This window comes from Mixophyes fleayi, chromosome 2 (genome assembly GCF_038048845.1).
Source record: "Mixophyes fleayi isolate aMixFle1 chromosome 2, aMixFle1.hap1, whole genome shotgun sequence".
NCBI lineage: Eukaryota > Metazoa > Chordata > Amphibia > Anura > Limnodynastidae > Mixophyes > Mixophyes fleayi.
In genome coordinates, this window is record NC_134403.1 from 318,723,280 (window position 1) to 318,795,368 (window position 72,089).

The 72,089-nt window shown below is 40.4% G+C and overlaps 1 protein-coding gene across 2 annotated transcripts; it reads right to left on the reverse strand.

The window, feature by feature from the left end:
* Positions 1-382: 382 nt before the first annotated feature.
* Positions 383-34,279, reverse strand: WDR81 (WD repeat domain 81). 2 transcript variants are annotated; one of them, XM_075196700.1, is made up of 12 exons: positions 33,816-34,279; positions 33,596-33,675; positions 28,780-32,336; positions 26,100-26,207; positions 25,795-25,970; positions 23,171-23,352; positions 19,225-19,390; positions 14,613-14,778; positions 11,478-12,140; positions 9,832-9,977; positions 6,428-6,607; positions 383-2,734 (listed from the first exon to the last, which is right to left on the reverse strand). In XM_075196700.1, exons 3-12 carry the CDS (start codon positions 32,273-32,275, stop codon positions 2,408-2,410), a joined length of 5,610 nt encoding a protein of 1,869 aa, XP_075052801.1. In that variant the 5' UTR covers positions 32,276-32,336; positions 33,596-33,675; positions 33,816-34,279; the 3' UTR covers positions 383-2,407. The 2 variants fall into 2 exon arrangements, with proteins under 2 accessions (XP_075052801.1, XP_075052800.1); XM_075196699.1 differs by lacking the exon at positions 33,596-33,675.
* Between the last annotated feature and the right edge of the window lie 37,810 nt (positions 34,280-72,089).

Below are 72,089 nucleotides of genomic sequence, written 5' to 3' on the forward strand. Positions count from 1 at the left end.
CATTTGAATCCTCTATTTATTTAAACATTACGGAAAACTATTATTTTTACAGCAACCAAAAAGGTTTTTGAAAAGGTTGTGGCAGCTGTGTAATGCATATTCCATTTGTAATAAAGTACCATGGCTAGTGCTAATGTTTATTTCATGATTTTAAGCAAAATTAAAGTATTAAAGATACAAGAAAAAAATCTGGGTGTTAAGCAAAATAGAAAAACATACTAACTTAACAAGACGACACATGGATTATGGTAATTCATAGTTAAAAAAAAAAAAAAAAAAAGATTTCTTAGGAATAATAATTATGGAGCAAAAATTATATTGTTGAAGTGACAGTAATATATACGTAGTTATTAAAAGAAAAAAATACAAATATACTTGCAGACAATGTTTAAAAAAACAGTTTGCTTTTTTTTATTGAAATGACTCTTAAAAGCCACATTCATTAAGGTGTAAAAGACAAACTTAATCCTCAAGTTCATCTTGCTTGATCTAGACAGGCTTGGGTTAGTTACACAGCTCATGAGAGATATAAGCAGGGTGCTGGGTGTCAACAGTACATGCATTTAAATAATAAAAATAAAAAATAATAATAATGCAACTGTAAAAGGTAAAACAATTTCATGTGCAGTTATTTGCTAGAAGCGAGAACTTTAATATAAAGCTAGCATATCAGTTTTGACTTTTGCTTCTTTTTTTTACTAAACTGAAAAACAGTTTATCCTAATCGCCAAGATTATGTTCATCATCATTCTTATTACAATGCAATGAGCGGTCTTTTCTGTCAGTCAGCCAGGAGGCTCCACTTTCTGACACTTCAGTTGGAATTAAACTAACTCCAATTACAGTAGCAACGAACCGCTGATGTTTTGAACAATAGCAATAGGTCCACAGGTTTCCTACTTCCATTCTAGAAACTTACTTTGCACAAGCAAAAACAGATATTCGCATATGTTTGCTATGAGACTCAGAGGCAGGAGTGAAGCCAACCAGTGGTAGTCATTTTACGGATTACCACAATTCCGACAGTTCGTAAAAATTCCGATGACTATATGGCGACAACACATAAAAATAGAGTGACCTTCAAACACAGACAACAAAGCAGACAGTGTTCACGTCCATCCCGAAGACAGAAAATCGCGACCGTGGAGATTGACGTCACTTAAAATTCAAACTGTAACATTGGTGGATTTAAAGCTGCAATTCCGGGTCCAGTTGCCTAATTCTAACCCTTAGATTAGATGATACAGTCGGCAGGACCCAGCATTGCCGCTTTAAAACCACCAATGTTACGGTTAGCATTTTAAGTGACGTCAATATCCACGGTCGCAATTTTCTGTCTTCGGAATTGATGTGAACACGGTCGGCTTTGTTGTCGATGTGTTTGAAGGTCACTCTATATTTAGGTCTTGTCACCATATAGTCATCGAATTTTTATGTAGGTATACTGTCGGAATTGTAGTAATGGGTCAAACGTACCCAACCCAAGCCAACACGAGTCATTTCATACTTTAATGCTGTCTACGGAAAGGTTTTGTTTTTTTGCAAATCCCTGCGCTGATGTAACTGGGCCATGGAAATCTGTAGAAAAAAAAATCTGAGAAAGATTATTGCTGAACATTATAATAGGAGTCAATGCAGCCTGAGACTAATATATATATTTCCTGAGATGCACAGGCTTAGATTTCTAAAACTTACATTTTAATTATGGTCCAAAGAAAAGTACATCTATATATTCTTTTTTTATTACTGCAAATCCCTCAAAAACAAGAGATCTCAATATGTACTAAGTACATCTATAAGAAACTAGACTATTCTATAATATATTTTATGGCATGATTACTTGTATTTCATAAGTTATGTGAATCCTAAATAATAAACACGAATGGTACGCTTGAAACTCCTCTGGTCAAAAGTAAGACATGCACAATTTACATAGAATTTATAATGTATTTTTCATTATTGAGGAGGAGTCATTTTAAAGTGCAAACTGAGCAAATATAGGGGGAGGTGGCACTTTCCTTTCTCTCCTTGATACAATACTGCACTGCTTTCCTCTACAATGGAATTAAATCATCTTCCTGGGCAATTTCTGTAGACTGTAGGTTTAACAATTAGAATTATAAGGTACAGACTTCTACTGAATTAATAAAATAAAAAGGGTTCCGATGTAAATCTGAGCATTTATCTTGAAAGCTGGCAGCACAACTATTACATCTCTTGTTTAATACTTCATGGACTTCATGGATAGAAATACTGCCTGATCCTACACAATTAAATGCTGGCTGATCTCGATATGGATAACATTAATACTTGAGTGTAATAGGCTTATGGCTTTTTTAATACAGTTTTGCAGCATCACGTTTAAGACATAGTTGCCGTTGTCTGCCATAAATGCTGACAAAGTCCTTTACGCTAGAAGACGGACAACTCCGTTGTCGGAGCCCAGTAGGAGCAGTCTCTTGGTAGGGAGGACAGCCAGGTTGGTTAAGGTCCCCTTGAAGTTCTCCGAGCTGAGTTTGGTTGTGCTGTTTGGCTGTGATGAGGAATCAAGGAGAGAGTATATGCCAATCTTGTTTGCTACAGTGCCAGTTATAATCTCATTGCCATATAAGTCAAGTGCATGAATGGGGTCAGAATTGGATTTGAACTGATGTAAAGGCTTCTGCTCCAACTCCTTCCAGACTGTCAGGGAATGGTCAGAGGAGGAACTCACCACAATGTTTCCATCCGCTGCCTGCAGGATACAGAAGCCATCAGTGTACTGGACAGCAAAACAGTAACTTTTGGTTAAACGGGTTTATATGAAATTCATATTCTGCAATTGTAAAGTAAAGTCAACTGATTGCATTTACATTTTCCATTGCAACACCATGGAATCTTCTATGCCTATACAATGTACAGCACTTGCTATATTGCTACTCCTATTTCCAGCAATATGTGCTTACTACTTCTTTCAGAGTCTCCCTGTCAGGAACCACATTAGAATTCTGAAATGCCTTGATGTTGGCAGGTGCTTCTCCTACTATGTATATGCTGACACACAGTGATTTATATATTATTTATTTCAGAGTGCCAGACTATATTTTCTTTTCTTTGCATATACACAGTGGTCTAAATTGTCCTGGCTGCACTCTCTCAAATGATTTTATTCACTTGTACACATTTCATTAACTTAAAAGGAGCGCAAACAGAAAGGTTTTAACTGTGACATCCCGAGTACACTTGTTACACACGCTAGGGTCTCAGCTATAGGAGCTGCCTTCCCACCCGCTCCCTGTGCTCGGCCAACGATCGCCGCCTCTCCTCCACTCTGATCACCTCTTCCCACTCTAGAATACAAGACTTCTCCCGAGCTGCCCCCCTTCACTGGAACAACCTCCCTCGCTCCATCCGTCTCTCACCCAATCTGTGCTCCTTCAAGCGGGCACTTAAAACTCACTTGTTCCTTAAGGCCTACCAACCATCCACTTAACCTCTCACCCTTCTGTTTCTCCCCTGGATCCTTTTCTCTCCCCTTTGCTTCACTCCTCTTGTGCCTGATTTTGTATACCCTCCCTTAGGATGTAAGCTCGTATGAGCAGGGCCCCTCTCCCCTCCTGTCTCCACACCTGTTCTTCTGCTCCGTCTTTACAGTATTTGCCTGCCTGGTGTTTCTGAAGTTCTGGTACTTTGTGTTTATTGTTCTGTAATGTTTTACCCTGTATAGTATACTGTTTGTGCCGTGTACGGCGCTGCGGAAACCTTGTGGCGTCTAACAAATAAACGATAATAATAATAATAATAATAATAATAATAATAATAATAATGTTGTCAGGTGAGCTTATATGGTACACAAAATCTCCTACTTATGGATATGGTGACACAGTGATTTATATATTGTTTGTTTAAAGAGCTCTGGACAACCTTTTCTTTCTACAGTCAGACAACAACGTAACTTCAAAATATTTCAGTGCTTATAGATAAATTAAAATGCGTACAGAGGGACACACATACAGTATAAGGTTGTTCTGGTGGATAATTCCTAATTCAGTTCTCATGTGTTTCTTATTAAACAACATTTTATTAAATTAACCCCTAAAACTGAAATAAAAACCACATAAAATTAATAAATGCTTCACAGTTTGCCATTTTAAAATAATTTAGCAAAAGATCTCTCACACATCTGTTAATGAATTTATACATCGAAAGTACAGAGATCATCGTATGAAGATTCAATATGCACAATAGATAGATAATATATTAGTAGAATCACTTATACAATATATAACAAGTGACAGCACTGATTTACACAAAAAGATCAACAGTATATAAAACGCCCAATATGGAAGCCATCGTTCACTGCACTGCTCCACTTGAATTAAAGATAATTACTCATATTGGTAAAGTGCATAGTAACACTACTTATATACAAAATTCAAGGTTTAAATAAAAGGGACCAACTCATTAAAATAATAAACAAGTTCTGATGGAATGAACATTATTTCACCTTGACTCAGAAAAGGTTAAACAAACTATCACAGCGTGCACTGGGGTAGGTAAATATAAAGAAGAGTTACTCATTACTGAGGCTTGGGTAAAATACAACAACACTCTTATTTAAACAAACTGCTCAATGCATCCATGTATAGATCCCTTATAGAAGGAGAACTTCACCCACGTTTGAATTTCCACTGAGGCCCCCTTCTCAACTAGCAAGAACCATGGTATTCCTGTTCCAGGGACCCCAAAAACCTTAGGAGATACCCTCATCCTCATTGGTAGACTCTCCTCCCTGCTCTACCAGCAGCGGATACACCTCACCGATGTGCTGAGTGCAACTAGTAACCTAATGCAGCTAAGCGGGGTAGCCTGGTGATTAAATTCATGTGCGGTGTAGCAGTGGCCATCAGATCCAAGAGATAAGGCACTAGGATGGTGTTTGGGAGCTGGAGTAGTATCTTGCAAACCTCAGAGGTGCATGGGAACTACACAGGTCTGCTAGCTGGGGGAAGACCCCTATGCAAATCTGGGCTAAAAAAAAAAAATGTAGAAGCTCTTCAAAGCATAAAAGACAATTCAATAATGTGAAAGAGAATGCCTTACTATAAAGGTGATGTAAAAAAACTGCTTAATATCCCAGCAAATTAATTCAAACGTATCAACAGCTATTTTGTACTCTAACTAAAATTTCCCATAAAATTGCTGCCTCTATTATGGCAGTGTAAGAATCCAAAAGTAACAATTAGGAATAAATTCTAACATAAGTGCAGCAGAAATAAGGGGAGAAACAGTAAATGGAAATCAGTAAAGGAAACTGGATATTGTGATAAACATACTGCTAACTCTTACATATTGATTTTACAACCCACATGCACTGGCCTTCAACCTGCAATGCCAACACATCCATTGTTAAAGAAAGGTGAAAAAAAAGAAACAGTGTCTTGGCCCTGGATGCAGCATCACATAAGCTTACATGGCCCTGCACTCGCTTACAGTGGGCATCTCGGGGTGACGTAACATTTTTAAGCCCACATGTTGGGCTATATAGCTTTTAAAATGTATACACTGCAGGATTCAGGAAGTCTGCTGTTATACTAAAAAAAGAGCCTCAATCACAATGATTATCAGGAATTATTATTCAAAAAAATACACATCACCAGCGACTCAAGTGGCTTTATTCAAAATATGGCAAAATGTGCTGATGCAGAAAAAAGACCAACCCTCCCTTCACCAAACAACTAAATTATGTATAAAGTGTAGGAGAACCTAGTGAGCCATATCTACCTCATATACACTGGGGGTTAAAATAAAAAGTAGCCACAAATAATCTAGCAATGACCAATTCAATAAACCCTATGAGAAATCTCTACTATATTCTACTGGCTCTGAGATAATCACCGGATAAGAGACCCAGCAGACGCTTTAAGCAATGCACATAATTCCCTATTCGCTAGAAACCAATCATCTTGGTCACTGGAGGTTTTACTAAATGTTTACTGCTGATGAATTGGGGATTGATAAAAGGTAAAATCAGACTGTACCTACTGAATAATATTTCCATTTATTGGATTATTGCAAAAATAGTTACTTCGACACTTATCATGGATAAAGGCATTGCTGCTAATACCTGCATTAAAATAAACCAGTCCAATGCATATTGTCACAACCAGGGATGTCTTCAGAGGCACAAACCACATACAATAAAAGGGTTATGCAGGACAAGATAATTTAATAATAGCTGCAATGTCTGTCGTGGAGGCATGGAGTAGTAGCACATGTGTAGGATACAAAGATGAAACTGTGGCTTGGATCTGTGGAGCAGCCGTCAGCCAGGTTCCCATGTCTCCAGGATTTTATAAATACATGGAGGGAATCGTATAGATCTAAACATGAGTTAAATGTATGTACCCTGAATAAACATGATGAGCATAGACTGATCTTATATTACCTTCATCTGAAGGATGTCCCCCTCATGAGCAGGCCACCCTCTTAGAATCAGGCCTGTCCTGGTGTCCAGCAGTATAATGAATCCAGAGGAATATCCTGCAACAACGTTGCGTCCGTTTGGGCTGACTGCTAGGTAGCGGATAAGTCCTGCATTCACGTTACCAGCCAGACGGAATTCATGCTGGGGAACAAATAAAATACGGCACTTTAGAATGCTGGTCCCTCCGCTCACTGCCCTCTATTGTCTACATTATGGACACAGACCGCTCACAAGCTGGCCTTGTGATGGACTACATCTCCTGTAGTCCATCCCCCTTACTTATCACCATAGAGGTCTCCAATTATTGTTCTGGTTTTCAAACACAAATCTGAATCTCCATATTATTTCTATGTCCAATATTGCATTTTGAATTTGTTATGTTACAGTTGTCTGTTAAAAATAAAATACTATAAACTGTGTAAAATTAAAATAGTTTTTAACCAACTTAATCAGATCCCCTCCCTACCCCTATTACTACTTTGATGGGTATTCCCCCTACACATTGTTCTTAGCAATGTACCTGCACTTACATATAGCCAGGACCTCTGTCAATCACTTCTGCTCTGCTAAGCTCTCTCTAAAGCAGGAGTGATCTGATGCAGCGGATCTAATTGACAGCATTAGAGCCGCTAGGTAGAGAGCCAAACTTCACTGAAAGCAAATGGCAGTGGTCCTGGCTATGTGTGAGTGCCAGGACCCTGCTACATATGGTGGGATTTCCAGAGGAGGGAACCCCAGCAACACTACTATTATTGGGAAGGGAGGGGGTTACAAAAAATTATAATGAAAGTGAAAACCCCCTTTAAAAATCTATAAAACACAGAGTTTTCCAGGTCAGTTAGCAAATTGTACATTCCTATTTATGACCGTTTCTTCAAAAGGACACACAAACTTATTTTATGTCTTAATCACAAACAGATAATAAAATGATTTCCAACTTTTCTGCTGCATTAACATCTTGAATATACAAGGCGATTCAAAAGTCGCAGTACACCCTTTTATTTCAAAAACTCTACAGGAAATTGGGAAACCTGAATACTCCAGTAAGGTATGGGTGACGTGGTCTATCTTTTACGGTATGTACCAAACATGGGCGCCATCTTGAAATCGGCCAATCGGCCCAATTCCTGTAGAGTTTTTGAAATAAAAGGGTGTACTGCGACTTTTGAATCACCCTGTACATTAAGGTTATTTTTTATATTCATGTCCCTTCTGTATTATCATTATGTCATACACACACACACACACACAAAGTCTGCTCTTACTGTAACTGTGATGAGCACCGTCAGAGAGCGGGAATGTTGGGGGCAGTCTACGGAAAGACAGGGATAACTATACATGTATTTTAGTGGGTAATAAGGGGTGTGACTCGAATACACAGAAAAACAAACCCTTATACAAGAAAATCCCAAAATTGTTCTAAAGAGTCATACATTCATCTTTTCAATGGATTACAATGGTAAGAGGAGATTCTCACTGAATACAATAATATTTCATATAGTAAAGACTTATTCTTTGCTGGTAATGAGTGTGTGTAACCTGGAGGGAACAAAATAATAAAATCACTCTTATGCACAGATTCAATAAGGGACAACAGATTGAACAAATTGACTTTTTTTGTTTAATAAATCCTGGGAACAAATGGAGAGCACTCACCCTTACAGTTCTTTACCATTCCAATATTAGGGATATGGGAATACAAACATACACTGAACTAAGTTTCTCCATACTATGCCCAAATGGTTAACTAAGTATTTATAGACATGTTCCAAAATAAAGTGCAAGGCCTCGTTCTCCTCTTATACATACAGTATATGTATTACAGACACAGGAGGTGACACTATGCTACACACACTGCATCACCATGTTGTCTGATGCACATAAAGCTTCATTTAGTTCTCCACTAACGAGAATGACCTCACTCTGAGCATCAGACATACTCGTATTCACAGTGAGGAGGCCGTACGTACAAAATGAATCTTCCTAAACGTATTCATCAAAATACCAGAGCTCTCAAGTGACAGAAAACCATCAGTCACCATATAAAAAACATCCACAAGGGGCAGAAAGAACAAGTTATTTAATGCAACTTTCAATTTGAAGCACACTTGTCAACTCTACCTGAATGTCAGGGAGACTCCCTTAAATAGGGGTGATCTCCCTCACTCCCTGAATAGTCTGGGATTCTCCCTGATGCTGAGCCAGTACAAGACGTGGTTGGCTTCGCCATCTGTGGCATGATGACACAGTTCAGAAATTGTGTCTTATGTCCATGTATTGATGCCTATGGAGGTGGACATTTTCATGGAGACCAAGATTTAATCAAAGACTGACAGGTAAGACAACGTGACTTCAGTAATGGAGACACAAATGTAAAAGACACTTCAGTCTCTAGGGATTCATTAGCTGCTTTTCTTTAACGCATAATTGCCTACTCTCTCGGAATGTCCAGGAGACTCCCGCACTTCTGGGAGACCTCCCGGGCTCCCAGGAGAGCAGGGCAATCTCCCAGTTCTCGCCCACCGCAAAAAATAAGTTGGAGGGGGGGGCCGCCCCCGCATGTCCACCTCCCCCGGGATCTACCTGAAGCCAAGGAGGAAAAGTTACACCCTGTAATAGAGATATCCCCATTCTATGGAGACCGTCTGGTGGTCAGGCCTTCTCCTGCAGTTATAGAAGCACGGTATAGTGAGGTGCCATTAATGAGATCAGGTGTACCTGATGTTACATGTGTGTGCACCTGAACGAGTATGACATCCGTCCATGACAGATGTAAAACTTGTCTAAGAAGATGACCAAACGCACATACTTCTGATGAATTGCACAAGCTCCTCTACAGGTTTACATTACATTAAAGGCTCCTATAAATGCATTCAATCACTACCACGGTTTGGGGTTTAATTTGAGGAGACAAACTATTGATAGGGAAAAGATAACATTTATGAACATAAATGTTCTTCTAAGACTAATTCCCGCAAATTGTTGGCAAGAGCAGAGGTGAGGAGCAACAATTCGCTGTAAGTCTCTCCCAAACGTCACTCTTAAATGTTTCACCACTATCGCTATGGACCAGGATCTACAGTAAGAGTATGAGAAGTGACCTCAGAGTTTCTAGTCTTGTTCAAAAGCCTTTACCGACAAAATGGTCTTACAGTTGGATACTACATCTATATTCTATTCATTGCTCTATAGTACTGGTGATTAAGACACATTTCCAGAAAAGCGTTCTGCCAGACGTGTCACCCATTTAAAAACAGACTCAGGCTGTTCTATATACAGGTATATTGTGCATGGCTGCACTAACAGAAGTAGAGAAAGGTAGGAACAGGCTGAATAAACATCACACACTGGTAAAGATCAGATACCTGAAGCCCTGGTTTCCGGGGGTCAATGAAACGGAGCATTGAGTCAGAGCTTCCGAATGTCACACTGCAATATGGAGGCGGCATCGTGGCCACAGCGGTTATGGGCACTTTTGTATCCCCAGCCTCGTAGGTTCGAATAGTTTTACCTAACAAAATTAAAAACACTTAATGTGTATTTTCCGAATTATGAAGATACAAACGGATTTCCTTTTCACTGCTTTATATTGATTTTTAGAGAAAAAAAAACCCAAACAAAACACAAACTCAACTATATTATAATCTATAAAGATAACATGTAGACACCATTTTCCAATTATTTCTTTCATAAAAACAGTTCTACCTAAATGTCCCACTTGTATGGACACACCTATTATGTGAATACTAGATGCATGCTATGACTGCATGAAGTACTCCCTAGTGTTTATGTTAGGCTAGTTTCATGCTACTGGACTATCTTACTGTGAAGCTTTGCCATACCTAGTCAGTTATTGATTGAACTGAAAATTACTAAATAAAAGACACCAAGGTGTATTCAAACAGTTTCCAACAAGCAATATTTAATTTAGTGCAGCTTTTTTTTTTAATGAAGTAATATCCTCCACGTATAGCTAATAGAGGGAGGATGGTACTCTCTCCACCTGCCCATTACACACAGTCTTCTTGGGAACAGGCATATTACTATTGGCTGCTGACTTTCAGGCCAAGTCTGGGCATTTACATAAAGTGGGTGATTTTTTTTATGCTCTATTCCGGAAGGAGGAAAACAAAGTGCTAGAGGCGCAATGTGAAAAATGTTTTAGCACAAGAGTGGCAGATCCTCTTTATTTTCTTCTGAGAGCAAATTTAATCAGTGGTTGGGAGGTTTACAGGAGAAACAATACCCCAACATGCCACTAGATGGCAGAACACGAATTGTATTAGAAAATTCCATATTAGAACTGTATCACAGGACTGTACTAATATTATATTACCAGATACAGGGGTTAACAAAATAATTGTTTACACCAAGTGCAACATTTTATGTCAACCTTTTCTAGTACAGAAGCCATTTCAAGAGGTCAATGTGATGGCTACACATTATTATATTGCTAGATACTACAATTTTTTTTTTTTTTTTTTCTAAATGTTCCCTCTATAGTAGGAGGTAGCGCACCATATATGGTTGGTACAGGGAGTGTTATCTATGCAAAATATGGTGGGGCAACTGGGTGGATTATGTCCTGTGCACAAATTAGAGGATGAAAAATTATATTTCAAGCCCAATAATATAGCTGAATACAAGCCTAGGTATTTTATTATATACCTAACCTAGGAATAGGAAACATCTTATTAATGTGTTCAGAGGGCAAGCCTTGTGCGATGATGACGGTCATTTGCCGACTAGCTGTTTGGTAGTCATTGCCATGTATGATGTGCTATAATGCAGTCAAGTACATGTATTAAAAGTATATTTTGGAAGAAAAAAAAAAACCCGTAAGCAAAACCCCAAATAAAGTCCACTGAGAAAATGTGCATTGCATGTGAAGCACTGCATGCCCTGCGCATAGCCCAGAAGTAATCGCTGTCAACATTTTTACTTACACTCCATTAGAAGTAACATTGCTGGACTACCATCTAATTCCCATCAATGTGGTTTCTCTTCTTACCTGTAAATTGGTCCCATATGCAGACTCCTCCATCACAGCTCACTATCTGCTGCACAGACTCCAGCTGACCCACATAAAACACTGTCTTCTTGTGCTCGGCATAGGTGAGACGTGGCTCAATTTCTCTGGTGCCATCACCGCAGTTATACAAAGGCCACAAACGGACAGTTTTGTCCTTACTGCCACTTAGAAAGAAATCTTCTCCACTTAAAGGCTTAACACATTTTATCGCACCGCTGTGGCCTACAAAGCTTTGGAGCTTGATCTGGTGGAAGTAAAAGTGAGGTTCTTGTTGGCTCACACCAATCTCATACTGCCAGTATGCCAGCCAGTTACCACACAGCCCATGGGCACTTTTTTCAAGATCCTGCTTAAAAGTATTATCATCAGAATTGAAGTTCTCCAAAACAGGTATGCGATAGGATGACCTTGGCGTTGGCTGGTTGTCTTTCGGCACTTGAATGCGGTTACCAACCATGACACTTCCAAAAGTGCCGGACTGCGTGTCTTCCTCCGATTTGTAGATGGGAGCATTTATTCTTCCACCATACTCAAAGGCTTGTGCTCGGCTGTCAATTTCCTTGGGAATTACTGCTTCTTGATAGACCATTGTTAGTTTCCAGATTAACTCATTGTTTGGAACCAACTGACCAATACCATCACCTACAAAAAAAAACAACAACATATTTTAATAGTTACCTCATAAATACAAACAAACATCATCCCTTGCTGTCCATGTTTCTTAACTGGTCACATTACTGGCTTGCCACATGGGGCAGTATGGTGGCTTAGTGGTTAGCACTTCTGCCTCACAGCACTGGGGTCATGAGTTTGATTCCCGACCATGGCCTTATCTGTGTGGAGTTGCATGTTCTACCCCACAATCCGAAAACATACTAGTAGGTTAATTGTACACTATCAAAAAATTGATCCTAGACTCTCTCTCTCTGTGTGTGTGTATATATTAGGGAATTTAGACTGTAAGCTCCAATGGGGCAGGGACTGATGTGGGTAAGTTCTCTGTACAGCGCTGCGGAATTAGTGGCGCTATATAAATAAATGATGATGATATATGTCTTTACTACAGTGTTGTAACTGCACAGTTTACACTAGTTCTTAAGATATTTACAAAATAAAATGCTCATCTGCAAATATAGACAGATAAAGGCTACAAAGGAGGTACAATATTTCTGCTACTAAATAACTTGTAGGGACAATTATAGTTTAAGGTAAAGAACTGCCCTATTACCAAAAGTACCGCAAAGTGGTGGGTGGTGTATTATATGACAAAATGGAGGATAAAGCAGTTCCTTATATTGGATCACATGAACACTGCGATTGACGTCGATTTAAGAATGCCCAAAGTGTGTTTATCTCCCAGCCATAGGGGAGTGATTTTTCAACATTTTAAGAAATCCACAAATAACACCGTGTAAACTATTGTATTTCATTTTCTTGTTTTCAGTTTCACATTGGAGTATCGAGGATCTACATGTCCTGGAACAACCTTTCCATATTACTAAATGATCCACAGAAGCAAGGTTGGAGGCATCTCTTGGTCTCCTGGCTGCTAGACTGTTGATCAGGAAAAATTGCCCTGTTTGACTCTGGTCTCCATTTCTTCTATAACCCTATCATATATTTGGGTTAGTTTGCATGTATAACTGCTGCATTTTATTTATAAATACAAGGCAGATTTTTTTACTGGTTAACACCAGTGTCCAGGGGAATCATTGTGCGTTTCTTTTTCTTAAACATGACAGGTCTAAATATTTTAGCTGGTGTAATATCCTGTAATTGCCTGCAGGTGGCCCTGTTCTTAACTAAAAACTTTTAGTTAGGGTCTTGACAAACCTTAACAGAAAAACTTTAATTTCTGAAGGATCTGAAAAAAAAAGTGAAACACTGGAAAAGCAGCAAAATATAAAGTATTTATAAAGCATAATGATGCACGCCCGCAATAAATTATATGGATATAATACACAAGTTATGTCTAAAGTCCTGTAAATATATGTAAACAGTAAGTTTATCGCTTATAATTGGCTTGTTCTAATGTCATCACTTCACATCACTCCAACCAGGGAGGTCTGTGACCATATAAACAGCGTGAGACTGTAGGTCAAGTAATTTTATATGGGTCACACAAATCTAAGGCTTCTCATATCTGTAATAAAACTTACAGGAGGGAGTTGCATCAAATGTTATAATACACACATTTGCCTAATGAGCACTGAAGTGATGACATCAGAACGCAGATATTATTTATAGGGGTTTATCCATATATCAACATCACTGTGCATTTTAAGAATAGAAGTCACTGTATGTACCATGAACATATAAAGGCAGACAGACATAGGCCAGGTGCTTTTATACAGGCAAATACTAATATCCGTATTAATGTAGAGTAGGGAGTGTGCTATCACTTATAATACTCAGGTTTTATTAATGAACACTGAAGTGATATGAACACACCATAGACACCGCCAACATTTTGATTCTGGGTGCATCAGAATATTTTAATAGAATAATTCCAATATTATATTTACTTTGCAGGATCAATAAGAGGGTAACCAACTTATTCCCATCTAGCACAATCCTGATTAGTTACAAATACTGTGAGATTATTATGGATGGATAGCAGAGAGTTTAGCTTTTTTACATCAGCATTATGATATGGACATCATAAAAACCCTTCATTGGCTGCAGGAGGAAATGCAGGTGCCGAGATCACATATTTGAAGTACCCGCAGCAACAGGATACACTTACAGCCTACATGGTAGGGGCTCAGTTTTACATCTTCCCCCATCAGAAAGCAGCTAAAATGTGAAGGCAATACAAAAAGTTTAATATATTAACATCTTTATATAAGACAAATACAGAAAATGAAGCAGATGTCCAGGGTCAGCTGGATAGAAGACTTAAGTCCATAAACAGACAAGGCATAGGCTGAGAGTAAACAAATAGTTGCAAAAGCGTTCCTTATACCCCAGGGCAGACGAACACAGTTATACACACTCCACTATCCTTCAGCAAAAAGAGTTATGCTTTTATATTAATGTACTGTGCTTCTGTACAATCTAGCTAACTTGCTTAGAATTGTGATTGATGCAGAGAGATTACTCATAGGCACTTACCTATGAGACAAGAAAATGGAATGAATGTGGCATAAGCCATTTCTGCATTGTACACCTTCTCCAGCTCATCAATCAGAGACAAGTCCACAAGTAGCGTTCTTCCGTCTGAACATCGGACACTCTGTACCGATGACTCCATTGTATTCGGAGCTTCTGCAATCAGGCCCTGTGAATGGGATATGAGCAGAAAGAAAACACAATGGCACACTCAGTAAAGTGGCCTTGATGCTTCACAACCCTTTGCTTAGATTCTCTGCCTGCAAGATCTTCCCACACATTAGTGTGCTCGGAGAATAATGAGTCTCTGAAACTGTATTGATAGGTTAAACAAAAGAACACTTATCAATATCTAACCCGTGGAGAGAAAATGTCAACATCGGCTGTGAAAACATGCATTTATCAGAGACAACAGCACTCCAATATCTTATGACTTAAAGTTTAACTCCAAAACAAGACATGTCTGTCATTCAACCTATTGTTCTCAAAGAATTGCACTGGAATAAGCTGAAAAGGTCTCAGCAGCATATGATTAAAAAGGTAGTAGTACAGCTTTAAGGAAACATTTAGGGGGGTATTTAATTGTCAGCGAGTTTTTTTTTTTACTGCATGAAGTCATTTTAGCGCGGGTTAACTTTACCCGCAATTCAATTCCACTTTTAACGCTACGTTTTTCTTTTTCAAGAAACGGTCCTCTCGCGCTCTAGTAGAAGGTCTACTGAAAGTATAGGGTATGCAAGAGGCAGCCGCGTTAAAAGCTATTTAATTGTTTAACGCGGCAGGTAATACAGGAAAATAAGCGGTTTTATCTCACACCTCCTTGGGGTGTGTTAAAAATAAAAAATCTCTGAAAAGTATTTGAAATCATGTAATAATGTTGAAAAAAGTTAAACTTATGTTTATCACTAATGTCTAACTTGTGTAAGTTGAATTTCTTATAAAAAAATATTGAAATAAAAAAAAAAAAATAAAAAAAAAATTGAAAAATAAAATCACTAATTAATTATATTTATGTATGTTTTTGGTACAAATATGAATGTAGTAATGTGTTGAGACATGGTATAGATGATTGTATGGTAAAAATAGTTCAATAAAAAAAAATGTGAAAGTACTGTAATGTAGATATTATCAACGTGCATCAATGTGTAATGCAATCTAATGTATGGAAATGTATGCAAAACCTTTTTTTTGTGTTATACATGACAGCGTTAAAACTCCACTTCACTCCCCTAAAATCTTGCAAAAACAATTTTTAACGCGTGGGGGCAGCGTTCCCTCTTTTTCAATTGAATTGCACGAGTTTGCCCGCTGTGCTAACTCAAAACGGTCACTATTGCCGTCACCCGCGGGAGATTTTTTTTTCTTGGCGGGGAAAAAACAAATCCTCGCTAAGAATTGAATACTCCCCTTAAAGTGGCAAGAGAATCCCTGGAACAAGCAGCTGCAGGCAATAGTCCCTAGGGCTCCGGCTGGGTGGTACAAAGTGGTAGTGCAACTTTAAGGCCTCAAACACATGGGGCTAGATTTACTAAGCTGCGGGTTTGAAAAAGTGGGGATGTTGCCTATAGCAACCAATCAGATTCTAACTGTCATTTTGTAGAAGGTACTAAATAAATGAAAGCTAGAAATGGATTGGTTATTATAGGCAACATCCCCACTTTTTCAAACCGGCAGCTTAGTAAATCTAGCCCATGGTCTTAATTTTAAAGTGTTTTAATGTGCATTCTCAAAGCCTATTCTATGTGCTTTTACATTGACAGTAAAATAAATAAATAAAAGCAAAAAGCAACTGGACCTGTAGAGAGAGACATACCAGCAAAGTGTTTGCTTTGTGGCAATTTCAACGTTGCCTGTAACAATGGAGTTCTATGGCAACTTTCAATAAGTACATAGTGCACTATGCTGCAGGAAAGTTTTTCGATAGGTTAATGAACATACGTCTAACACTCTGTTAACACAAGGACAAAGTACAAGGTTTTGTTCATTCTCAAACTAGTATGGTTTTTCTGTTCCCGTGTTTACCAACCCTTATGTTACTCAGAATGACACGTTAGACCGCTTCATGGACAGGGTATTTTATACAAATAAGAAAAAAAGACTAATTTTTATACTTTGGATGTGGGTCAATTTCAGACAACTTTTTTTTTTTTTTTTTATATTATTTATATTCTACCCTGGTAAACTTTATATTGTTTTTAAAGGACAAGATTGAGCTTTTCTGGCAGTACAGTTTTCTAAATATCTTTTTGTTTTATAGCATTACAACATGAAACCCCCAAAAGGAAGAAGAACAAACATTTTCCAATCTTAGTTACTTTCACACAATGTGTGCCAACATTAGCTTGTATATAGGGAATCAAGTTTGTGTACTTTACACAAGATCCATCAAAGTTATTAGTTCAGAAACTAAGTGTGGCTGGATCACTTATAAATAACTTATTTGTGGCTGGATAATGTAAAAATAATTTATTGTAGAAATGTATTTCAATTATTGGTGCAGGCTCCAATGTATAATTGCAGATGCACTTATCGTGTTACATTGGGATGTGTTATGTATAGAAAGGTCTTGTTTGGGGTTTTGTAACTTTGCTAGAGGAAATCTCCAATTAGGCATATGTGGGGAGGGGAGTCTGTTTTGCTGATAGCAGGAAATGCTAACTAAGTCTTTTGATGTGAAGTGTCAAATGCCTGCTCTGGCCTGAAGGTCTGACAGGGAATCATACCTGTAACCTGGTTAAAGTGTTAAGAAATCTCTGAACAATGTGATTTAGGATATCACAGATTACTGCAAATTTTGTTAAGTATAAAATGCATTTAATATCCATGTTTAAAGAACATCTCACATCCTGATGTTAATCTTTGAATGAAATATTGCAGTATGTGCGGAGCCATCTGATCAGGGTGCTGGCTTACCTCCTGCCAAGACCAGTCTCTAAAACTGTATAAAAAGAGAGCCCTTGTACACTGAAGTGTATCATTCTGTTTATTTTGACCTCTTGGTCACTGGTACCTTCAACCAGTGTGAACTGTCCTTCAGGGCACTTGAGCAAATAAACATCACTTGCTTCAAAGATCTGCTTGGCAACTTCTTCCATGCTGAAATTCCTGTGACCTACAGATTGGATCCCAACTCTAATCCGTTCCCGGCTGTTTCTGAGGTTTGGACCCAGATTTCTGGTACCACCGCTCTGCCCGCTACCCAGCAGCTCTGGCCAGTGTGATAGCCCAAGGGGGGGCCCCATTCACAGCAACCCTGATCTATAGGAAGAGGTCAGGGATACCAGCCCAGGTACACCAGCAAGGGGGTACCCTAGCAGCAACAGTTATCCAGAAGGAATGCGGTTCTGGGTGCCATGGAGGAGTCCCAACGGTGGCAGCATTTGTAAGCCCCTCCTACTGACTGAGGTTAAAGGGCGCATTTGAGATAACAAAAGGGAACGGTGGCAAAGTAAGCCCCCGCGGTTCCCAGCAACAACAGACAGGGTGGCATAGGCGGCCCATCCTGTCACACTAAGGTTCATAGTTTAATTGTAAAATGCCTTTTGTCAACATAAGAAGTGGGGACAGCATATAGGTACAGACAGCCAGTGTGCGGAAGTCTTTAAAAGTAATGGGATATAGGGCCAGTAGTGGAAACACACAATTTGGGGTGTCGGCTGCTTTCTTATAGGTTGGGGCATTATCCATTCTATGTGCCACTCAAATGTTATATACAAGTCCATGGTACCCACACAAAATATGTTTGTCATGCACAGTGGGTGACAGTTTAATGGCACTGGAGCATGAGTAGGGGAAAGATGGGGATATTTCTTAATAGATAATTGTTTATTTTTGAAAAATTTTTACCCAAATGCGTGCACATGTACCTTGTCCAGCCCTCTCCTGCAGCTCTGTATTTAGAGATCACTATGCTAGATGGCATGTCAGCTATTGCAGTTAAAAAACTATCTCCTATTGAGGAGCAGGGAGACCCAGTTTGTCTTCGCTCTCTCTATAATACAACCTGCTTCTGCATTGGGGGCACATATTGGATATTGTGTTTTACTAATTGCATGTCCATAAATTGATTACATTTATTGCCGGACACATCACTGAAACAAGAGCCTGTCAGTGACAGTCCCATTCTAGCTGGAGAGTGATAAGATTGATGCACAGGACTTATGGGTATATACACCCACTAATCTGTGGGTTTAAAAAAAGTGGAGACGTTAGCAACCGATTCTAGCTATCATTCATTTAGTGCAGCCTACAAAATGACAGACTCTGATTGGTTGCCTATAGGCAACATCACCACTTTTTCAAACCTGCAGTTTAATAAATATACCCCTTAGACTTCATCCTGTTGCGCTTCTGGTGCTCACCTCTAAAGCTGGCCACAAAAGTGTGGCACTTGGGGCGAGTGGCCGGATCACATAAGGCCCTCAGTGTGGTTAGCAGATGATTGCACATAAAGGCATATAGTGATCATCTACCGACCAGATTTTCAAGAATGACAAATTATTAGTTCTGAACCCATTTACATGCTGACTGAAGTCCAGAAGTTTATACACTGCTAAACAAATGATGGAGGGAATGTACTAAGCACCAAGGAGCATACTGACACGCTTAGACATACCTGCTGGTGAACTTCCTGCAATACCGTGAAGTTGCTGAAGAGGATTCTAAGAGCATCACCAAGATGTTGCTGGACCATCTCTCTCCCTATCCTCAGGCAGATCAGTGACAGAAGACTACTGCACTTTACACAAAGAGCTACCCGAGCTTGGGGACCATTTGGAAACCTGTTAGAGAAAGTTAATCAGTCTAAGGTTGGGTTATGCAGATCTCAGCTACTCAATTAGTGCAGCTCTTGAGACAAAACAAAATAATCATTACTTAGCGAGGCCTGATCACTGGATACCTCCATGCAAAATATAAAAAGCTAAGACACAAACTGTAGTAACACAAAGAGCGATCAGTGCTTCTACTAATGGAACAATTATTTGCAGTAATTATGTATTCAGCAGTCATTTATATTTCACCAATTTTAAATTAAATACAATAATATCCTAATACTCTGAAGTTCTAATCCAAAACAGGTGAGATTTCATTCACACGATCCTGCCTCCTCCTTCTCCATTATACTCTGTATGTTTTTCCTATTGCATACTCAAATTCCAGAATAAGACAGGGACTTCTAAGAGTTATCCCAAATTTTACCCAAGGAAAATAAAACACTTTAGATAACATTCTGTCAAAGCAATTGGTTACACTTTTATAGTTTTATGCTGGCAATGTAATCTAGAATATCCAATAAACTATTTTTCACATATTAAATTAATAGCGTGTAATGAAACCATACAACAAATAAAACATTACCTCCCATTTAGTGACTATGCAAAAAGTTTACGAATCATTTACTGCCACTGACCCACTAAAAGTCCATTCTCTTACCTAGGATCATCATTTTTCTTTTCACTTGTCTTCATCTACTCCCACCCCCCTTCTGTGCCCGGTTCCCTTAATACCCTCAAATGAACATCGCTCTCTCCATGCTACGCTCCTCTCCATGCCAACATACACCCTCTCTTCATCCTCTCTCTCTCCTCCACTTCTTCATATTCTTAAATGGTCATTAGCATATTTACCTCACCATTGAACCCTCAGTGCCAACAGAGAGCAACAACAGACTCTAGAACAGCACCCTATAACAGTAAGACTTGCTACCTTCCACTACTCATGTTCTCGCATCCCTGAGCAGTCTACACCAATAAACGTCTTACTTTTACATTGCTCCATCTATTGACCTTGGCTCTTGCACAATACTACCCCGACTATCTAACACAGTCCAGGAAGCCACGGCTACGGGCAGCTAAGAGGGGACTGTTGTGTCTGATGAATATGAGGTTATGAGCATAGGAAACAAGTCTAACAGTGGAGATAGGTATCTATATAGGGTAAATGGTAGAAGAAGGGGGCCTAAGTCTTTAAATAAGCCAATCTAATGTGATCTAAACCCGCTACTGGCACTGGCCTTCATCATAATCATTATATCCCTTATCAACCTTTTTATTCAGTATTATCATCTTTACCCCCTTCTACATAGACTGTTTGCCAAACACTCATGTATTATACTCATCTATATACCAGAATTTTATCTTACCCTTCCTCAGCCTGCGTACCCTATGCTCTGGTCGATGTACATTAGTTGTCCCTAGGTTGGTTAAATCTCCATATGCATCATTTCAACCATGATCATTGGCAATAAACATCAATGATAAACGTCAATTTTGATAGCAGCCAATGAACCTACTAGTATGTTTTTGGAGTGTGGGAGGAAACCGGAGCACACGGAGGAAACCCACGCAAACACAGGGAGAACATACAAACTCCACACAGATAAGGTCATGGTCAGGAATTGAACTCATTACCCCAGTGGAGTGAGGCAGAAGTGCTAACCACTAAGCTGCCCATATACCAACATTGTATTTAGATGAACATTGCCAAAGTACCCAGACATGGTCTTCCATTGTCTAACTTGCATTACGTTAAGCTAAATGTAATGTTACTAATGAGGGACTTTTCTACATTGTAATAGGAGAGCATCATGTTTTCTATGTATTATACTTCTTCCATTGCAGTAGTCTGCGGGTAAACTGTGACCAAGATGATGAGTCATTTAGCAGAGCGTGGAAGGAAATCAGTCCTGCACAAGGAAACAAATTAGCACTTCTCTGGGTGTGTATGTACATGTTTAAATGCACTAACTCTGAGATTCTCACAGGTAAATATAACAAGTATCACTATATGCAAAAACTATGGCGCTGTCTTGCAGTATAGGAGAGGTACGAATCCTGGAACAGTCTAACTAAAACCCACTGGTAGGCAGAGCATGCTGGCTGTCACAGACAGCCTGGAGGTTATTTGTTTACTGCTGGTTTATAGAACCACCCAAAACATGTGTGTACATTAGATTTTACAATTGTGGTAAGGAGGGTGTAAGCTTTGTCAGTTTAGTATAGATAAAATTTTACACAAAATCTACCATGAACATTTGGTATATTTATATGCTAAAACATAGTCTTCAAAAGGTTATCTACTGTATTTATGACCAATTTGCAAACAGTCACGACTGTTTGGAGTAAATGTCCCCTATAAGGTGCAGCTGTGGTTCTGTTCTGTGCAGCTTTTCTGCTTAAATCTAAACTGCTTGACATTATTTATAGAGCTGCAAATGTGTGTAGCATTTATCTCTGAATATCTCTTAGTATTGTGTATAGTTTAGCCTCAGCCAGTGTAACTGCATTAAGTGCTAGGTTCTAAACCTGTGCTAAATGTACTCCAAGGGGTACTTTAGTCTGCTACATATAACTCACAATAATATTATGTTCATTATTAAAGAATAAAACATGCAAAATTAAATTAGAAGGGACATTTTTACAACATTTAAATACATTATGGGTAGGCTTGATAAAGTACATTATGGGGAACTTACGATAAAAGGAGCCCATTTTAGGGTGTACATTGACCATCATGCAGGACAAAAGGTTGACAAACCCTGCAGAAATGGTTCACCTGAATATCACTAAAGCGACATTGTGATCCTGCCAAATTGGACGAGATCTGGTTATTCTGACATTTCACGTCACTGGGGCCTGTTAGTTTGTTTGGTTAAACTCCCCCTTATCTGCGATTGGCATTTGTAGAGACATAGTGGATATGCACTTGTGCAGTGTTTACAGACAAAATGGACATGACATTTCATTTTGCATTATTGGTTACGGGGCACTAAACAGTGTATGTATGTATGTATATATAGGGCTGTGGAAGGAGTGTTCATTGTGCAGTGTGACCGATGTCAAAAAAGTCGCCCGGTGACCAGGGAGTTGGTCTCCTAGCATCAGGGTCACAAGAAAGGGTGTGGAATTTTGTGTTGAGCTACTTTGCCATCCTGACAATAAAAGCAAAATAAAAGTTCCTGTGTGCATCATCAGAAGGGTGTCCTTGTCACAATATATAAATATGTATTGCACAGTTGTGGCTGAGACATACTTAAGGGAAAAAAAAAAGAAGATCTTCATCTCTATCTATTTTTTTTCCTTTTAGTATGTCTCAGCCATAAATATGCAATGTTTGGGGCAGCACTGTGGGTTAGTGGCTAGCACTTCTGCCTGACAGCACTGGGGTCATGAGTTTGATTCCCGACCATGTCCTTATCTGTGTGGAGTTTGTATGTTCTCCTCGTGTTTGCGTGGGTTTCCTCCGGGTGCTCCTGTTTCCCTCCACATTCCAAAAACATACTAGCAAGTTAATTGGCTGCTATCAAATAGTCCCTAGTCTCTGTCGGTGTGTGTGCGCATGTTAGGGAATTTAGACTGTAAGCTCCAATGGGGCAGGGACTTATGTGAGTGAGGAATTAGTGGCGCTATATAAATATCTGATGAAGATGATGTTTTCCGTGTGCAAATTCAAGATTATTCCTCGTTTTACAGTAACTTTAGTATACCAGGATCACAATTCCTGTGAAGTGAACAAAGTGCAAGTTATCTGAAAACCAAGGATTACACAGATGCATGCATTACCCAACAGTGGTGGAGGTCAGGAAAGTCAACACTGGTAGCAGAACATCCTGGTTGATTTTGGGTAGAATGTCCATGAGGGTGGTGTCTGAAAGGTAAACGATGATCTTCTGCGTAAGGGTTACAGCAGCGAGGAGACCAGCTTCTTTGCGGCTGTTTAGTCTGCACCCACTGCTAGGGGCCACCTGCATGTAAACAATTAAATAAATCATCTGACTAAATCCCTGAATGACACCATCACTGAGTACCTGTACTTTTCTCTTGGTTAAAGTGTACATAGAATTCAGAGAGCATTATAAATCGGACAGATAAAACTCAAAATAAAAGAGGGTAAATAAATAAGAAAAACACAGTGAATCATAAAGGAACAAAGAGTACAAACAAGTGCGGGAAATGAAAAAAATACAAGTTCACATTAGGACTGAATTCCGTTCTGATAAATCGGCCAAACACTGCAAGCTGGGAGACAGGAATGTCTATTTCCTGCTTCCTTGCTGGCTCCACACGCCTGGCTGTCCCTTTTATCAGTTCTGGAAATGGGGATAAATATAAATGACAACTGCATTTAAAAAAAAAAAATGACTTTACACTATATGTCCGTTTCAAAAAACAACAAATACCACTGCTAATCTACAGTGATAAGCAGCTATAAATATCGAGAAAATAGAGGAAACGCCGCGTCTCAGTGTTGTAGCTAGATTCTACCTTCATGCACAGACTTAACTATAAGTTGTCTGCACTGTCTTCTGGAATCAGTACGTTATACAAAGTCTTATCTTGGGTAACATAGATGCACAAAGTCTTTAGATATGCAAAGTAGGAATTGGATTTGGCTTGGCATTTGTAAAAGTACTCTGTGTGTGGAAGAATCCAAAAATATCGATTTAACATAGGACTTAAGATGGCTACATATGAACTTGGGGTCCAATTAGTGGGACATGGATCTGTTTGAATTGCTGCTCATTATTCCTACACATGAGTATCTCTGACGTTTGATGCAATGAGTGCCAACAGACCAACATGTTACAAACATTCAGACCGCTGATCCCTATGTGAAATTGCATGAGGTAGTCACACAAACTACCCTGCTACCCAAAGAACTTTAGTACACAGAAATATTTTGGATTAATGCATAGTGTTTTTTATTGTGCAAACCTAATAACCACTATGCCACAGCATTTCTGCAAAGCATGATAAGGCAATATCACACTATGCGTGCACTTTGGGGTATCAGAGATGATGAGGGTTAGTAGCAGTGTACAAGGAAATATTCACATGGGCCCTAAGATAAGTCCAAGTCACTAGAAGTTCCCCACATCTATGATGATAAACAAGTAGAGTGTGTCTTGCAGAAAAGAGATAAAATGGATATTCAGCTCTCCTGCTCCCATTTTATCGTTTTTGACCACTAGGTATTGATGCAAACAAAAGAAGTCCAAAGATCTGTATCCAAGGCTCATACTTTGCCCGTGTCTTGTGAGTAGCCGGACAATGGGGGGCAACAAGTTGGGGACTACTGCTTATTTTATTGGATATTAAGTGAACTTTTTACTTCTTGCCATTTGTAAACCGATTATACATTGCCCAAAATCTCTATAGTATGACACTATTGCACATTTTTCTTCTCTTTTCTATGTAATTATGACCCTATCGAGTGGCTTGTTCAATGGAGACGTATGGTTGCAGATACCGAAGAAAAAGGATCACGCTGAAATATAAGTATTTTTTCAGGCAATAGTAATTGCGCTTAAAGGTGTTTCATATTTCATTTGGTAACTATGTCCTCCGCCTGAAAGGTCTGGCAAACTAATAATGCTTTGTGGCCCACTGACTAATGTGTCACCTGAGAAAATGGATCTTTAAAAATAATATAAAAAAATAAAAATAAAAATTATATATATATATTTATATTTATTTTATTAGGCTTTAAAGTTTCTGTTTTAAAATGAGTATGGCAATGCCAATACCAGGCAAACTGGCACTCACGGGTCTTCTTAAAGTAACCGCTTAGACTCAGCAGCATGCATCAGTAATATTACATGATGTCAAATTCTGCAGAGACTAAGCATGTACTTACAGAAGACCTGTGAGTGTCAATTTGCTGGTTTTATATGTATTTTTTGATGCAATTGTCAATAATTACATTGAGCACCAGAGCATTGAGATTTGTTTGTGAAGTGTCAATCTGATGCATCTTTTTTACATAACAATTAATGATGGAAATGTACTGTCTGATCATTCCACTCCGCCAGCGTAAGTTTCCATGCAACTGATTAAGCTTGATCCAACCCTTTATTGCTCAGCCTGAGCAGGCAGATTGCCGTGGACCCTGTAAGTATGTGCAGCATATGATCACATAAACAAGCCAACAATTCCTCTGCCAAACAGATTTTTGGCATCCCTGCAAATGATCTGATTGATTTTGAAGGATCATTCTCGGGCATGCCAATTACTAGGAGGGCACATGAACGGATATTGGTACGTGCTGCCTGATTAATGCTTCTTGGGGCACACTCCAGCATTTCCTCCTACTTATTTTAATCATTGTGCCACTGGCATTTAGTCAACAATATACACGGTTTTGTATGCGAGAGAGATCTTGGATTTAGGCGGTAAACAGGACTTACCAGGTAGCTGATGTAAGGCAGATACTGATAGGTTAGAAAAGGTTCTCCGTAGAGATGTGCCATATGCATCAGACAATCCAGCACAGGCTTGGACACCTGATCGCCACACACTGGTCTCTTAACATTCAGAGGGCTATTCTCATCCACTGTAGATAGAAACTGATGTCTCTGATGACCTGGGTAAAATAAGAATCAAGTTGTATGTAGAAACATAGACAGACACATCACTACTCTGTGCTGTAGCTTATTGTATTGGCTACACAATGGCTTAGCCCCATTCCTTAAGACAAGAGACAAACAATTACCAACATAACAGGACACCAGCAACCTCAGCAGATTCCTTGCAATACAGCGGGAGGTCACAGTTGGACCTAGCTTGGCTGACAGCCACCTCACCATCTTACAGGCAGTATCTGTAAAATAAACACGCAACCTGATAAACACACAATAGACTGAACATTAGCCTTAGATCTTAATAAAGCAAAGAACAAAAGGATTGAAAAGTGTTCTTAATACAAATCATGCAATAAATGCAATCAAAGAAATCTGTTTAAATGTCCAATAGACCTAAAATAAAAACTGATCCCATATATAAAAAAAAAAGCATCTCGTAACATCCACAAATATATATGTAAAAGCGCTCATACTAGAACAAAAAAAACTTTAAAATGACATGTAAACATATTTCAATTAATATTGTTTAACTGATAAGATTATTTGCATAGTTATTTATTTTTCAGCCTCTTTAAGACTGAAAGACAACCACTGCTTGACGTCAGCACTAAGATTTAACTGTTTGCAGAGAGCAGCAACATTGCTGCAAAAGAAACAAAGCCCTTGACCATTGATCTCAATGTGCATGACTTGCGCTGACTGCAAAACTAGAGGCAATGGGTACAGGGCCTAAAGGTGCACTTCCAGTGAGTCGTAGGATCGCTGCGCCTTTGTAATTAAAGAAGGGTAACTGAAAAGGGTTGTGGCCACATGGACCAACTGCCTTCCGCAGCTTCACATCCTTGGCTTTAGGACAGGACTATGAAGCAAACAACCCAATCACCAGGAACAATAACTGCATGGGGCCACCACCAAAACTCCAACGAGGGCACCGGTAGTTTGGTAATTTTACAAACTACTACTTTATACAGCTTTAAGTCAATGCTGCATTTTCCAACTCACAAATAGATATATTAAAGCAGTTTGTAACTGATCAGCAGAATATGTAAAAACGAATACATTTCAAATCATTTCAGTTGGGAGAGGGTTTACTTAATGAATGTGGAGTTTCAGTTTAAAGTATACTTTTATACCTTACATAGAAACTGTACAGGCTGTAGTAAAATAAAGTATGATGGGTGATAGCCAGCAATACTAGTTGTTACCCTTCTTGTAAACATTGTATGTGTTTACCAAGTGCTCGGCCCAGCCTAACAAGGCTTTCCTGGTGGTTCTCCAGCCCACAGGCAGAGTATAGGACGTTTTAAGGTCTGGGATAAACAGGGCAGGTAGGTTTGGCTTCAATAGAATGTTTCCATAAATCAGGGACAAACCAAAGTAATGGGCTGGTAGAAATTAATATCTATCACCCACTTAGCAATTATACATTAAAATGGTATTCTGTGAAATCCACATTACCTTTATACAAAGGTAGAAATGTAAACTATAGCAATTAAAGTGTACTTTTGTAAGATTTATTTGTGAAGAGCATTCTGGCTTTTTATTCAGTGGAAGGTTCACTTTAATATGCCTGGCATAGCATCTACATATCCAGCTATTGTTTACCATTATCAGTCATTCCAGACTCACCGGCTGACTGCAAAGTCCTCCAGAATACAAATATGAAGTCAGGTGTACAACGAAATAAATCTGTCCTTATGGGGGTATAATTTTTTTTCCTATTATTTTAGCTTCCAATAAGCTCCTAAAGCATTTACAGACAAATATATATTCTATTCAGCCAATCGTTCCAATGTCACAAAATAGTCCCCATTTCCAAACAATCGGTGTGGCTTGGGTGTATCATGGATGTGCTCTTAATTATCCCGATTTCAGCACTAGCACAATACAATGATGCAAAAATTTATGCACTTGTGTCCACTTTAGTGATGTAACCAGCAAGTGCTAGCTGTGTTTAGAAAGTTGAATCAAACATTTGTTATTATAGATGGAGTCAGAAAAAATAAAATAAAAAAAAAAAAAGAATGGATGGATGAGAAACGTTCTCTGTAATTTTTAATTTTGTTAAATCTTCTACTATTAAATGTCATAATTGTTTCTTAGTGGGAGCTCTCGAGAAACATATACATACATGCACACATATAAATACACATACACACATATCCAAAGTATTCTATGCGGATTCACTCAAAGGTCCAAATTAGACATTTTTATCAAAATAGATTAGAATGAGACATTCATTTGTTTTGGATGAGGTTACAACAATAATTGTGTAATTAAATGCTATAAAATACAAGTAAAAAAAATAATAAAAAATAAATAAATATATATATATATATATATATATATATATATATATATATATATATATATCAGCCAATAACTTATATCACAACACGTTGGATGTGATAATTTGATAACAGTGAGAGGTGGGAAACTGCTATATTTCATATTTCACCATTTGGGTGAATATGTTTTTAATACAAAACAGAGAAAATTATAGAGAACAAGTTTCATCCCTTTCTCCAGCTCCCTTTTCTGGTCATTATGGGTTTCAGCTAAATTTTCCTATACAACAGCTTTAAAAAAAATATACTAACTGGCAATTACAGCCGCACTTACCACGGTACTGGTCATGTGGGCACACTGCAGTTCCCAACAACTACACAATTATAAGACAATTAAGCTGGGTCAGGTCACTAATAAAAAAAAGTGAGGAAGAATTAATCAACTCTAGTTTATATCCCTTTTGTTATTCAGGATTAAAATGGATATTTTTCTAAAAACATAAAGGAATAGTCAGTGTCTTACCTATTAAGATCTTTTGTTCTTTTTCCTCAGTTTGATTATTTAAATCAGGCTCGTCTTCATCCAGTTCTCCGTTATCATTGGCGAGAACCGTGTCAGCAGAAGCATCGGTGGTGACAGAAAGAGTTAGTTCGGAGAGTCCCGGGGAAGAATCCCGCTCTTCCTCTTCTTCAGATTCCTCACTCTGCTTTAAATCCTGGCTACTGTCCCCAGACTTCATGCTGCCCTTTTCCCTAGGGGAATCACTATCTGTGACTTTCTCATCCCCTAGAGAAACTTCACTTGCGCTGCTTTTGTCACTTAACCTACCAAGGCTGAGAGACTCTGGCTCTTGTGGTTGAAGAGGATCACTGACATAAAGGCCACCTTGAAAATCCTCATTTTCAGCCAGGTAAACCTGATCATGGAAGCTAACCCCCGAAGTATAGTCCAAGAGTTCATGGGTAGAGGCACTGTGATCTACACTTTTCGGTCTACCTTCACCAAACTCACACGAGACTGGGCTTTCCCCACCACTTTCCTCGTCCTCAGCAGCTCCTGTCAGCAGCTTCCCTTCATCACCAGAACTCTCCACTCCAACAAGGATTTGAACAACATGATTAAGTAACTGAGAAAGAAATGCTTGCAAGCCTAAACGTACTATTAACTGGGCCACAAAACAATCTGTATAGAGGTAAAATCTTCCATGAAGATATGAAGGGTTTTCATATGCACCAATAAGTGGCTTTAATAAATACTTATTTGCATTTTTAGGTCCTAGAGCTTTGGCAACAGGCTCAAAAAGATACCAGGCTGCATACACAGCTGTGCTTTCTTCTGTCATTAACGACAGGACAAATGGAAGGATGATCTCTAATCCTTCAGGGGTGATGTCGCAAAGAATACCATCTATTTGCTGCCACAACTGAAACACAAGCTCACGTCCTTGGCCGTCATCTTCTGTTCTTCGCGACTGGTAAGTTAAGATAAATTTATGCAGATTTGGAAAGTACTTAGGGAAAGGAATGGTGGAGCAAAAAGGACTGAGAAGCTGTGAGGGACAGGGTGGAGGAAGACCATTCGAAATATGTGGAAATTCAAACAATTTGACCTGTTCCTCAATGTCCACACAACTGAAAAGCACATCATCTGGGGTGTTCAGCTGCAACAAGGATTCTAGCATCTGCAAGAGTGGAGTTGGAATCTCTTTAACATGGTGTCTACTGAGATTACGAACTAAAACATAGCGTTCCATCAGGGAAGCTTTGGGTGCTGTGGTGTGAATTCTCGGTGCAAAAACAATCTCTGCCAACATCACACCCAGAGCCTGGATATCTCTCTCAAACAAATCCAGAAGACTTAGCGGAAGCATTTTTTCAGCATCTTTCACAGGAAGAATGGTGCTATGCAAGCCTTGAACCAAAAAGTTATCAAGTTTTTCTAGTTCTTCCAAAGCCTGAATAGGGTTAAAATCTTCAGGAAGTGATAGTTTACCACCAATTTCATCTGATATACTCTTAGATTGTCTGTACGACTTAATAGGTGGTGCTCTGTTTTCACCAGAGAAGTTACCAGCACTAGTAATTTGGAGGGATGGTATAGTGGATGGATCACTGCTCTTAACTGTATTTCCTAAGGCATCCAGAGCCTCAGTCCCTTGTTCCAAATCATCATCTGCAGTGCATGGTTTATCACTGGTCCAAAGGCCTTCACAAGAAGTGCCCTCTAGTACAAGGCCATTGACACCGTGTTTGTCCTCACATGCAGTCACTTCGACAATATTATGTCTAGATGGAACTATTGTAGGAGCTTCATACAGAGAATAGCCAGTGCCCACAAGACGTTTTGGATGAGGTTGATCAAACAACTGCACAACTCCATAGCATGTCAAGTTAGTATGATTATCCACCAGATGAAGACAGACATTTTTTTCTTTGACTGCATTTTTTCCTGTCAGTTTGTACCCAAAAGTGAGATCAATCCAGTGATGAAGATCCTGAGAAACATCTCTGCTTTCTAGGAGTGCTCGGTGAACGTGTATGAAATCTTCGTAAGAGCTGCACCAAGATGGAATGTCAAGATCTAGCATGTCTGGATGGATAGATTTAAAGATGGTGGCATCTGTGTAAAACTCTGGAATACACTCATCTGGCGTCCATCCCTGCATACGCTCCATGCTTGCGGGGTATTCATTTGGTTCCCACTGAGAACGTACATGATTGCACAGCACAGCTTTTGGTGTCCTCCTAGCCTTATATACATAGTACGTGATGTCAGATAGTACATCAGAGATGTGATGAGGAACATGTAGCTGGTCTGAACTGCTTCCTCCTGCTACAAAAGCCTGTTTTGTCATCTCATATGTGAATTCCAGTTGTTTGTCTCCTTTGTTTAGACGGAATTTTGATCTTTTTAGGTCTCTAAACTTGCCATTCTTGGTAGTAAAATCAACAACCCAGGGTAACACTGGATGGTAATTTGGATCTCCTTCCCTTCTACCAGCCAGTTTGTTCAGATACATAAGGTAGTCAAAGTTGTTAATTTTTCCATGAATCCAGTCTATAACTATCTCTTTCAGCTCACTGTTGCAAGAAGTACATAAACCACTTGATTTTACTTTCTCTGTGATTTCTAGTGAATCGTTTCTATTGCACAATGCACTGGTAAATGGCCTTTCATAATCATTAAAGTTTGGCTTCAATTGACTGCAAAGTTTCTCATCAACAGCTATATTGCACAAGGAAATATCTCCACTTGACAGGCCTGCCTGGTGGCAAGCATTCATGGCCTGGAGTACATTATACATAATAAAGAGGACTTTGGCATGGCTATTTGCAAGTTTTGCTGGGCTAAACGTGACAGCATCATATAAGGAATACTGCACATAAGGTAATATAATATACAACATGCCAGAAGATTCTAACAAAGCTTCAGCTGGAACAATATTAGGACAGGAAGGAGCCCCAACAACAAAACTTGTATTCTCTTTAGAAGGAGATAGACTTGTGGTTGGCTTATTTATGAAAATGAAGGAACCACCATAGACTTTTTGGAGAGACAACTTCAGAGCATCCAAGGCCTGCATGCTTGGCACTTTAGTTAAACTTTCGTAGGGGTGTACATAAGTCTTGTGAGCTTTGTTCCACATGTTCTTATAGTTCTGCTGAGTAACAGTGCGCATAAATCTAACCAATGACTCAGAATCACCATTCTGCTCTTGCAGAAAAACATTATTTAACGTCACAGTGTAGGCCAGCCTACTTTTCCTCAGACCATGAATCTCTACCCTTGTCCATCCAACTGGTAACTTCTGCACTGATCGCTGCAAAAAAGTCTGTATTTCCACACTGCTGAATCCTTCCAGCTTTGGGCATTGCATTGGAACAGCTCTGCGCTCTTTCAGGTTCAAAAGCCATTTTTGAGACACAAGGGCAATCACATGACTGCCCACCTCAGAAACAGCAAGCTGATTTTGGTCAACGTTAAGTTCTTTCCTAACAGAATTGGTCAACCACTCCATTATTGGCAAGGGCAATGGATTACATTAGGTGATAGAGTTGTCACATATTAGTATTTTCACACTACAAAATAAAAAGAGATGTATTTATATACTATGAACAAAAAAAAAAAAAGTGCTTTATTCACTCACAAGGATTAACATCAAACATGTGAAACAGATTTGAAATCACATTGGAATTTCTGACAAAGCAGACATTTCCTGTACGCTAAAATGCATGTGAAGAAGATACCAAATATGCAGACTGCACAGTAAGCACTGTCCTCAACATCACAGCAAACTTACAAATAATAAAACAAACAAAAAAAAAAAAAGTGACAAAGGATCACGCTCCCAACCATGATCGACACTTGCAGTTAGTGACACAAATATCTTTAGCATGTTACATTTTGTGTAGTCATGTCATAAGATATATGAAAAGCAGTCGGCTGATCACGAAATCCTTGGTGACTTTAAATACACTTATTTAATTATAGTGAGTATATCCATACAGAATGCTACAAGTGGGCTCATCTTCCTCTCTTGCTACACCTCTTCCATTACTCCTCTGCGTAAATCCCTTCATTGGCGCCCTATCGGTTTCACAATTCAGTTCAAGCTCCTGACCCTCACTTACAAAGCCCTTACCCACACTTATCCCCCTTACATCTCTGACCTTGTCTCGAGGTACATACCTACCCGGCCACTCCGCTCTGCCTCTGACCTACATCTCAATTCACCTCCTCCCATGTTCGCCTCCAAGAATTCTGCCCCCATTCTTTGAAACGCTCTACCTTGTCTCACTCGACTCTCCCCAAACCTTCAGTCCTTCAAACACAATCAAAACATCTTTTCAAGCTCACTTATCCTACCACCTCCTAACCATTCTATCCATCACCTCCTTTCTTCGCCTGCCTATTGTCTCTCACCGCCCCTCCCTCTAAAATGTAAGCTCCCGCAGGCAGGGTCCTCTATACCTATTGTCCCATATCTGTCCACTGTCTGACTCCATTGTACATCCTGTCATGTATTTTGCTGCACTCCGTGAGAGTCCCCATAGCATTACTCACATTCATCTGTGCTATTTATGTGTATTACCTCAACTGTTTGTTACCTGCCTCTGTATTCCATAGTGCCGGCACTACGGAATCTGTGGCGTCTTATAAATAATAATAATGTTCCCATCATCATCTCTGGATTTCTAAACTCAAATAAAAATACACAAATTGTTGAAAATGAAATTGTTCCACTGACGTATCTCTCTCTCTCATATTCATAAAATATATATATATATATATATTATTGTCAGAATTGAGGCAAATCTTAAAGCACAGGTGAACTTACACTGGAAGTCCGATAATTTAAAGGTTGCCTGCTTATGGGATATCTTGAATGCAGAAATCACTTTTCGTGTCAATTGTGTTCTATAACAAAGAGACTATAATGGTATGAAAGATGTCCAAATAAAGTGACTTACATCCAAAACCTATTATACATCTACCATTGTGCTACAGTATACTGCAATTTGTCACTCCTATCAATATACAATCGATTAACTACTTACCTCCACCTGAATGAGGAAGTTCCTACTCTTAAAGGCCGTTTTCATCATGCAGGAAATATAGAAAAACGAAAGCAGACAAACAACCTTCCAGAAAACCCTCCAACTGCACTCCTCCCAGTGTAATCCCTTATGTGTCAGTGGCCGCATAAATGGTACGTTTGAGAGTAAATGCTCATATCAGACCGGCCGGAGTTTGCACACACAGAGGTATATGTTGCATCTGTAAATCCACCACGGATATATATTGTTATTAAACCAACCCCTGCAAATGTCAGTTCCATGCACAGCAGTGTATCCAGGGACAGTTCTAGTACTGTTAGGAAGCTCAGTCTGTGTCTGGGACAGAACTGACAGCTACCTGCTGAGGACTAGCGTACTGCCCTATTTGTTAACCACTTTCCCACATGTCTCTTACTCCTCTGCCGTCCGCAGTAACGGAGCTAGAAGTCAAGTGAGATTAGGGAAGTCTGGGCTCAGCCATGTTGGATCAGCTGACACAAGTCATGTGACTCCGCACGTCACCTACAAGCTGAGGATCTCCACGGGGCTAGCCTAGAGCACGGGACTTGATGAGTTGACTGAAAGCCACTATCTAATCACATGGGCTGCCATTCAGCTCCTGTTTATAATAAGGTATACCAGTTTACTGCCATGTGCAAGCAAAAGCTGGGTAAGAAGAAATACTGAACAGGCTGTTTAATATAAGAATGCATTATGTAGACTTGCACTGTCTGAGTCAAGTTTGTGTTTGCAAGGCAGTATGATTTGTTCACCTAATAACGTATTTAATAGGAAGAAGCAGAAAGCAATGATGCGCTGTAACTCATAGTCACTGGTCTAGTGTACTCAGACTATGGACCATTACCCATTGGCATAAAATAACTGAAGTACAAACCACATGTGAAAGTGCATACAAATGCTATGGGATAGCATGGGCTGTTTCCCATTAAATCAGGAAGATGACAAGCTTTGGGCTTCCATCTATACTGCAAACCAATGGCAGGATGTGGAAATTACAGTTAATAGCTACCTCCCAACTTTCCCGATTTAGGTGGGACAGTCCCGATTTGAGGGCTCTGTCCCGCCATCCCATTAGACGGGAAAGTTGGGTGATATGCCACGGTGAGTAGGTGCAGGGCCGGTGCTAGGGTCCACGGCGCCCTAGGCATTTTTAAAAAAGCGGCGCCCCCCTCCCCGCAAAAATCGCCGCCCCCCCCCCCCCCCCGCAAAAAACGCCGCCCTCCTCCCTCCTCTCCTTACCTTGTCTCACCACCGCCGCCTCTCTGCTCCGTCTCCTCCCCTCCACTCACTGACACTAGTAAGTGGAGGGGTGGAGACGGAGCAGAGAGGCTGTGCAGCGGCCGTGACAGGTATGGTCAGCGGTCGCCGCACAGTTTTAAAGTATTTCAGAATTCTGTGGCGCCCTCCAGAGCCCGGCGCCCTAGGCAAGTGCCTAACCTTGCCTAATGGGAGCGCCGGGCCTGAGTAGGTGTCTATTGTGAAGGATGATTTTTGGGGACAGGAGGGGTGTTGGGGGAGGCCTGGTGCTTAAGAGCATAGAACATAGCCCCAGGTTGTGTAATCATGCATACTGCATCATGACCACGCCTCCTAACATTACCTAGACACGCCCCCTTTCGGTGCTGTGTCCCAATTTGGATATTCGTAAAGTTGCAGGGGCGCACGGAGCATTTTTAAGGGGACGTTACCCCTCCACCCAAAAAAAAAAAAAAGAGAGCGCTGCCGCGCATGCGCAGCAGCTCCGTTTAGGCAGCACTGTACTATAGAGCAACCGCGGCGCTGTTTAAGAAGTGTCCACTGTGGTGCTGTATACAATACAGCAACGCCGCGGACGCTTCTTTGACAGCGCCGCGGCTGCTCTATAGTACAGTGCCGTTGTATAGGGCACTTTTTTAGCGGAGGGGAGGGGTTTCTGAAGACCCAGAAACCCCCCCCCCCTACGTGCGCCACTGTGTTGGGAGGTATAGTTAATGAGTGTTAATTAGAAAGGTAGTAAAGTAGTGATGCAACAATATGAATAAAGGGTTGTGATAGGGGAGGGTGAATGAATTAAGTATAATGCAATATAGATAGTAAAAAGTACAGTTTGTGCTTGTGCAACTACAAACATCAGCATACCCAGGGCCCACTGGGACCTGTAGTGCACCAGAAAAAAAAGATACTTAAAAATAAAGCACTCCCATACACACACTTTTACCCATTTATTAGTCACTAAAATCCAAGGGATTTTAAGACTCTTCAGTCTTGCAGCTTTTAATCTAATGGGATGTAAAATAATATAACATTTAAATGATGCAGACTTGGAGCCATAACGCGAATGAAAAGCCTCTCGGCTTGTTATAATTATCAAACAGTTGAGCTGTTCTGATTGGTTATAAGCAGCTGAACCCCACATGAGGGCTGGAGTTCTCCTTTCCCCACACTGCACATTCAAAATTTGCCCACTGTTCCATTGCTCACATTATCATATGTTGAAGTACATACTGTCCAGATTTTTAACTGATTTGTTGCTGTGATTTATTGCCCCCATGGACCATCCCAGCAATTCCTTGAATATTCCTCTGGCTGGATCTCTCATTACTTATTCTCTGACATCACCACAATCTTCTTGGGTGATTTCAAAATGCCAATTAATTATCCACATTCTATTTGTGCCCACATACTACTTTCACTAACCTCCTCTCGGCCTCTCCCAGTAGTCCGACTCTTCTACTCATTGTGCTGGCTCTGCCTTGATCTTGTTTTCTCCCAACTCTGTTCAGTTTCTGATTTTTTAGCACTCTTTTAGACCATCACCTGATCACCTGCAATCTATCTTCCAATTCAAGCCATCTCAGAAGAGCAGAAATATCAGTACTATCAATTTTTATCAACTTTTCACCTTTTTGTAACAGCTTTCTTCCCCAATGTCTACATTCTCCTGTCCTGATCTGCCAGTCTCACATCTTAATCAAAACAACAAAACCAAAAAACAGTGCTGGATGCAGAAGACACCAAACTCTCAATAATACAAACGGTTGTATATAAATAAAGGCACATTTATTAATTTAAAACATCAATAAAATAAATGCAAACAAGTACATCTATATCCTTACAGAACATAAACCAGCTGGTAGTAATCTGGATATACACCCAACACGGTGAACTCAGACCAATAATAAACAGTCATGAGAGAACTGAGATCGTTGATACTGGATCACTATATGGTCTGTGAGTGGTGGATATATGTGCCAAATCCAATCATATCATAATTCTTCATATAAATAATGAAGCACAGTGCCTGAAGGTGCTCAATGCATACGATGATAATTAGGAGAATACGGAGCTCAGTATGCCATTCCATAAAAAGTAAGCTTCAGAATATCAATGCCCCTAATAACAGATGAATCTCTGCCCAGCAGAACTCGATGTATATCACCCGGTTTCAGCAAACAATGCACATGATTACCGTAGATGAATCGATTCTATGATGTCAGTCCTGCTCCACCAAACAGGTGTGACCGTGCTCCGGGATCAGAGATAGGGCCTCAAATAATAAACAGCGGGGAATAGAATTCACAGTCCAAATCGCACTGTCTGTTGAATAGCGCAGAGGTCATGAAACTGCAGACACAGTGTAGCAATGTAACGATGGTAAAATACACACACGCTCCGTATTTTGCAAATCCGACACAGGTCTCCAATATCAGCTTGAAAGTGAGTAGTATCAGCTGGTCACGTGACCTGACGTGTTTCATCACCATTAGGGGATTTCATCAGAGGAAATTACACATCTTAATTATACCCTAGCAACACACCAGCCCTTGACCAGTGGCTCCTGCATCTCTTTATTCATACTATCAACAGTGAATTCAGGTGTGGCAAACAAAGGATACTTGCTGCTCTTAAAAACTCACCTAAAATAGAGAATCATTGGTGAAATATCGTACTGACTTCCTTAGACATACTGCTATCTACCATTCCTATATAAATGCTCTGAACACTGCCAAAAAATATACTTTCAACATCTCATCTCCACTCAGGCTTCTAACCCGATGTCACTGGGCCTGAGTTTGGAGTAGACCTCAAAGCCCTGCTCTAGATAGACTTTCTCCCAGAGAGGTGCGGAGTCTAATGGTAGAGAGGTATTCACCAGGGATGTCCGCAAGGGAATATGGACTTAGCTGCTCTCTAGCCTCAGGTTGCGGTCCTTTAAGGTGGAATAGAGCAGGGTGAGATGGAACCGTGAAGTGGAGCAGGATTGCTGGACGATAAATGCAGAGGTTCAGGTGAACAGCAGTGAACCGAAGTGTTGAGATCTTTAGAATGGGAATAGCTGAGAACAGAACTGATTATGAGGCACAAGGTTCCTGCAACAATACCGCAGGTCTTGATAGTGGAACAGGTAACACAGGATACCAACTGAGAAGTGGTGAACCGCAGAGAACGGATGCACAGAGATCCCTGGAAAGCAAATAGCTTGAGAATGGCACCGATAATGAGGCACAAGGTTCTTGCAATAATACCACAATTCTTGATCGTAACACAGGACACCGATGTACAGACCGGAGCCAGAGAGCACCGCGTCATAACAGTTAAGTAGACCTGAAGATCTGGCAAATTTGTAGAGAAGCAGGTGCTTTAAATAGAGCTGACAGGCAATTAGCCAATCAAGAGAAGGCAAGTTTTGAAAAGGTGTGTACATGCTCAGTTCAGACCAGCAAGTGAATGCAGGGAGTGAAAACCAAGGGAAACAGGTAAGAACAGTGACCAAAATGTAGGTTAGCTGGTGCAATGTGTCACAGTTCCTCCCCCTTTTTAAAGGTGAGCACCGCACATCTAAGGCCTAGCTTTGTTGGGATACTTGCATTAAATTTCTTGACTAAAGATGGAGCATGAACATCAGAAGCATCCACCCAGTACCGTTCCTCAGGACCATATCCCTTCCAATCTACTAAATACTTGGTCTTGCCCTGAAAGGTTTTGGAATCCAGGATCTGGGAAATCTTGAATTGTTCAGATTGCTGTACAGCTGGAGGAAGAGACGTATTCTTATCAAAAGAAAACCGGTTAATGATCAGAGGAGCGAAACATGAAAGGAATTCGAGATGCGGAGTGAGATAGAAAGCTTGAGTTTGACGAGTACTGGGTTGATGACTCGAAGAATTCTGAAGGGTCCAATGAATCGGGGAGCGAACTTCATGGAAGGGACTCGTAGTCGGATATTTTTTGTGGACAGCCATACCTTGTCCTCAACCTTGAGGGGAGGAACCAACCAATGTTTTTTTTTATCAGCAAACCGTTTATAGCGGGAAGAAGTCTTCTTGAGACAGTCAGTCGTCTGGTTCCAAATAGCAAGGAAATCGCGATGGAGATCATTAGCAGCCGGAACCTGGGTGGGAGGAAGTGCTGAGAACTTGGGAAGATTAGGATGAAGGCCATAAACAATATTTAACAGAGTGGAAGCGGTGGATTTGTGATGGCGGTTATTATGGGCAAATTCTGCCCAAGGCAAATGATCCCCCCAATTATCCTGGGAAGCTGAGGAATACAGACAAATAAAAGTCTCCAAATCATGGTTCACTCTTTCAGTTTGACCATTGGATTGCGGATGATAAGATAACGAGAACTTTAGCTGGATATCCAGGAGTGTACAGAGAGCTCTCCAAAATTTGGATGTAAATTGGATTCCCCGGTCGGAGACAATCTCAAGAGGACATCCATGTAAGCGGAATATTTTCTTGACAAAAATATTTGCTAAACAAGACGCCGAATGAAGATCAATAAGAGGGATAAAATGTGCCATCTTCGAGAAACGACCTACAACCACCCAGATGGTGTTAAGCTTCTTGCAGGGAGGCAGATCAGACACAAAATCCATGGATATATGTGATCATGGTTTGGATGGAATAGGAAGCGGCATGAGTGCACCAGCAGGAGACTGGCGAGAGGTCTTATGTTATGCACAACGATGACAATCCACCACAAACTGTTTAACATCCAACCCAAGGGTGGGCCACCAATAATTCTGGGAGATGAGTTCAATGAATTTGGTGGATCCAACATGACCAGAAAATCGAGAACAGTAAAACCAATGCAAAAGCTTTTTTCAAAAATTCCGAGGCACAAAACTTCTCCCAGGAGGCGGTACTGGGTCAGGAGACAAAGACGTGGCCTGAAGAAATTAAGGTTCCAAAATAGGCCGATTCACAACATCCGGGGATTCAGGTTCACAAGGGAATGCCCTTGAAATGGCATTAGCTTTTATATTTCTTGAGCCCGGCCGAAAAGTGACACGTAAATTAAAATGAGAAAAGAAGAGAGACCACTGGGCCTGGCAGGGGTTAAGATATTGTGCTGACTAGAGATACAGCAGGATTTTGTGGTCGGGAAAAATGGTCACTGGAAAACATGCCCCTTCAAGGAGATACCTCCATTTAGAAAGTGCCAACTTCATTGCTAGGAGTTCTCTGTCGCCGTTGGTATAGTTCTTTTCAGCTGACAGGAATTTGCGTGAAAAGAATGCGCAAGGATGAACGTTTGAGAGAGATCAGGTTGTTTGAGAACTGGAGCTGTGAAGAACGCCTTCTTGAGGGTGCTAAAAGCAGACAGAGCCAGCTGGGACAAATTCTTAGTGTCAGCGCCTTTTTTGGTCAAAGCAATAATGGGAGCCTCAATAGAGGAATAACTTTGAATAAACTGTATATAATAGTTGGCGAACCCTAAGAAGCGCTGAATGGCCTTCAGGCCTAACGGAATAGGCCACTATAATGATGGCTCGCACTTTCTCAGAGTCCATACGTAAGTTGTCTCCAGAAACAATGTATCCTGAAAAAGAAGTCTCCATGACTTTGAAGACACATTTCTCGAGCTTGCAATAGAGGTGATTGGCCCTGAGTCTTGAGAGAACCGCAGCAATATGTTGTTTGTGAGAAGGCAGATCCGGGGAGAAAGTTAAAATATCCAGATAGACTACTACTAACGAGTGGAGAAGGTCTCTGAAGATCTCGTTCATAAAACTTTGAAATACCACAGGAACATTACTAAGCCCAAAGGGCATGACCAGATACTCATAATGACCGTCTCTGGTGTTAAAGCGGTCTTCCATTAATCTCCTTTTCTAATTCTGATTAAATTGTATGCACCTCTCAGGTCTAACTTGGTAAAGATTCAAGCCCCTTTTATCCGGCCAAACTGCTCAGTCATCAGAGGAATTGGATAACGATTTCTCTGAGTGATGGTATTAAATCCCATATAGTCGATGCAAGGGCGTAATGAGCTCTTCTTCTTTATAAAAAAGAAACCGGCACCAGCTGGGGAGGAGGAAGGACAAATGAATCCACATTTAAGGTTTTCTTTGACGTACTCCACCATGGCCTCCGTCTCGGGAACCAACAGAGGATAGACGGCCCCTGGGTGGCATCTTGCCAGGAAAGAGATCAATGGGGCAGTTCCCAATGCGGAGGTAAGACTTTAGACTTCTATTTATCAACAACATCAGGAAACAAGGAGTATTGGGAAGGAAGAATAACTTGGGTAGATTCTTCAATAGTCGCAACAGAATGTAAGGGCTTAGCATGTACCAAGCATTTGGAATGACAGGATGGACCCCAAGAGAGAACTTGGGCGGATAGCCAATCAATACGAAGAGAATGCAAACAGAGACAAGGTAAACCAAGGAAAACCGGACTGGAGGTGTGCGACAACACATAGAAAGATATTTCTTCGAAATGCAGAGCCCTGACTTGCAGAGACAATGGTTCAGTTTGTGTCAGAATTCTCCCATTAGGATTCTGACTCCCATCAATGGCTGTGAGCACCACTGGGGTAGGTAGTAATGTGGTAGGGAGTGACAAGGATTCCAATAGATTGGAAGAAATAACATTCTCGGCTGCCCCAGAGTCTAGAAGAGCAGGCAGTTGTTTAGACTTGTGTGTGAGGGAACACAATGGAAGAATATGGGACATTTCAGTCTTGATAGACTCCCTCATGAAAATGCACAATGTAATGTCTAAAGCAGAAGATTTTAAACCCTTCTTACAGGCTCTTCACCCCACCTTAGGAATTACACTTTCAATTAAGTCAGATTGATTCCCAAAATGACACAGTGCTTTCCAAAGTAAATTATCTTTCACTTAGACCAGTGGTGGGCAAACTCAGTCCTCAAGGGCTACCAACAGTTCATGTTTTTAGGATTTCTGTCTGTAGAAACAGCTGGGATAATTACTGACCCAGCCAAATAGATTAACTCAGCTGTGCATGATTAAAGAAATCCTAAAAACATGAACTGGTGGTAGCCCTTGAGGACTAAGTTTGCCCACCACTGACTTAGACATATGTTTGGGCCCCTCAGAGAATTTCTCACCTCTGCTCTGCTTGAGTGACTAGACGGTTTACAACTTTTGGCTTCAAACTCCTCCAAGATTCTTATCTATCTGGCAAGTTTCAAAAGACCCTTTGTTAATTGCACAGATCACCTAGGTCAGTCAGTAAAGCATACTTTGAGAGGTTACATAAAAAATTCACACGGTCATACATGAATTCAAAAGAAAATAACAATCATCACAGTCACCATCAAACTTTTGAAGAGTAGGTAAACGTAGAGATGTGGAGGCTTCATTCTGAGTAACATGACTGGGCTCAGAAACTGGTGGTGCCTGGGCAACCGATAAGGCAGTTTGCAGAGAATCTAACCTAGAGGCTAGAGCCTGTAGGCATTGAAGTAGTTGCAGTTGCGTAGCATTATGACGTTTACTGTGACTGACCAGGTGTTGCAGCATGTATTTAGCAGACGGTTCCCAATCGGGGTCCATTCCTAGTTTGGCCAGATCATACTGTCACGGGGCCTGAGTTTGGAGTAGACCTCAAAGCCCTGCTCTAGATAGACTTACCCCCAGAGTGGTGCAGAGTCTAACGGTAGAGAGGTATTCACCAGGGATCCCTGCATGGGAATATGGACTTAGCTGCTCTCTAGCCGCAGGTCGCGGTCCTCTAAGAGGGATTAGAGCAGGGTGAGATGGAACCGTGGAGTGAAGCAGGACGATAAATGCAGAGGTTCAGGAGAACGGCAGTGAACTGAAGCGTTGAGATCTTTAGAAAGCGAATAGCTGAGAATAGAACCAATTATGAGGCATGAGGTTCCTGAAACAATACCGCAGGTCTTGATCGTGGAACAGGCAACACAGGATACCAACTGAGAGGTGGTGAACTGCAGAGAACTGATGCACTGAAATCCCTAGAAAGTGAATAGCTTGAGAACGGGACCTGGATGATGAGGCACGAGGTTCTTGCAATAATACCACAGGTCTTGATCATGGAACAGGTAACACAGGATACCAACTGAGAGGTGGTGAACTGCAGAGAACTGATGCACTGAGAGCCCTGGTAATCAAATAGCTTGAGGACGGGATCGAGGATGAGGCATGAGGTTCTTGCAATAATACCACAGGTATCTTCTTCACTAAGGAAATTTTCTCAATTGCTTGAACCCTCTAGCATCTTCTCTTTATTTAATCCCACAAGTGAAGTTGTAGGGCCTGATTTATCAAGGCATGCATAATGAGTGCAATACCTGCTTTTAATGCTCATTGATCTCTCTGCTGCATTTGACACTGTCGACCACTTCTCATACATATGCTGTGTTTCCTTGGTCTTTAGGAAGCTGTCCGTGGTTCTCATCCTGATTTAATGAGTAGGACTCATCAAACCATTATTTCATTGTTGTCTCCTCTATATCTGCTTCCTCTCTCCTTCCTCTATCAGTTGGTCAGTACCACAAGGCTTAGCCATAGGCACAGCTTTTCACTATCTATACCTCATCTCTTGGAAAAATAGGAAGCTTTTTTGGGTTTCAGTGTCAGCTTTATGCAGTTGACACTCAAATTTATCTATTCTCTCTGGATCTTTCACCATCTTTTATTATGTGTTTTGGCCTGAATTATTGAATGTCTTTCTGCCATTTCATCTTGGATATCCTCTTGGCATCTATATTACTGTTCACAACACAAAAAGACACCTCAAGCTAACTGCCTACGTGTCATCCTTGACTCAAAACTGTCACTTGTTGCCCACATCCAATCTGTCTTCAAATCCTGTTACGTGCCTCTATGAAATATTTCCAAAATTGCATGTATCTAACACAAGTCACTACAAAAACTTTCATTCACGCACTCCGAGGGGTAATTGTATCAAGTTGCAAGTTTCTGGTGGGTTTGAAAAGTGGTTATCATTTATTTAGTACATTCTACAAAAATGATAGCTAGAATCTGATTGGTTGCAGTAGGCAACATCTCATTTTATTTGCCTATTTTTAATGCAGTAGACTCATTTTCCTCACCAAATGAAAAACCAAATGTTTTTCTACTGCTGCTCCGCTCTGCCAGTAGCTACATCGTTTGCCTCTACTGTACCGAATCAAATATAAAATACTTCTAGTAACATACAAAAACCCTTAACATAGCTATCCCAATTAAATCTATGCATTTGTCTGAAAAAATCTTGATCTCATTTCTGGTTACAGAACTATTTTTTGGACTGCACCCACTGTGTGGAATTCCAACTTTCATACAAGGCCTTCAAGCATTTGCTGAAAGCACACTCTTTAGTGAAGAGTGTCAAATTACAAAACCACCTTCTTAATCTCAGTAGCCCTATCTACTCAGATACCACTCCTCTACAAAGTTCTCTAAAAACATATTTCTATTCCCTTTCTATGCTCAAACAACTAGTGACCCTAAACCGACTGGATCATATAGCCCTACCAAATACTTGGACAAACATACAGTCCGTGGCCTGTATTCTCAAATATCACACCCCTTTAGGTAATAAGCTTGTGAGCAGGGCCACCTTTCCTCTTTATCTCTTTGTTAATACCCAATTTTGTGTTAATACTGTTTTTTGAAAGCACTGTGGAGTATTCTGGTGCTATATAATAAATGTGCATAGACAAATAAGTGAATAAAGAGACAAATACCAGAGATGTTTTTGACCTGACGACGGTAGGCAGTTGTCAGAGCGTGAATGTGAGGAGTGAATGAAAGTTGACAGTTAAACATTGACCCTAAGCAAAAAGGACATGGTTGAGGAGCTGCAGAGATTGGAATGTTGTTCACAGTGATTTTTTTGTTGGGCAAGGAAAAAGGAGGAAAAAATACATGTTTAGTTTTATCTATGTTACGCTTTAAGCAGTGTGAGTACATGAAAGAGGAGACAGCTGCTATCCAGTGGGTAACATGATTCAGTAGAGATTAGAGGTCAGAAGCTGAGAGATGCATTTGTGTGTCATCAAAATATAGATGATACTGAAACCCAAAGGAGCGAAGAAGACTACGGGCCTGAGTCATTAAGGAGAGTAAAGAATAAAAAAGGAGAAACTTTACACCTGGGCAAAACCATGTTGCATTGGAGGGGGAGGTAAATTTAAAATGTGGGAACAGATTTAAATTTGGGGTAGAGCATGTCCTAGATCAATTTAATATTTCAGTGTAAAAATAAAGCTATCAAGTATTTGAGTGCTAGATGAAAAAAACAGCCAGTATTTAACTTATGTGCAAAATAAGCCACTTCTCTCTAGAAAAAACATCAGGAACAGACTGATATTCTGGAAAAGGTACAGGGATTGGACTGCTGAGCACTGGGGTAAAGTCATTTTCTCTGATTGTTTGGGGCGTCTGGGACAACACTTGTCTGAAGAAGGAAAGGTGAGCGCTACCAGCACTTCAGTGTCATGCCAACAGTAAAGCATCCTGAGACCATTCATGTGTGGGTTTGCTTCTTAGCCAAGGGAGTGGGCTCACTCACAATTATCCTAAGGATACAGCCATGAATAAAGAATGGTACCAAAACATTCTCCAAGAGCAACTTCTCCCAACTATCCTAGAACAGTTTGGTGACAAACAATGCCTTTTCCAGCATGATGGAGCACCTTGCCATAAGGCAAAAGTGATAATTAAAATTTTGGGTCTATGGCCAGGAAACTCCCCAGACCTTAATCACATTGAGAACTTGTGGTCAATCCTCAAGAGGTGGGTGGACAAACAAACACCCACAAATTCTGACAAACTTCAAGCATTAATTAGGCAAGAATGAGCGGCCATCAGTCAGTATGTGGCCCAGAGTTGATTGACAGCATGCCAGGGCGAATTGCAGAGTTCTTCATAAAGAACGGTCAATACTGCAAATATTGACTCTTTGCATAAACTTAATGTAATTGTCAATAAAAGCCTTTGACACTTATGAAATGCTTGTACTTTTACTTCAGTATACCATAGCAACATCTGACAAAAAGGTCTAAAAACACTGAAGCAGTAAACTTTGTGAAAACCAATACTTGTGCCATTCTCAAAACTTTTGGCCATGACTGTACACTTACCTGTATAGCTGGAGCCTGCAGAGGAGAGGATGTGGTCTAGAATGCACTGCATTAACTCCTCTGATTGGCTGTGCTGCATGAACTCCCTGCAGTGTGTAGAGAAGGTCACATGATGAGGAAGCCAGCTGCTCTCATGGACTGATGATTGGACGTACTTACTATAATGACACAAATATGTATTAAACCATAGCAATTAGTTTTCATTTGTCCAGTACAAGTTAAACTAATACGATCATATAATATTGTACTGCACATATCAGGGGTGGAACATTGTATCGCCAGGCCCCATAGCAAAATTTGGGTAGGGTCCCGGCAATGCCAGTCTAGCTCAAAAGAGCAGATTGCCATGCATTGGCGGGTCTCCCTCACTTCCAGGCCTTGTAGCAACCACACCCCATGCATCCCCTATAGTTCTGCCACTATTGCATATGCTTTTCTGTATTATGTTACATACTTAAACAGAAAATTGGGACAAATTAGGCAGCACCCTGAATCCACCCCTTTCTCCAGACCATCCTTTAATATTTTGGCTTTTGGCAAGTATGCTAGTAAATAACCTACATTGCATGAATGAGGAGCAGGAAGATAATCAGGGTCAGAAATAATCTTCTTAATTGTGTATACAAGGAGAACTGTGCCTAGTATCTACACATTAATTCGAACTTTAGGTCTTTGGTCCTTTAAAATCAGCATTTAATTTTTATAACCGGTACCATTTTCAGTTCATTAGCTGAAAGCTTTAAAAACTAAAATATGCAAGTCATAGGAAAAATTGTGCTTTGTTTCAACAATGTGTGCTAAAAGAGTGCTATTGAGCGTAATCAAAACATATTACTGGTTAGATATCTCAAACTGAATCCACTGAACGCTCATCAGGAGATTTGACTGATAAAAAAACCCTTTCTTTCCATCAGTACCATCTGCTGTTGTGGTCAACAACTCAGCCAATTCTCAGTCAGGCGTGTTTCCTGTGTGTAGTGCCTCATTACATGTAATTAGGACAACCCATACCAAGTGCATCAAAAACCAACCAAACACACAACAGTGTGTTGATAAAGCGTGCTGAACTGTCAATGTTACTTGTTTTCTGTGGTTTTCAAGACTTTTCTTTTCACGTGTGACCTGTTTCAGCGTCGACCAACTTCCTTTCTGAGTAATAAATGTTGGTTGTCAGGGAAACAGCCTGAACATATACTTCAAAAACACAAAGTTGTTGTGATGTTTAATTCAATTTCCAATAGAAAAACAAAATCTTGTGTGCATAGTACAGGTGCAGGTGGTTTTTTTTTCTAAATAAATATATACTTTTTCCATGATTTTCAGCTATATTTACTTTATAGGTCTACAGATTTTCAGCAAAAATCCAAATGTAGGCCAAGTAAGGGCGTGTTCACACAAACCAGCATGGAGACGCAAATACGCCTTTCATGAAACATATATTTCGTACTTGTTAGAGGGCAGCTGCCAATATGCGGTGGTGATGATGACAGTCATCAGCATTAGCTAGCCGCTTCTATTTGGCTGATTGCAAACTCTCCTCTTAAGCTGACAGATGCTTCATCATTGATTATGTATATAGCATAGGATTTTGTGGGTATATTTTATAAACAATTTTTTAACTACTTTCATTCGTACAAGCGAATGATGTACCTGCTGTATTACATCAAGCTAAATAGTGAATGTGTTTTTCGCTGTCAAAACATATGTTGACAAACGTTTCTTGTGTTTGTGACCTGGTCATGTGTCTTTGGGTGTATGTATGATTGACATAACCCTGGCACATGTGCTACAGCTGCAGAGCTGGATGTATCTTGAGATGCTTACAATGCATATTAGTGTAAATATGCCATTTCTACAGGCGGCTTTTTTGAGCTTAAATTTATTCCAACATGCGTCTAACTAAGCATCTGGCCCAATGTCTCTATTTTTCATTATTGTCTTACTGCATAGTACTTTCTCTTTATCTGTGTATGTTCTCAGTGTTGCTTTCTGTTATCTGGACTGTATAGGGGTCATTTAGAATGAAAACATAAAATGTGTGCCACAAAAATGACGCATTTACGTGCAACTAACTGAACATAGACTAGGCTCCGTATGGGGGCTCAATAACATTCATTAACGCAATGTGGTTGACTGGTTACATATTAACCAATTGAATAATATTTCATTTATTTAGAATAACATGTTTGGTTTCATTCATGGAGTTTAGACTCCCACAAGGACAAATACACATATTTACTTTTAGAAGTCAAAAAGTCAAGTTCTGTTTATGGATATCTACCTATAAATTATTATAATTATTATTATCATGGATTTGTAGGGCCGAAAAGTCCTTTGCAGCACTGAACAGTGGGCATAAAAGGAAATTCATAAAACAGTGATATACAAGGTAAGCAACATAAATGCAGCCATTAAAACAAGTTGTATAGAGGGCCCTGTTTATGAGGGAGCTTGCATACAAATGGAAAGTAGGTACAGTTGAAACATGAGGAACGGGTGTAGTACAGAGTGATGATTGGGACACTTTTGAGGGTGCTCTTGTGTGTATAGTATAGGTGTTTAAAGATTTAAAAGCTGTGGGAGAGTATTATTGGACACAGTGGGTAATTCAATAACTGGGTAGCGGCATGTGAGAACTTGAAGTCTTCTGGGTGGGAATAAAAGGTTACCAGAAACAAGATCAGTCACAAAACAGAGTATGACCTGAGAGAGTGAGAGGGAGAGTATTTTGATATGAGATTTGAGATGTCTGAAGGGCTGGAGTTCCTGAGATCTTTGTAGGTAAGGCTAAGTGAATTTTAATTGGATTTTGAAGGATACATGAAGACAGTGTAGGGATTTGCAACGTGGTGCGGCAGATGTGGAGTGGCAAGAGAGAAAGATCACTTTTAAGATGGATTGAAACAGGGAGGGGAACGCTAAATAGAAGGAAGTTGCAGTAGTCAAGGCGGGAGATGTTGAGAGAGTGAATAAGAGTTTTGTTAGCATCATGGGTAAGAAAAGGGCGTATTCTGGCAATATTATTTCAAAAGTGGAAGCAACATGACTAGTAGAGAGACTGGATATGAGGTATAAAGCAGAGGGTAGAGTTAAGTGTGACAATTCACCGACTGCGAATTACAAATGCGCAATAGTTGTAGGAGAATCTCAATGCAACCACCTTCACTGCAGCTAGAACCGCTTAGTTCTGGATAGCTGGTATAACTGCTATAGCGCTTCTTTGTTGTGGGTTGACTGGTACCTCTTGACTCGTCACTCAAATAAAAATAATTAATTAGCATGGGAACAACATGAAAATAAATACATTTGCAATGATCTACATCGGCGCAGTGTGCCACTAACTAAAATAAATGTATACAATAAGTTATTTATAAGTGATACAGCCAGAGATGGAGAAGAGAAATGGGACAATAGATGGAGAGAGAGGTTGGGTTAGGATATTTTTTTATAATTAGTCTTATGAGAACATATTTAGGAGGATGAACATGTTCCAGTGCAGAAACACATGTTGAAGAGGTGAGCTAGAAGTGGGCTTGGAGTTGGGGACAGGGAGCGGAATAGTAGGGAAATAGTAGAGTCAAGGGGGCAATTGGAATGGTTGAATGGTATGATGATGAGATGAAGGCAGAAACTTCATCTTCATTTACTGAATGAACTGAGGGTGGATTGGTGATATTTCCTTATGCCAAATTCCACAAATTCCACCCATTCTACCCTCCTTCTCCTACTCTCCCCAATCCACCCTTAATTCCTTCTCTTCAGTGAATGAAGACAAAGTCACTACACTCATCTCAACATCTCATCCTACAACCGTCCTATCAAACCCTATTCTCTCTCAACTTCTCCTCTCCCACTCCTACAAGTCAAAGGGTCATTTCTCCAAACTCGTCTCCTGGACTTCTCTGCTGCTTTTAACACTATTGATAACCGTCTTCTCCTACACACCCTTCAGTCCTTGGCCTTCATGATACAGTTCTTTCCTGGTTCACTTCTTACCTATCAAACCACTCCTTTAGTGTTACTACCTCTGGCACATGTTTCCCTTCACTTCCACTATCTGTTTGAGTCCCACAAGGCTCTGTTCTTAGTCCGTTACTTTTTGCAATATACATCTCTTCTGCTGGGGAACTAATTCTTCCATTTGGCCTCCAGTAGCACATCTACACTAACGGCACCCAAATCTACATCTCTTCCCCTGACCTCTCCACTTTTCTACTACCTGGTGTAACCAACTGTCTTATGCTATATCCACATAGATATCCCAATGCAACCTAAAGTTTAACATATCAAAAACAGAACTTATCATCTTCTGTCCTCCTAGTGTCACCATTATTTATTAAAATGTGAATACTAATAAATGAATATCTGGGTCATTTTGGAGGAAATAGGTTAATTTCTGAAATGTGTATACTAGTAATTTAATATCAGGGCTGGTTGGGGGAAATTAGTCTATTTATTTAATGTGAATGTTATTAATTTAATACTTGACTCACGATTCACAGATGAGAACTTGGGTTCTCCGGGTCTAGATTGACACTACCCTTATGTAAAGGCATGGAGTCTAATGGGACAGGTTATCTTCGCCAGGGTCCCCTGCAAGGAGGTATGGGCTTTGCAGCCACTGCCACGCACGTCGCAACCCTCTGGGTGAGTACTAGATGAGACCCATTAGGAGACTAGGGCACAGGTAACCTGCAGCGGAAAGGAATCCCAAGGCAAAGGCTTATACATGAGGGGATGAATAGTGAATAGCCGAGCGATGAATCACAGGAACAGGGAGTTGAGCCAAATAGCAAATATGTACTGCAGAGAGGGTATCACGGGACAACAGGCTGAGCACGAGGAGATGACACAGAACAGCAGAGCGAAGAGTCACCGGAACAGCGAGTTGAGCCAGGCAATGATATAATGCAGAGAGGGTGCTAAAGAGCACAGGAGCCACGCCCAAACACTGAACTGGTGTGAGCACAAAGAACAGGCACCTGACTGCCATGTCAGGTGCCTTATATACACAGGGGATTAAGGGGATCCAATCAGGAAGGACTTGAGAGGTGTTAAAAGAGAGATTGGAAAGCAAGATGGCGGGCGCCATCACGGAGTAGCGGTGCCTAACACAGGGGAAGCAGCCTGCATGGAACAGGTAAGTTAAGGGGCAATAGTTCTATTTATTAAATATGAATACTATTTAATACTGGGGCTGGTTGCCGGTAAGGAGGAGTAATTTTAAATATGGGTGGTTTTTATTTAATGTCGGGGCAGTTTAGGACAAGGGAGTGTTCACTCATTGCTATACTTCCCTATGCTTTTTCCAAACAGTGCCCCAAGATTCCAAGATCCAGACAAGCAGCAATGGAGCTTTAGACACTGGCAGCAACAGGTAGTGAAAGCTGCAAACACAGGTAAAAGAGAGAAGGGCAGTCTGCCAGCTGTCCTAGATCTGGTGGGGCAGTCCCAATTGTGGGTTACTGTCCCGCTCAGTCAGCACTGTCCCAACTGCAGGGACAGTTGGGAGGGATGCATTTGTAAGGTGAAGAAACTCAAAGCCCAAGGGCCCCAAAAAAGCTAAAATTATTTACAATATGATCAGTGTGCATCGGAAATTTTAGACAAGTTTCTGTGTAATAAGGCCTGAATTAAACTTACAAACTGGCACAGTAACATCTGATCCACATCCAAGATTATTAAGTTCATGACGTCAGTGCAAGAAGAAAAAACAAATCCAAACATCTCTTCAGCTTAAGTACACACAAGGGACACATTTTTATATAGCTTGGCTGGGAAATGTTAACAGAGAGAAAAAACAACATACCAAGAAAAAGGGCAAGCAGGGGTAAGAAAGATGATAACCAGAGGTACGTGAGAAAGATCAACCTATCTTTTTGCTGCCGACTACACAAAGCAAGCAATTAAATGAAATTATGCAGCTTGGAATGAAAAGCCGAGACATTTGTGTCTGAAGTGATTTCCCTCTCCCTGTTAAGTTACTATAATTCCCCACAAAGAGGAGGACTTGGGCATGTTTGAGTGAGATAAACTGTATATAGCAGTAGAAAGCAGCAATCACGCAGAAGAGAAGGCTTCATTTAGGACAAAACTATATGTGAATCTGCTCTACGTGTGCTTTTCCGTAGCTTTCATCATTAGTTTAAGCTGGAGCATAGTTCTGGCAGAGATGAGCTAGGTCTTTAGTTTCTTCTAATGCACCAACACTGGAGTTTGGAAGAGCTCCTTTGCTTTATGAAAAGATGGTAATTTATAGCATTGCCCCCACCGTACACCAGCATTACCCCCATATTAATGATAACATTGCTGCAGTCTGGTAGGGGGGTGCCCACTGTGTATTGTACCCATACTTGCTACTTTTCAGATCTCCCCTCTGGGAGATCGCGCTATTATGTCCCGACCCCTCTGCTGAACATCATCATTTTTAGCTTTTTGCAGCAGGGTGCGGGGTCACAATGACTCAATACCCTGTGAATTGCATCACTAAGCCCCACCTACTTCATTATCAAACTGGTCAGAGGACGGGAGGTTCCCTGCTTTCCCAGGAGTCCCAGAAATTCGAGAGTCTCCCAGACATTCCGGGAGAGTAGGCAACTATGATTGTACTGTTATACTGTCTTGTTATTTGCCCTCTGAACGGGCTGCAAACCTCATTTGGCTCCCTGTAAATAAAGATTAATAATAAACAACAATTTGGAGAGAGTATTAGGATATTTTCTGGCCTATCAAGCATCTAACAATAAAATGAGCATTATGTATCTCCAGAAATCAAATAGCCTTCATTGGCAATACTCTTCACAGTAATATGATGTATTTAAGTACATTTGCTTTTTACTATCAATAGTAGCTAAACATTTCCACATTTCTTATTTTATAATATGTGTTATGTTGCAAAATAAATTAATTATCATGCCTTCCCTTTAAAACACCCTCAGCAAAATACTATTATGCTGACTCAATAAGTATAAAACCCACGTAGAATTTGATTGCATGGCATATTAACACCATGTTCTTATTTTTACACACAAATGTCATTACACTTTCATGCAAAGGTCTCTGTCTGGGTAATGACAGCTGTGAAAGTATTATGGATCATTGCTTAATACAGCATGAAATGTTGCTTTCTTCCTATTACCTGGCATTGTTTGTGGAAGGCAGTGAGCCGTGCAGGCGCTGACATGTCACAATCATCTCTTCAGTATGTTATAGTGCTGGGAAGGCCTTGATCAGAGATGGTGAATGTAAAACCAGGAACAATATGATGATGAGCATTTTTCTCAGATGAAATGATTTATGTTATGACACATCAAGTAAACAATTGAATGGCAACATTATTAAAGGTCACAATTGTTGTTTAGTTATGGCGCTCAGTTGTTTTCCCCATGCTAAAATGTATCATCAGAATACATTTATATTTTGTAGAAACTGTTTAAAACGTATTAGCACAAATTGTGGATACACCGGGGCAGGCAATTAAATTACCAGAAGTTACTCAGAGTCTTTGTAGATGTAAGTCTGGCCATGTATGGATGCCTTGATTTACATGTGTAATCGTTAATTTTGCCCAGTGTAACATATGTAAATACCTTTTGTCACACTGATTGTAAGCTGTTTGTATATGATGTGTGATTCGTGCGATTCCTCTCCCCTGGCAGTTTTCTTCATTTCCAAAAGAAGGACTGAATGTGGAACCGCCAATAGAATTAAAGAGATGATTATTATTACCATTGTAAATTTGTAAGGCGCCACAACGCTCTACAGCGACATACAGTAAAGAAACAGGACATTCATAAAACAGAGACATACAATGTAGAAAACATAAACATAGACATGAAAGCAAAGGGTAGGAAGGGCTCTGCTCATAAGAGAGCTTACATACTAATTAGAAGGGGACACAGCTGAAACAAGAGAAGTGAGTATGGCTCAGAGTAGAGATCAGGACAGTTGTGAGGGTAAATTAGTGTGAGTGGTATTAACTGGAATAGGGGAAGCTCTTATAAAGAGATGGGTTTTCAGAGAATGTTTAAAGATTTTAAAGCTTTCGGAAAGTTTTATTGGGTATGATAGCAGCATGGGACAAGTTTTGTACAGGGGAGTGGGAGGTGGTTACCAGAGGTGAGACGCAAGTCAGAGGTAGAGCTCAGTGGGCAAGAAGGAGAGCATTTTAAAATGAGATTTGAGATGTATAAAGGGGTGTTGTTGAGGGTTTTGTAGGTAAGGGTGAGTACTTTCAATTGTATTCTGCAGAACACAGGGACAAGGGGCAGGCTGGGCTGGGGGGCAGGGGGCATCTGCCCCCTGGCTGTTCCCATAGTGAGCCACCTTGGGCTGGGTCACTGGGCCACCTGCAATTTTTTTTCTTTAAAATGTTCCTAATAAACTGCCAAGTCGAATCTTGCCCCTTGGGCTATAATTTGGAAAAAGAGGAAGATCAGTCTTACAGCAGCATTTAGGATGGATTGAAGTGTGGATATATGGGTGTCAGGAATGACAGATAGCAGGATGTTGCAATAGTGAAGACGGGAGATGATGAGAGAATAGATAAGAGTTTTGTTAGCATGTTGAGTAAGAAAAGGGCATATTCTGGCAATGTTTATAAGGTACAGTCGACAGGACTGGGAGAGAGTCTGGATATGAGGAATAAAACAGAGGGCGGAGTCAAGTGTGACAACAAGGCGCGGGCTTAGGAAACTGAGGAAATTGTGGTGTTATTGTCAGTGAGGGAGATTTGAGAAAGGGTGATGACTCTGGCAGGAGGGAAGATAATAAGTTCTGTTTTGGACATGTTGAGCTTTAGGCAGTGTTGGGACATCCATATGGAGATAGCATAAAGACAGTTGGTTACATGAGATAGTATAGAAGGAGAGGGGTCAGGAGAAGAGATATAGATTTGGGTGTCATCAGTGTAGAGGTGGTATTGGAGGCCGAATGTGCGAATTAGTGCCCCAAGAGAAGAGGTGTAAAGTAAAGGGCCAAGAACAGAGCTCTGTGGTACCACAACATATATTGGGAGTGAAGGGGAGGATGTGCCAGAGATAGAAACACTAAAGGAGCAGTTCGATAGATAGGAAGTGAACCAGGAAAGGACTGTGTCACGAAGGCCAATGTAGTGAATGGTGTGTAGTAGAAGAGGGTGATCAACTGTATCAAAAGCAGCAGAGAGGTCCAGGAGAATGAGTATGGAGAAATTACCTTTAGATTTTGCAGTAAGTAGATCATTGGTCACTTTTGTGAGAGCAGTTTCAATGGAATTTTGGGGGCGGAAGCCTGATTGCAGAGAGTCGAGAATGGAATGACAAGAGAGAAAGTGAGACAGGCGTTTGTACACTAATTGCTCAAGTAGTTTAGAGGCAAAGGGGAGGAGAGAAATAGAGCAATAGTTGGAGAGAGAGGCTGGAACGAGAGATGGTTTCTTTAGAATCAGTGACTTGAGCGCATGTTTAAAGGAGGATAGAAATGTGCCAGTGGAGAGAGACAGGTTGAAGAGGTGAGTTAGAGGTGGGCATGCATTCGAGGAGAGGGAGCGGAGTAGTTGGGAGGGAATAGGGACGAGTGGACAGGTTGTAGGGTTAGAAGATAAGATAAGTGCAGAGACTTTGTCACAGTTACTGGGGAGAATGAAATAAGGGTGGATTGGGGAGTCTTGGTAAAGATGGGTAGACTGAGTGGAGTGAGTGGAATTTGGCATGAGGAAATATCTTGTTGAATGGTGTCAATTTTGTCTTTGAAATAGTTGGCAAAATCATAGGCAGTGAGGGAGGAAGGAGAAGGAGGTGCAGGTGAGCAGAGAAGTGAGTTGAAGGTGGCAATCAGGCGACGTGGGTTAGAAGAATGGGTGGATATTAGAGATTTGTAGAATGTGTGTTTGGCAATTGAAAAGGGCAGTGCTGTAAGATGAAAGGATGAATTTATAGTGGAGGGAATCGGGATAGAAACGAGATGTCCTCCAGTGGCTCTCTGCAGTGCGGGAGCACTTTTGCAGATAGCGGGCCTGTCTGTTGTGCCATGGCTGGGGTTTGGATTGTCGGAGACTATATGTGGTAGCTGAGCTGCATTGTCTAGGGCTGAAGTGAGTGTTTTGTTACAGAAAGACGCAGCCTGATTAGGACAAGACAATGCAGTAATTGGAGAAAATTGTTGTTTTAGTGAAAATGAGAAGTGGAGTGAGTTAAGAGTACTTAAGTTTTGTTGTGTATGTGTGTATTTGGGTGCAGGGGAAGGGCATGAGGTAAGGTGAGGCTGAAGTTAAGGAGGTTGTGATCGGAGAGTGGGAAGGCTAAATTAGAGATGGAGCAATAGCGGGAGAAGACAAGGTCAAGGGAGTGCCCATCACAGTGGTTGGGAGATGAGGTCCATTGGGAGAGACCAAAGGAGGAAGTAAGTGAAAGAAGTTTAGTGGCAGAAGAGACAATAGGATTATCAATGGGAATGTTGAAATCAACTAGTATGAGTGTAGGCAGGTCAAAGGATAGAAAATAAGTGAGCCAGACCGCAAAGTTGTCAAGGAATTGGGAAACTGGACCTGGGGGGCGATAAATGACAGCAACACGAAGGTGGAGAGGATAAAATAGACGGATAGTGTGGACTTCAAAAGGAAGAGAATGAGAGGGAGGGTTCAGAGGGTATGACTTGGAAGGTGCAGCTTGGATAGAGTAGAATGCCTACTCTACCACCTTGTCTGCTTCCGGGTCTGGGAGAGTCCCCATAGGAGAGAGCTGCAGGGGATGTAGTGTCAGAGGAGGTGAACCAATTCTCTGTAATGGCAAGGAGGTTGAGGGATTTAGAAATGAATAGATCATGCATGGATATAAGTTTGTTACAAATAGATCTGGCATTCCATAGTGCACAGGAGAAGGAAAGAGAGGGTAGTGGAGATATGGAGGAATAGGATGATAGAGAAAGAAAAGGAGTTTGGAGAGAAGTATAGTGACAGTAAATAGGAGAGACTGTAATATGAGTAGGTGCATAGTGGAGAGATGTGAACGAATGTGTATTAGTTAGGGTAGGTAATGAGAATAATAGGTAATAACTTTGTGAAAACTAATACTTGAGTCATTCTCAAAACTTTTGGCCATGACTGTAGACAGGCACTTATATCCATTATTAGGCCACTCACTTTAGGTTCAACTACCACAATAATTGCCATGGTGAGCGCTGAATCTATGTTATGTTGACTTTTACTGAACTGGTTTGAGCATCCTTAGTCCTTATATTTTTCCACAGAGTATGATTTTACCCATGACAACCTTGTGCAATAACTGAAAATGAAAGGACACATGCCTTAAATGGTAACTTTTTTGCTGAAAATTTTAAGTAAAGAGGTTTTCAATTTTCCTGCCATTTAGCAGTGATCCACCAATGTACACTAACATTATTCCTGTACTCATCACCAGATTACAGCAGCAGGTCCCGCAATATTAACAGCCAGAAAGTGTAAAAATGTGCATTGTTCAGTTTACAGAGAGTACATTTACAAGCAACAATTCTACATTTAAATAAACAAGATGTGTATTCTACATACACATATAGAATAGCAAAGACAGCAAAGGAAACTTGTTTAAAATAATAGCTCTCCTGATTCCACATCTCTGCAAAAGGCTAATAGCTTTCCTACAAACTGATAATTGTTCTAGACATGTCAAATGTTCAACCATTGCCTAATTAAATTCCCTGTGCAATTGGCTCTCTTAATTTTATTACCGTCCTGAGTAAAACAAGTATTATTTGTTTCTGAAATTACTACTTTTGGGAAGTACAGCAAATTATGAGAGTTCATAGGTTAAAGGTAACATCTACATTACCATGTATTACAGGGTACCCTATATTAAGTAGTTTAATGTATAGTTAATAATGACTTATGTTCTAGTTCTATGTATCATTTACATGGATGATTTATATGTGTGTATGTATGTATGTAAAAAATGCAGTGCAACATAGCTTTTCTAGGAACATTATTCAGAAGTTATGGGGGTGGTGGGATTACAATCTTTGTGGGTCACTGACCGAAAAGATTACCATAGATTATAATTTGGATTTATCAATAATCACAGGGATCTCTTGTCTTTGTAAGCACACTACATTATGACAAGTGAAGTCATACACCGAAAGCCCTTAAACGCTGGTGTGAGGACAAACGTCAGGTACCCAGTTAGGGTTAAATCCACTGTAGGTCCCAGCCAATGGTATCCTAGGGAAGTGTTCTCAGCTTTGGTATAAAGGCTCCTCCCAAGGGTTTCTGCGTCTCTTTCACTGCAGGAAGTCCCTGGAAAGACAGTTCAGGCTTAGTATCAGTTGTAATATTGTCCTGACTTCTGCTATTGTACTTTTTGCACCTCTTTCTCCCCTTCTGTATTCTCCTTTTCTTCTGTATTACTCCCCCTTTGCTCGCTTGTCTCCCCTGTCATTTCTCCCCTATTTTCTCTTATCCGCTTCTTCTGTCCAAGCCAGCCCCACTCCCTCCATTAAGCGTTTTTTTCCCCTCCTATCTGTTATTTTCTGTATTTTTGCTTCCCCCGCTGCCATACCCAGTCCTTGCAGGTCTGGCTCCCCCATCCTATTTGATCGATGGCTCTCTTTCGAACCCTGGGAGCCATGTTAACTTTATAAGCCACTCCTCTGTCAACCTCTGCAGCCACAGGAACTCTGTTCGCTGCGACTGGGAGTGGGGGACAACGGTAATGAAGAGACCACTGGCCACTGTGCACTCCTGGCTTTCTCATGGTCTGGAGCAGGCAGCTACACTGCCTAGCTCCAGTGCCACTCTGCTGCTAGCTGACAGGCGCCCAGGGGAGGAGGGGAGACTCTCCTTCTCTCTGCTGGTCTCAGCCTACTGGCACTTCTCTGCATAGCAGTGCAGATGCGCTACCATCCCTTGCTGCCACCCTCAGCCTTCACTCACGGTTGGGTTTAACCCCTACCATGCCAGCAATCTCCTGAGGGTAATAATACCCCCCGTCAGAGCACTGGCAATATTATTAAAGGGGGTAGAGTCAAACCATCTTTCCATTCCACAGCATTCCCTTAGTCCCCTCATACTCCCCCTCCACCCCTTCTTTCACACTTTCCATAGTGCCCCCTCTCCCCAGAGCCAACATTTCCAGTCCCGTTTCCCCATTTGTTCCAACGGCACCATATAGCACCCTTGCCTGCACTATTTTCCCAGGATTCCCTGGGTCCCATATCCCTTTTTTCTCAGGCCCCCACACACCAACCTAGTCTCTGCACTTACACACAGACAGAAATAGCCCCTCTTTAGACAGTGCAAGTGAGGAATCTACAGACACAGGTCAGGGGCCGCGCAAATTAAACTCTTGCACACACATTTTGGTAGTTCAAAGGTTCCGCATAAGGCAACAGCTGTGGTGCTTAGGTCACCGGAACACAGCGCAGATGTAGTTAGGTGCTCGAACACAGCGCTACTTAGCAGAGTACACGCTAGCATGAAGGATAGGATTGGAAAAGAAATCTATGTTGACCTAGTGTCATGGTATCAAATAACTGAGGCCTACTTACTGGTATTTGCGCTGCTAACAGGGAGGCGCGGAGTATAAACGTGCCCCTGGTCTTCGCCAGGGACACCCGCAAGGGAGTTTGGAGTTAGCTGCAGAGACACGCAGGTTACGGCCCTCCAAGTTAGCCACCAGTGAAGTAATAGGTGAAATAGCGAGTGTGAGTTGTGCTTTCATAATAAAGGGTCTTTGCTTTACCCACTAATAGCCTAGGTGATTCTGTATTCAGAACCAGGAAAGCCAAACACATAAGGCTGCTTTCGGGATTGTTTACTTCCCAACTTGTCAGCTGGAAGTAAAGAGCACATTATTACCCCTGGTATCTTCACAAACAGCCCTGATGCACTCTTACTGTGCATAATTATACCATACATAAATATAAAAGGAAGCATTCAAATTAATTTAAGGAACTGTAACCCCATATATGTTTTATTTGTACTTTGTATTTGTCTAATGCAAATATTAAGGGAAACATATTTAAAAATATTCTTTCCATAGGACTTTACCTCACTTCAGCAGTGAGTAGTACCTGGCTAAAGAGGTCATCCCAGTGTAGGATGTGGGCCAATCATGTGATGCTCATATACAATTCTGGATGCCCTCATTGGACAGTTAAGCCCTGCTGTTACCATGTCTGGACAATCACAATAACTATTTCAATGTGGCTGGAGATTTCCATCTAGTGAGGAAATTATGAGGTGACATCATTTTTATCACAATACAATTGCTTTCGGGCTTGGCCTTCATATTTGTAGGGGTGTGATAAAACATGGTTTGCTAAAGTCAGGGAAGACTGAAAAGATCACAGAGCGCAAGGCAAGTGGTACAAACACTATATGGTAAGTATATTCATCATCATCATCAGTTATTTACATAGCGCCACCGCAGCGCTGTACAGAGAACTCACTCACATCCGTCCCTGTCCCATTGGAGCTTACAGTCTAAATTCCCTAACATACACACACACACAGACCGAGAGAGACTAAGGGCAATTTAATACCAGACAATTAACCTACCAGTATGTTTTTTTGGAGTGTGAGAGGAAACCAGAGCATCCAGAGGAAACCCATGCAAATATGGGGAGAACATACAAACTCCACACAGATAAGGCCATGGTCGGGAATCGAACTCATGATCCCAGTGCTGTGAGGCAGAAGTGCTAACCGCTAAGCATAGGGCCATGTGCTAGGCATAAATAAGCAAATCTCCCAACATTAGGACAAAAGCATAACAAAAAAAAACCTGCCCCCGATCCACACACCAGACCAACCAAACCCACTTTCTGGTAAAGCCCACCGACTTGTCCATAAACTCCTGGGAATTTGTCTAATCTAAAATTGCATAATCACTTCATGCTGGTTTTCTGTTCTCATAATGTAATTGAAGGGGTTTTTATCGGTAAAGGAAATGTGCATCCCTTTGGGCCAACGGCAATTTGTTGAGTCCCTGAATAATGTAATGTTGAACAACACTGGTTTTAATAATATATAATTTGCACATTCTATGAATGAATCACTTTTAGTGGTATATGAATACTATATCGCTTTCTCTCAGCCGAATCAGCTCTCAAACTTAATTTTAATGTTATTTGTTCAGTCCATTTCAATGAATAAACATTAACATTTCCATTTAAACCTTTTCATTTTTATATTCTGAGAATTCTGAACACCACTTACATATATTAAATTCTTAATTATGCCTTCCTGTTGTTTATTATTACAATGTATGACTATCCTTGTAAATATGCACTGCTGTTCTGTTTTGTAGCTCACTTGTCCATATGTACTGGTAACTTGATGCAGTCCTGAAACAATCCTGGTGTCAGCACAATATCAATATTGAGCAAAGAACATCATGTAAATAAACAAGACGATGATTAAACAGTGAAACCTGAATGCATCTTGATGATACATATTGTATGTTCACCTATTGATTATTTACCACCTAAAACTAATAGGGTGTGATTTCAATATTCACAGTCACCCACAAAAAGAACACAGAAATTGGGAGCATTACAAATGCTTGTTTAAACAAATATGAACATAGTCAAAATGATACATTTTATCATTTATTTTAAGGTCTTTTAAGTCAAAATGCAAACTTCAAATTCTAGTTAACAGCTTAGCAATTATAAAATACACACTGTGATGGTTGAATTGAAAACATTATGTTCGATATTCGTTTAACCCCATACATTTTAATTGGTTGAATTTCGAACTGGCTCAAATAGTTTGAGCATGTGTACCAATATATATAAAAATAAATCAGTACGCCTATTTGTAGTTGAAGCTGTGTTTTCATATTCTCAGTACAGCTAATATTCTCATAAATTTGATTAAAGGATAATGACTTAATTATGGTATGAGGCACTAAGCAGATAATAGAGCAATTGATGACATGCAGTCATATTTTCTTAATTATCAAATGAACAATGAGGTAAACACATACAATAGATTTTATTTGGCTTATTAAGTCCTACCTATTTTCAAAAGTTTTATATATTTTCACAAATACACTGGAGCACTGTTTGAAGACAGGTATATTAGTCCCAGGTTCCTAACCTACATGTTTTAAAACCCCTGAGAGAGTGTTTATATTTGGGAAATACTTCCCAGAGGAATGTTCAGTTTTAGAGAAAAGCTGGTAAGGGTCCCTGGGGTGTAGATAGAGAGAGAAGGGTGGGATCCATTTACAAGACCCAGATTGGGTCTTGTGTTCTGCTGTCAGACTGATTAATGCTGGCACCTTTGAGCTGTGTTTAAAAGGTTGCTCGGCAGTGTATTCATTCTCTCACTACCTGAGGAAAGTGACTGCAGAGTCTCTGATCTGTGCTGTGAGAAAACCGTGCTGGAACTTCTTATGTATTGCTTTAGTTTGCTGTCAGGAGTTTCATTTTTTATTTTTTTTTGCTTAATAAAACTGCCTGAGGCCAGCTGTAGCCAAAATCTTGGATTTGTGTGATCTCTTGGCTGCTAGACACTATCATCTACCCCAGGAGATGACACTTATTCCCCTACCCTGGTCACCACTGGACTCCTTCACGGCATCCAGAACCATGTTCCATCTGGGTAACTGTCGCTACTAGTGTACCCCCTTGCTGGTGCACCTGGGCTGGTACCCCTGACCTCTACTTATAGATCAGGGTTGCTGTGGATGGATCCTCCTGGACTATCCCACTGGCCAGAGCTGCTGGGTAGCGAGCAGAGCAGTGGTACTGGAAAGCTGGGTCAAAACCTCAGAAAAGCCAGAAACAGATTAGATTTGGGTCTAATCTGTAGGGCACAGGAAATTACAGCAGGTACTGGCACTGGCCTTCCCAGGTTGCGAAGTCTAACGGATCAAATTTTTGATTGTACACCGCACCAAGCTTTAACCCCTTATAAGCTAATTACTGTAAATACTGGTTAACCACATAGGGGAGGTGCTCATATTCTAGTATGTCAACTATCATAGTAGAAAGAGAAAGAGAAATTAGTATTAATAGGGCACTCTTTTATACAAATACTGTTGTGTTTTATAATAATAAAATCAAAAACTTTATTAGTAATTTTGTTTAAAAATGTCAAAGTGAAATAATAAAAATGGTTGATGTGACTTGTAAACCTGATGATTAATCAGTTAAAAGGTAGAACACTACCATGCAGACTTGCTGTTCATGATATTTATATTCTTCTTCTGATAGAGTAAATAGTATACATACAGAAAATACTGATCAATGCATATGAGATCCTGTGCTTAATCCCTACTCAATACTCTTATCAAGGGAGACAGGAAAGGATCCGTGTGGTGTATTGGTAATTTAAGAATGAGCTGAGGTAAGTATTAGATGAATTTGGTCTGGAGATCGGATACACTGTTAAATACAAGATATACCGCTAGTCCCCGTTTATAGTATCAATGAGCAGATGTCTGATTTGGTTATATTGGAGTGACTACATATTCCTGCACTACCCCTACAGACGACTTCCTCAGTACCTAAGATAAATTAAGACCGGATCCTATACTCCTAGATAAATGTACACTGACTATCAGTCTGATAAATTATATAATTTAAATTTGGAACAGCAGGCTCAGCGTAACGCCGACGCGCGTTTTGCTTCTGAGCTTTAACAAGGTGCCTTGTTAAAGCTCAGAAGCGAAATTGTGGGCTTTTGTTTGTTCACCCGCCTCTTGAGGATCGACCACAAGTTCTCAATGGGATTAAGATCTGGGGAGTTTCCTAGCCATGGACCCATAATTTCGATGTTTTGATCCTTGTGCCACTTAGTTATCACTTTTGGCATTGGGCAAGGTGCACCATCATGCTGGAAAAGGCATTGTTTCTCACCAAACTGTTCTTAGATGGTTGGGAGAAGTTGCTCTTGGAGGATGATTTGGTACCATTCTTTATTCATGGCTGTATTCTTAGGCAAAATTGTGCGTGAGCCCCTCCCTTGGCTGAGAAGCAACCCCACACATGAATGGTTTCAGGATGCTTTACTGTTGGCATGACACAGGACTGATGGTAGCGCTCACTTTCCTTCTCTGGACAAGTGTTTTTCCAGCTGCCTCAAGCAATCTGAAAGAGAATTAATCAGAGAAAATTAATTTACCCCAGTCCTCAGCAGTCCAATTGCTGTACCTTTTGCAGAATATCAGTCTGTACCTGATGTTTTTCTGGGACAAAGTTGCTTCTTTGCTGGCCTTCTTGACACCAGGCCATCCTCCAAAAGTCTTTGCGTCACTGTGCGTGCAGATGCGGTCACACCTGCCTGCTGCCATTCCTGAGCAAGCTCTGCACTGGTGGTGCCCAGATTCCGCAGCTGAATCACCTTTAGGAGACTGTGCTGGCACTTGCTGGACATTCTTTGGCACCCTGAAGCAACTATTGAACCTCTCTCCTTGAAGTTTTTGATGATCCGATAAATGGTTCATTTAGTTGCAATCTTACTAGGAATATCCTTGCCTGTTAAGCCCTCTTTGTGCAAAGCAATAATGACTGCACGTGTTTCCTTGCAGGTAACCAAGGTTAACAGAGGAAGAACAATGATTTCAAGCACCACCCTCCTTTTAAAGTTTTCAGTCTGTTATTCTAACTCAAGTGAGCATGACAGTGATCTACATTCTTGTCATCCACACTCGTCCTGGGTTAACGAGAGAATCACTTACCTGATGTCAGCGGGTCCTTTTGTGGTAGGACTGAAATGCAGTGGAAATGTTGTTTTTGGGATAAAGTTCATTGTCACGGCAAAGAGGGACTTTGAAATTAATTACAATTTATCTGATCACTCTTCATGACATTCTGGACTATATGCTAATTGCCATCATAAAAACTGAGGCAGTAGACTTTGTGAAAAATAATATTGGTGTCCTTCTCAAAACTTCTCATGCCTGTATGACTGTTTGAAGCAATTGATTATTTTTGCTGGATAGGGTGCCCAAGATTATACCAGCTACAATACAGGTTCTAGAAGGTAGCAAGATACCTATACCGGACCTAAAATCCAGCCGATACAACATGAGAGAGTACTGTTACTAATGACCGACCTAGTGTCAGCACTAGTGGTGACTAAAGCGCTGTACACAAGAGTACAAAGAAATACAAAGGAACATTTTGGTGCTTCACCCCTACAACCTATCTGGGTCCATACTAAACTGCTGCAGATCACTAAACAAGGGATCGAGAAAATCTGCAATGCAATCCCAATGGATAGCATACTTAGTTCACAATAATATTTCACAATACATCCAACAGATTTATTTTAACCATTGAAATTTCCAAAGATACAGTGGATATACAAGAATGGGGAGGGTTAGAAGTGGAGTTTAGGTGGGATATTACTAGCAGATATCCAGTAGTGTGCATCACAAACTCAATCCCTTATTAAGCAAATACACATTATCAAATGACTCAGCAGTTTTCCACAAACTCAGTAGCATTCCGTATTAGGAACTACTAACGATGATAAGTCCAGTAGATGATTCTGAAAGTTTCTAAAACTTCATTGCAAACAAAGAAATTATGATTTTGCTCATTGAATAGGTTACGGCTATATACAATATACAAAACAAAGAGAATTTAAAAGATTCTTGTTCTCCATCTCATATGATTTATAGATTGTGTGGGAATAGCTGGTCGATCATATCTAGTTTATGAGACTATAAAGGGTTTTAAGAAGAGAACTAAGTGCAGATCAGTAATAAAACTTGCCCTAGAATAGTCCATTATACTGAATTTATTTATAACATTAAAAATAAATATGTTCAAGGTGACCCTCATTAAGAAATTAAACAAACAAATTTGTATCTATATCATACACATGTACATATTTAAGTATGTAGCATACAGTACAGTATGAAACAAATTGTTCCTTACAAAGCTTGTTAAAACAAGCACATGTTTACCTGATCAGCCTTGCAACATAGTATACAATTGACACAATAACAAACTATAAAAATGTTTTATAAACCTGAAAGAGCTTTTAAGTAAATATAGTCTATCCTTTCCCATTTCTTCATCTGAGAAAGGTTTGACGTTTTCTCAGCAGCCGCATCACTCACTACATACCTACAGGCTAAAAACACCCAATCTTCTATGCAAAATGTCGATAAATATTAATGACAATTAAAGCAGAAGTGAAAATCCCAAGAGTTTTAATTTGCTGTATAAGAGATGATCTCTCTTCTGAATTACTTCACTCAGAATGCTAAGACAGCCACTGGCACTCTGGGAGCTATAGTTAAAACACAGCTGAAATAGTGAAATCAATCTGTCAGTCATTGCCATTTAAATTAATTTGATACAGCTAATGTAATCACTCTTGCATTGGAAGTATACGCATATAACCAGCAAAGCTTATTATCAGTATTACCCCCTGTAAACCCAGCTGTTAGTACCAAGATGTATGTGCCTTTTAGTTTGGTAAGAGGCTCAAACACCATATCCTCCATCATATAAATAACTTAGACAATGGATGCTCCTCCTTTAAACCATCACTTAAAAAGAGGTTTCTACCAGAATATGTTTACAGATCAACCCCCTCCCAACAACTAGCAGAACTGCAGGGTGTCCACGTATCTGACTTCTTGCAGTTTCACTGACACTCACCCCTCAGTGATAATAATGGATACTTGGATACAGGGTTTTATTGTCCCTTAGAGACGTTCAACTGAAAACACTACTTAGTGCAAGGTGTCAATAAAAACATATTGGATGAGCTCCATCCAAAGCTTAATTATCTTAGTTTATAGGCTGCTTGTTTGCAAGAAAGGTAGAACTGCATCTTTGGTGAGATGTGAGCATGACGGATGGAATCAATTTAAAAATAATCTTTTTGTATAGCTTGAAATAGTTATTCCAAGCTCTCCTGGAATTAAACAGGTAAACTACTTTTTTATGCCAAATTGGTCTGTCTAGTCTCTCTAATTAGCCTGCACTTGTATAATCCTGCTGTCTACTTTAATGATCACTTATTCCATTTGTTAGAGTCAAGTATAATTACTGAAAAATATATGTCATACCATAACTATCTGTAAATATAGTGCAATATTATGGTATTATTCTAGTTGTTTGGGCTACCAGGAAAAATAGCAAAAGCTTATATAGTCATTTTACACTAACTACGTGTGGGTGTACTACTAGATTTACCTAGGAGTGCAAATCCCCGACATATAAACATGAAAGCCATGGTAGTTGACCAATGTACACGATTCCAGACAAAATATACTCAATATAAGGAATGCTCTTACCAATGTCATCTATTCAATTTAGGGAGCTCCAATCACAGCACCATATTGCTGCCACCTGAGGAGTGAGTCTTGTACCATATCATAACCAAAACTATAAACAAGTAAAGGCAAATACAGATTTTGATGATAATAGTAAATTACTTTATCTCACTTAGGGATTAAATTACAGCATCAGCATGAGACAGAGACAGGAGACAGAGAAGAGGACCTTGTGCCCACATGGAGACATTTGCATTATCTGTGTTCAGTAATCCAGGAGGAGTAGGTGCCATGTTACTGTATAAGGAACAACAAAACTGCTAGGCTTTATTAATCAACACATCCCTGTAAAAAAATACCTCATTTCCTTTCCACCTTTACAAAAAAAATTCACGCATTATAATTCCAGCAACATAATTTTATTGAATAGAGCTTCACTGGAAGGCGTCAGAAATAAACAATACACTTCTTAAGCAATATGTCCTCAAAAACACTAAAAAAAAAATTTAGTATTAGGATACATATATATATATATATATATATATATATATAAATGTATGTATGTTTACGTTTGGTGTAGAAATACTGCTGTGTTTTGAGTTGGAGATATCTTGAGATACGTGCGACTCAAAGTGAAAATATAAGTCCAAGGTTTTTGGGACCACATTATATTCTGACTTTATCTACTAATGTCTGGATTTGCAAATGGAACTTTGTTACTGCTCATATCCTAGGGGTTGGCAACCTTTTTCAATCGGAGCGCCGGCTAAAATCTAGTCAAGCCCAGGTGTGCCAGTTGTGTGTGTATATATATATATATATATATATATACATACACACACATACATACATACAGAGCTGCCTAGAGAAATTCATGGCCCCAGTACAGCAACTCCTCCCTTATAGTTAAGCATGGTTTACCGTGCAAGTAGTCGTACAATTGGGGATGTGGCAGTACATCATTGGGGGCATGTCTAGCAAGTGAAAAGCACCAGGCCACCCTCTTACAGAAAAATGCATTACTCACACATGCCCCCTTGCTCAGCAGCTTTGCTCACATATGTCCCCTCTGCCCACATGCTTTAATCACATGTGCCTCCCTCTGCCCACATGCTTTAATCACACTTGCCCCCCCCTCTGCCCAGCACCTTTAGTGACACATGCCCCTCTCCATCACCTTTCGTCACAAATGCCCCCTCTCCAGCACACCTTCTTCTTACCTTATTCTCCACTGCACAGCATGGGAAGATATCCAGCAGCCCACCGAGTACCATGTGGCCACTGCAGTCACATGACCTGGCGTCTGAAGGTACCTAAACTGAAGGGGATTTAGCCACTACCGATCCCCCTGCACTCAATAATTTTTTTTTAAAAAAAGTACTTTTAAAATAAAAAAATAATCTCAAAATTAGGTCTCCAGAAGGGACTCGGGCCACCAAGCAGGCCCAGGCAATTTGTAGCCGCCCCCTCCCCTCTCTGCGGCTATATATATATATATATATATATATATATATAATTATTTCTCATTTTATGAGGCTAATATCATATTAACAGTAAGGAACCAGCAAAAAAAATGTTATGCCGCACAGTAGTGCCCCAGTTCACATCATACCTCATAATTGTGCCCCCAATTCATCTTATGCCACATAGTTATGCCCCCAATTCATACCTTGCCACAGTTGCCCCCAGAAATACATAGTATTTCACAGTTGCCCCCATAAATACATAGTATGCCACAGTTGCCCCCAGAAACACATAATATGCCACAGTTGCCCCCAGAAACATAACATATGTCACAGTTGCCCCCAGAAACATAATATGCCACAGTTGCCCCCAGAAACACATAATATGCCACAGTTGCCCCCAGAAACACATAATATGCCACAGTTGCCCCCAGAAACACATAATATGCCACAGTTGCCCTCAGAAACACATAATATGCAACAGTTGCCCCCAGAAACACTTAATATGCCACAGTTGCCCCAGAAACACATAATATGCCACAGTTGCCCTCAGAAACACATAATATGCCACAGTTGCCCCCAGAAACACATAATATGCCACAGTTGCCCCCCAGAAACACATAGTATGCCACAGTAATGCCCCCAATGACTATTATGGCCTCAGAATTGCATCAAATTTTTTTAGGACACTAATAAATGAATAAAAAATTATATAATTTTATACTTACCTCTTACAGGCATGAAACGGTCCGCAAAGGTGCTTGGGAGGAACTGTGCAGCAGTTCAGCTCTTCTCCGGCTGTCATTTTTAATCAATGACAGCCGGAGAAGTGCTGAACTGTTGCGCTTGCCATACTTGCCTACTCTCCCGGAATTCCTGGGTGGCTCCCGAATTTCAGGGAGTCCTCACGGACTCCCGCAAGAGTAGGCAAAGCTCCCGCATTTGTGCATAAACTCACAGCAGTGAAAGGTCCGCCCCTCCATTCAACACAACAATGTCACCGCGCTCTCCTCCCACCCCATATCAGTTGGCATGTATGTCCCCTAGAGTATAGACTAGTGAATGCTGATCCCGTTTTTCATTAATTGAGCACCTGTCACTGCAGGGTGCTGTGTTCCTTTACAAACGTGCCATTGCTCTTCTGTGTCCGGACTCCATTACATATTGGTCAACAGTTCCTCTGTGTCTGGACTTGTGATTACCTTTCCGGGTTTTGCAAGTCTAACCACAAAGTTTACAGTGAGAACTGTCTGAAGCTAGATCTAATTTTGTACATTGCTAAATGCTGTACACAAGTGGAACAAGAAGTGTTACTGTGCTACAAATAAGCCTTGCTGTATTCTGGAATACATGAACTGTGCCTATTTATATTATAAATGTATTTGGGACTATACACTTATCATCATTCTAAAGTATCATCTATACTCATAACGCCGACATCCCGCTCGCTACTCTGCTCTCCAAACTTTCCATTCTCTCGGTCTCTGGATTATACACTGAATAATCCTCGCGAGGATCACCCATCTTAGGTTTGGACCCCACACGGATTACACCAGGTCTATCATCGCTACATCAGGATCTCCACTGCATCCTGGACTGGTTCAAGCGCAAGTAATATTACCCCTTTCCTCTCACTATTCCTTCCGTTGGACATTTATTCTGTTCATTTTATTTATTTCATTTTATTGTGCTGGACTATTGGAGACTGTTTTTTCATATGCAACTGTCGTTGTTTTTTCTCCTCCTCCCCCTCCTATTTGGATCAATTTACAAATCGGGACACCGTACATCCGCAGGATTCTAATCTGCTCAATATTGTTTTACCGTCTGTTCCACTCCCTTTCCAGTATTAGTGGAGCATTGTACCCTATTTTTTATATGACTATGCTCATTTTATGTATGATGTACTTATGATGTATATATGATGTTTATTTACACCCCTGTATATGGTTCACATGTCCTGTAATCCACCAAATGTATATTTAATATCAGTTGATAAAGGCATTTTTACCACATTAGGCTGATCAATATTATTCCACATCTAGGTTTAGCGCAGAATATTACTGTATTAATACTCATAACCTAGTTACAGCTTTCCCACAATTCCCTGGAAAGTATACTGGCAAGCTGCCTTTCCTGTGTATATGAAGTCTGGATATTTTGCAACCATGAAACTTGTTCTATTCAGCCATAGAGGTCTGATCTTGCTTTTATGTCCTTCAGATTCTGATATGCCCTTCAAATCTTCAAATTCTTACACACTCCCTGAATATCCGGTGCTTATTCCTCTCCTCCATAAACACAATTGTTTAACACTAAAAGGCTTTTTAATAAACTTGTGTAATTAAAACAAATGATGTAACCCTGTGTGCAGCCTGACAGAGGAGGGATCAGAAAAGATTGCTCTACACAATGCGCTCTCCATCGGGGCTTTCCTCATGAGTAAGAGCTGCTAACACCATCCTCAGATGGCTTTAGCAATAGAGTCCAAGCTTTGAAATGATCAGCTTTCAGAGCTTGATAACTTACCATGTTTCGCCATCCACATAGAGAACAATGGGGATGGTGGTATTGAACATTATTTTACTCAATGCAAGAGATATCTGTGATATCTGCTGCGTTAGGCTATAGATAAATTGATCCGATACCTAAATTGATCTTAATCATGCGGCAACAGATATTATCGCAAGATTTAAGGCTACCAAATCTTTGATAAATAGGCCATTTCGTATCCAAGACACTCTTAGGTATGGGTGTATGGCGAGTGCTCATTATCTTGTCTCTGAAACATATTTTATTACACAAGAGATTTATTAAAAGGAACTACGTCATTAGCTGAAAACTGGACCATGCAAAAAAGTTAACTTAAGGCACAGAAAAACTTACCAGCTAACAGTGTTCAGCACAGTGCAAAGCAACATCTGCTTCAAATATGGCAATTTCATTAGCTAATATTTGTAGACCCAAGACAATCGTGTTGCTAAAAGAAAAAAAAGAAGATTCTGTCTGGGCTGCTTACAGGCATAATTGTAAATTATACTTGCCAACATTTTTTATCTTCCTTCCAGGAGATCCCAGAGAGAAGATCCTGCAGTCAAATCTCGGCTGCTCAATGCCGCTAGTTGCTGTATAATTCAGTGAGGGGCGGTGCCAGGATGACGCGATTCGATGTGAACCACGTCATTATGCCTCGCCCCCATCCATTTCACTAGGGGAGTGGACA

Bases quoted from the DNA above. Each gene is read 5' to 3' on its own strand.
- WDR81 (XM_075196699.1), bottom strand. From the start codon at position 32,275: ATGGAGTGGTTGACCAATTCTGTTAGGAAAGAACTTAACGTTGACCAA. The intron at 25,971-26,099 runs GTAATTGTTTGT...TATTTTACCCAG, and splicing joins GCTGGTGTCCTGTTATGTTG to GTCATCAGAGACATCAGTTT. The intron at 12,141-14,612 runs GTAAGTGCCTAT...TTTTTTTTGTAG, and splicing joins TCCATTTTCTTGTCTCATAG to GTGATGGTATTGGTCAGTTG.